The following is a 72,089-nucleotide window of genomic DNA, read 5'->3' on the forward strand; positions in this document are numbered from 1 at the left end:
CTCAACTGACTTTTGATTGAAAGATGCACCCAAGACTTTCTTGGATTCACTGTAAATTGCCAGTAAAAGCAAATCAGAATACAATCTGCATATTGCATCAATCTTGAGTAAATGCTGCAATAGATACTCTCTTCGGTCAGCTACATTTTTACTGACTAATAAGAGACATGGAGTAAAAACATAACCAAAGAATACTAGATTTCTAGTGCATGCTAGAAATCAGAAAGAAAAACAGAAATTCCTGGGAAAATGCAACAGTTCTGGCAGCACCTGTGGTGAGAAAGCAGAGTTAATATTTCATGTCCAGTGCTCCTGCCTCAAAATTTCTGTTTTTGTTTCAGAGTCACAAAGTCATCTGGCTGGATTTTACAGGAAGACTGACTGTTTTTCTCCCAATCCATGGAAGAACAGTTGGTCTCAAATGGACCAATTTTTAAGAAGTTTGCCTTGCAGCGATAATACATGGGAGAATGGTCTGAATAGGCTCAAGGTAGACTTCCATCTCTTGGTGGGATGAAACTTGTCCTCAAGAATTGTGGCTGTTGCAGTCTGAGCAGTGAAATTACTCAGCAGTGTCCACTGCTGGGACTTCAAGGAGGCATAGAAGAAGTGGACATGGCCACTGGCCAATGGGCAGAGATAAGTCTGGTGTTTTCCAAAGGGAAGGAATCTCAGGGACCTGGTAAAATAGTGGTTGGGCAGCTGTTCTGCATTTTTGTCCTGTTGTTATTGTGTCACACTTTTGGTGCTGCATACTTGAAGGAGAATGAAAAGGGTTATGCCTGCTCTGCCCTTGCACAGCCTACTTAGCCCTCTTCACTCTAATACATCATTGGGTGGGGTATGGGGGAATGGATTGCTCTTCTGAGCTGAAATCCACGCCTTCTGTGTTGCTCTCTCTTCCACTTGCTGGAATATTCCTGGTAGTTTACCCCCTTGCGGTGGTGTGATCACTGAGCTGACATGGGATGCCTTCACCCACTGCTTAGTGCTACAGAGATTAACGGGTATGGGGGAGAAAGTGGAAGCAAGCGACTGAGTTAGATGGTCAGCCATGATCATTTTGAATAGCGGAGCAAGCTCGAAGGGCTGAATGGCCTACTCCTCCTCTTTTCAATGGTGTTGCTGATTTTCATCTTCAGGCTTTTTGGTAACATTCACTGCCGTTTTCTGGGACTGTTCACTATTGTTGTTACTAAGTAGGTGACGTGAATGTCATGAGGTCAGCCGGCTGGACGTCACAGAGGAAGAGTTCTCTGATCAGGGCAGTTAATCTGGTCCAACTGGGGAGATCTGGCTGACATACAAGGATAGATGTCACGGGTATTGAGAGGCAGTGCTATTGTCAATAGCTATGCATTTGTAAATGAAGTGTGAATGGTGATGTGATACCAACATCTGAGCAGTTATTTCAGTAGGAACATCACTTAGGAGGTGGAGACAAACCAGAGTTTAACACAAGCTTAGCGCAAGCTGTTAATGTTAATTGTCAATAATGTATATACGTTAATGTGGTTAAGCAGGTCTTTGCTTCTGCCTTCTTCCGTCATGTCTCTGAACCATGTGATCTGATATAGCTCTTTATGCACATGCTGAGAAGCTATTATTAGAGCATGGTACTGTTAATCCTTTGCTCCCCACAATGGCTTTTTTAAAGTTGGAAGGTTCAGGACTGACTTTTATTTTGGGGGAAGTGACAACAAGTGAAGTTCAGCCTGCTGTAATTTTTCATATCTTTTTCAAGTTAGAAAGACTGAGCCTTCAAAATGACAGCTTCTGTTATTGTCAAATATACATGGAGCATGTTTGTACATTTTTGCTCTCTTTGCTGTTTTAATACAGTCTTCAACACATTTGTCATGACTTGTAATGGCTATCAGACAAACAAAGTGGATGTTTTTGTCATGTGAACAGACTCTGTGAATGTTTTTTAGCAGCACAATGAGATCAAGGATCGTTGAAACCCTCATCAATGCATAGAGGTTGGCTTGTTAAATGCAGTTCAGACCCCAGAGCTATTTTAGCCAGACCTGCCATGGAGAAACAACAGTTGGAGTGAATTCAGAAGGAGCAGTTGTAAGATCAAAATATTTTATGGTTTTTCTGCAGGCTAGGAGGAGCAGAAGAAACATGCACAATGACACCACACGCAAACTGAAGGAGCAGCGTCTCATATTCTGCCTCAGGGGCCTATAGCCCAATGACCTAAATATGGAATTCAACAGTTTTAAAATCTCCCCATCCCTCTGCCTCATCCATGACCAACCGTCCCTCTCATCCCCGCCTTCCTGGCCTGACACAACCTGTCAATCTTCTCTCTGACCTATCCACCCCACCCTCTCACCTCACTGACTAATCCTTACCACTCCCTACCTGCACTTACCTATCACCATCCCAATTAGCTTCCCCAGCCCTACCCCTCATGTCTCCATTTCGGAGTTGCCTTCCTCATCCCCATTTCTGAAGAAGGATCCCGACCCAACAAATCAACCTTCCTGCTCCATCTGATGCTGCCTGGCCTGCTGTATTCCTCCAGCTCCACACTGTTTTATCTTCAATCCTGTTCCTTCTTACCAGTAAATGTTGTCCAGGCTTCACCTCCTTGTGACAACACCCATCTCGCAGCAGCCACTTCCTATCAAACAAAATTCCGCCCACCCCGCTGCCAACGCGACTCACTAGATAAGGATTGACTCTCTTGTGCTGACCAGGAATAAGGTCCTAAAATAAACAGGCCATTCTCATACTCACAGGTTCTAACCTGGCCCTTAGCTATTTTAATCCTTATTACCAAGCTATTGCTTCATTCCGTATGCACTAGTGTGGGTGCTAAAACATGTGTACTCCAACAAGTCTGACAAACAATCATTGCACTGTAACGACAGCAACTGTCAACAGAAGTCTGGATGTTATTTAGCTTACCATAACACAGCATAGCCAATATTTATCTTGCAGTGCACACTTAATGGCTAACAGATTGTTTTATTTGTTTTAAATCAACCAGTTACATAATTTTTTAATGTAATTATGCTCTACTCTGTTTTGTAATCAAAAGCATTCCATTAAAATCCCTTTAGAAATGTGTTCTGCCGAATGGAAATCCTGTAAAAAGTGTTAAATATCTGAACAATCAACCTCCCACACTTTGCAAGTTGCTTTTCCCTTTTGCTTTTCATCTTACCCACACTGTGTATTCTGGTCTTTTGGTACCAGTTTGATCATCATTAAAAAGATGAAAACAATCTCCAACACTGATCAGCACAAATGTATGAATCTGTCAACGTTTATGAACTCTTCCTGTTTAAGCAGTGATAACAAGACCTTTAGAATATTGATCACTTTCCATAAAGGTTCTGGCATCTGATCCTGTCGCTAACATCAATTACAGACAGGACAAAACCAAAATCAAGTATCAAAGGGTGACATGACAAAATAGCCACCAAAGATTGATTGACTCCAGAGAGTTTAAAGCTGTGCACTGAGAAGCTGAGAGTCATCAGAGACATCATGTACACCTGGATGCTCATCTGTGCTCTGGCTATTCTGTCAGCAGCAGGCCAATTGAAAGCTCTTCCAGCTTTCCCCGAGAACTCCAGGATACAAGAAGGTACGTGTAATGCTTCCAGCTCCATGACTGTGGAAGGTAACTTTTGCATGCACAGTGGGTTTTTTTTGTCTGCTGTTAGTTACATCAGTTTTATCCTATTGATTCATGTTCACAAGCAACTGGACCAAAGGACACCAGCGTCTGGCAAAGAGATGAGCTGCATCCAATGTTTGTAGGTTGAATGGGTGGGCAGGTCCTGGAAATGGCAGATATTGAACACACTTTTCCAATGTCATCTATTCAAAAGTTACAAATTGTGTGTACTTCTTTTGAGCAACAAGTGCCAGGTAATGTCAGGACAGAAATTAAAGCTGGGTACTGGAAACTGTACTTTAATAAGAAGAGAGACTTATGTAACGAATGGAATAAACTAGCATGAGATCAAGGTTAAAATATGCATCTTATAAGGCAAGCAATATCAAAGTAGCTTTCCTTTCCCCAATAATAGTCAGTGACATACTCCAACATATACCCAAAATAAAACAGGAAGCCATCATGCATTTGCCAACTCTATGAAAAAACTTGAAAATTGGCCTTAATCCCTTAATCTTTCAAGTATGTATTTAATTCTCTTTATAAGGTTACAGTTGAATCTGCTCTTCATCCCTGTATTAATGTATTACAGACTACACTTACCCTCTGCATTAAAAACATCCCTTCATTTTCCCCTCTGGTTGATTTACCAATGACCTTAAATCATGTTCACTGGTTGAGCCACCCATGGAATCAATTCCTCCCTATGTCCTTTCTTCAAGCCCCTCAAAATTTTGAACATCTTTTTGATCTCTCTTTAACCTTCTCTGCTTTTGAGAACAACAACTTTAGTTTCTTGGCAGATCTGAAGTCCATCTTTTTTGGAGCCATTCTAAAAATTTGCTTTATCCTCAAATGTTTTGTTTGAGAGTCACAAGGATTATTTTTGAGACATGCAGACATACACAACGTCTTCTCATAGAATTTTTACAGTGTGAAAGTGGGCTATTTGGCTCATTGAGTCCTTACCAACCCTGCAAAGAGCATCCCAACCAGACCCGCACCACCGCTCCCCTCCCCTGCCACCCTATCCCTGTAACGCCGTATTTCCCATGGCTAATCCACCAAGCCTGCATGTCCCTGGACACTACAGGGCAATTTAGCGTGGCTAATCCACCAAGCCTACGCATAGTTGGACTGTGGGAGGAAACTGGAGCATTTGCAGGAAACCCACGCAAACACAGGGAGAATGTGTGAACTCTGTACAGACAGTCGCCCAGCAGTGGGATGGAACATGGCACTGTGAGGCAGAAGTGCTAATCAACTAAGAGACGGTGTTGCCAACCAACACCCCCCCTTTCAATCTATTACCTGCCTCCACTATATATAACTCAGTAGACAATATGCATGGCTCTGTTGCACAAGAATTAACTATGTAGACAAACATATTTCTTATGCCTGCAAATCTTTTTTTTTCTTGGAGGTATTCAATTTTTCAAAATATCTTTCTCATTGATGTTACCTATACATAGGGGCACAGTTAGTTAAGTTGGTTGGATGTTTGGTTTGCGATGCAGCATGATACCCACTATGACAGGTTTACTTCCTGCAATGACTGAGGTCAACATGAAGGTCCCACTTTCTCAATCTCACTGGAGACATGGTGACCTCGAGGCTACACCAGAATCAGTCATTTCTTTCTAATGAGAAAGCAGCCCCATGATTCAGTAGGGCTATGATGACCTCTACTTTTACTTACACTTCCTGTTCCATAAGGCACTAAACAATATCCACCACTTCTAATGACAGTCTTCAGTCGATATACTTCTGTGTAAGAGACATATTCTATAATAAGCCTGTTCATTTATTTTCTGACTGATTTGGCTGCTAGCTTTATTCCTCCAACTACAACTCTACCTTTTAGTTTATTTAATGTATTAACAGAATCAGCAAATATCCACATGTAAGGTACTGAGATGATGTGCACTGACCATTGTACAGACCACAATTAGAAATTTACTGAGCAGTCCCAAACTTGCTTAATATTTGACATTTAATGTAAAAGTCTTCAAAAGATTAATACGTTTAACATGTGACTGATATTCTATTCGAGCTAAGCAACTCAGTGTAATAAGTAAACCGAACTGGAGCACAACTGATAAATTTTAATGGTTGCATGTTTCCATACATTTCAGATTGTGTTTTCCTCTTAATTAATATTCGTGTATGAATAGATGTGATGGTTAAGCAGATTTCGTTGTTTTATTCTTGCATCTTACCTTTTTAATTAAACTGTTCGACCTGACATGCTGCTCCATTGGCCAGCTTCAGGTAGGTCGAGGGATTTGTTTTGTACTAAGTGCTGAGCTAGCTGAGATACCACCTTTCAGATCGGACTTTAAATGGAAACCCCATCTAACTCTTAAATTAGATGCATGTTATGTCCTGGCACAAATAAGAAGCACACAGAATAGATCTCCCCAATGCCCAAGTCAATACCAACCCCTTAACTAACATTGTTGTAACAGATAATTTAGTGTTGTAATTTTACACGGGACCCTGCTGTTTGTAAATTGGTTGCTTTGTTTATCTATCTCATAACAAAGCATATACTTTAAAAGTAGCTCCTAGTTTGGGAAATAATTGGATATGTTGATGTTATGAAAAACTTATTGTAAATGTGAGTTCTTTCAATTGCAGTAAAGGAGTATTATACTTAATCATGCAAAATTGTTATGTATTGACATTTAATTTGCCCTTTAAAGCCACAGAAACACCCATAATGTCATCCTCAATTAATCAACTTCAGATTAATTGAGGTTGTAGTCCCTTATTGTCTTAGACACTTCTTGATTCCTGAAATCATTTGAAGTATTTTTTTGTTGATGCAAAAGTATCTGTGAATTTGAAAATGAATGACTATCTGAGATTGCAGTGCATACAATCAACAGATATCACCTCAATTATCTGAGAATAACTGATGCTGACATGAGGCACTTGATGTGAAGAGGTACTTGAGTGGAGCAACATAAATCTATGTCCAAGATCTGACGGCTTTAACTCATTAAAAAAAAGGAAATGTCTTCTTGGCATTTACTATTTTCTCTCACTGTATTTTGGTGAGGCAGTTTGAAAATGAGCTCAAATCAATTACTTTGCTGATTACTTTCCCCTTGGCTATTCTATCACAAAGACAGTAGATAGAATTTTAGAATCCTGCTGGAGGCAGATGGTGTCAGAATTTCCTGGCACATGCAGACTGGTCTCTGGACTATTTTTAGGTAAATATGCGGGAGACAACTAGCCATTTGCACATGGGAGGGATAGCTAACTGAGGCCATTAAGGGTCTTGGTAAGGACCAGCTCAAACCCTTGACTGAAATTTTCCAGTCAGCAAGGGGTCCTCCAGTGGTGACCAAAACACAGCCTAAGAGAGGACAAGACCTGCTAGCACTACACTGGGAGGCTCACAGTTAGAATATAATCCTCAGTGTCGTTTGGTCTGAAAGGTCCACACCGACTCTCTGAAGAACACCCCACCCAAACTCTCACTCCTACCCTATCACCGCACTTCCCATGGCCAATTCACCTAACCTGCACATCTTTGGACAATGGGAGGAAGCCAGAGCACCTGAAGGAAACCCACACAGGCACAGTGAGAACGTGCAATCTCCACACAGATGGTCACCTGAGACTGGGATGGAACCCAGGTCCCTGCTGCTGTGAGGCAGCAAGTGCTAACTGCTGAGTCACTGTGCTGCCCATTTCTGAAGAGCTTTAAACCACTCTCATTACCCAACTTCACTGCCGCAAAAGGCCACAATGGTGACAGCAGACTGACATATAAAGGAGCTATCACTCAATTTTAGTGGATTTTTGAGCTGTGACCATTTTTTAATTTCAAAAGTATAGACAGAGCACCACCATCTTGAAGAGCACTCTCTCTCTCTTACCTGTATTGACAGGCTGCATGTTTTGCACAGCTGGAAGGCCTCTTAGTGGCCATCTAGAAAGACAACCCATCGTACTTATTTAAATGGCAAACTAACCAAAAAATTACATTTGTTGTGTCACTATACTAACTAGTATTGTAACATGGTTGTAAGTATGAATCAGGACATTCAAAGGCTAATGAATGGCTGTGAGCTATACCAAAGATATCAGACCCAGTAATCGAGGAGACCTTGACATCCATACGTGTTCATTTTCATCTTAAATGAATGTAGCAACAGAACTATTTACAGTTTGCAGGGAAGATTACGTTCCTGTGATGAGTTACTTCTCCAAATTTATCATGCTTCGACAATTTAGTAACGTGTGACCGTTGCTGACATGACATTTAGTATTTTTTAGTTTATTTAGTATTCTGGAATGGATGGTGCCTGACAAACGATTTCAAGAGATGTATTAAGAGGAGAGTGATCCATAGCATATCATCATCCCACTATATAGCATATCACCATCGAGTGGACTCGATGGGCCGAATGGCCTTACTTCCACTCCTATGTCCTATGTCTTATGGTCTTATCCTAACTCAAATGGTTTAGCGAAATGTATGGTGTATTGCATCAAATCAATGATGATGAAGTGTTGCACAAAAAGCAGGATTTTCACATCGCAGTGTTGTATTTTTGTACAACACCAGTGGAGAGAGGGGTAGCCATCTGCTGCATAACTTATGCGCAGGAGGAATGTGCAAAGGGATTTAATCAGTAATGAATTGTCTAATCATTCAGAGACACACTGCCTTCTTCTTCAAAGACAGAGGAGAATTAAAGAGATTCACAACAAGTGGGCATTTATATAACTGTCTAAACTATGCAGTGGTCAGACAGCATGAGCTAAAAATACCAAATCCAAATACTTAGATACCAGCAAGGGTTTCTAAAATGTGCAGCCAGCCCAGGTGACAAGAAGTGTTTTCTCATCATGGGGCTACATTTGAAATGAGCAGAGATCAGATCAGAACAATAAACAACAGACCTATTGTACAGGATGCACAATGCATACAGTGAATGAGGAAGAACACTCTGATGATGATGAGTGTGCAGTGATGTTGAGTGACTGTCCCCCCACAGCAAACCTACCAACTTATCAAACAAGATCAACAGAGGAAACCACAAACCATTCCGGACAGGTATGTAATTGCCAGATCAGGATGGGTGATGAAATGTGAAAGGTATTTCATTAAAGTTTGTATAAATGTAGACACATAGAACTTAGGAGCAGGATGAGGCCATTTGGCCTGCTCCGGCATTCTTCACGATCGTGGCCAATCGACCAACTCAACAGCCTAATCCTGCTTTCTCCCTATAACTTTTATCACATTCACCCCAAGTGCTACATCTATTCAGTATAATTACTGAATTGACAACATGTGCCTATTTACAACCATATATACCTCTTTGATATATTTTTATCTTTGGAAAAACAGAGATGCTATTTATGTCTCATGGTAAGTATGTCACTACACCTTTAAGAGATACGCTTTTGATTCAATGACTGTATCAAAAAATGTGACCTGAAGGTGTAAAGTTCTCATTTGCCATTTTACTGGGGATCACTTGAAACATGACATAATACAAGAATATTGCTGCTTTGTGCGATATTATAATTTCATGTTAGCATAAAAGCTGAAAGTGCCTGAAGAATTTAATGTCTGTATGTATTAGGTAGCTGTTGGATTCTTCAATTCAACAACACCCATGCCTCTTTTCTTATATTATGAGGAGTAGCCATAAACTATTACCGCATGAAGTGGACTACCTGGAGTTAAAACCCACATGAAACGTACAATGTGTAAATGGACAATGTTTTGTTCATGGTTTTCCTTTCCTTCCCCAAATATATTATGAAAATTTAGCTTTTAAGAACTTGCAGTTTTTCAACAAGTAACTTTCTACAAGTGAGTGGGAGGCATGAGGTCATAGAGAGACTTGAATACAACTAACTGCAGCTATTAGATATCAAAATCAATTTAAAATTGGCTGTTTTAATTTGTGTGCTTTGATGACGAAAGTCAGTAACATCTAGTTCCTTCACTCTCCAACTGAGTTGACTGACATTCTTCAGTCGCACCATCAAACAAAGCAAATTAACAGATTTAAGTGTATTCTCTCCTGATGAAAAGAATTGGGTTTTCCTATGAAATGTTAACAGACTGGCATTTGGGTCGAGTATCAAGTCTCAGTTTAAAAGACTGGCAACTGATTTTGCAGAAAATAGAATTGCAATCTGCAAACATGATGCAGTTCATACAATCGACAGCTGCTCATTTTATTTTGCTTTGATATTCAACAGAATTTGACCCCAAAATGACTGAGGGTGCAGTTGGATTCTTGTCAAATAGAGCCAACCTCTATTCTGTGATTCCAAAACAAGAGGAGACTGATCTGGGAGGAGCTGGTCTACGGGAAGGTAAGAAATGCCTCTTTCCTAATTAACTGCTATCTTATTGGGACATTCCCTTTCAACGTCATTGAAATAGTTGCTTTTTCTTTTGAAAATTACTCTTGCAGAAATAGGCCATGGTGTTTACATTGGCTATAAACCAGCAAAGAAAACAAAGACCGACATGACTCATCTGACCCTCTGCATGTTTTTGTAAAGTTGTGATTTATTTTCATGAATAAATCACTTTTGTTTAACAAAGCCTCTTCCAAATAAAATCCCCACCTGCATTATTGCTGGGAATGACCTGCACTATACAGTTGACTGCCATAATTTCAGGAATACTGATGATAAACATTGCTTCAATAATACTGAAGTAATATATTGCTTTAACCATTTACAGATACTGTAAAGCCACTTGGAGATAATGCCAAACTGGTAAGTGTTAAGATGAACTCAGTATAATTATGGAATTTTTTGTTTCATTCCTTCTCACTCTGTTATCTTCCTGATCAATGACCAGACAATGCATGTTCAACCCATTGATTAAAAACTCACATTTCACGTTCTTCCATCTTGTGTGTCCGTATTTTTGAAAACTTACCCAAACAAACAACCCTTTAAGCTTTCTGTATGTCTCCAATAATTCTGACCTCTTGCACAACCCCTATTTTCATTGCTGTGAAACTGGCGGCTATATATACAGCTGTCTTGGATTTGAACTCTGACAGTCTCCTCTCAATCTCTCACCATACCCTCTCTCCTCTTTTAAATCCAACATCTTAAAACCAACTCTCAGCTTTTGGTCACCTGTTGTAACTTTTAAATATGTGAACTATCATCAGATTTGATCTGATAATGAAGCAAAGAGGGATCCCCTGGTCTCCACTGGTTTAACAAAATAACCATCATGCTGCTTATAGAATGACCAATAGATGGTGCTATAACATAACTCCACTCATAACACATGCTCAACTTGAAGATCTGTTTAATCCTTAATTTATGGCATATGAACAGCCTTAGTGTAAATCTCCAGAAAGGTCAGAAGTTGAATTCAGATCGGTTTGGATTCAGAATGTATTTTTAAAAAGTGTGAATTAAAAGAGCACGTGGTCAAACCACGCCCCCCCAACCATGCAATGTTGGGTGGCATTTTAGCACATTATTAGGAAGCACTGCTCTTTCAGACTTGCTCTCATTTGTAGTATGCCATCTTGAATGAAGGCCCTGTTTGCCATCTCCAGCGGGCATTATCAGATCCTGCAACACTGGTTTGAAGGAGAGCTTAAATCATAGAATCCTTACAGTGTGGAAGCAGGCCCTTCAGCCCAACAAGCCCACACTCACCCTCCAAGCATCCCAACCAAATGCATCCCCCTATAGCCTACCTAATCTACGCATCCCAAACACCACAGGTAATTTAGTATGGCCAATATACCAAGCGTGTTTAGACTGTGGGAGGAAACTGGAGTGCCTGAAGGACACAGGGAGAATGTGCAAACTGCACACAGTCACCCAAGGGTGGAATTGAACCCAGCTCCCTGGCACCTTGAGGTAGTAGCTCTAACCACTGAGCCACTGTGCCACCCCAATTGATTCTTTCCAGTTCTTTTCAGTGTCCTGTCTAATATTCATTCTTGAACCAACACTAAAATTGCATTGTTCAGTCATTACCCTATTGCCTTTTATAGAACTGTTTAGTGTGCAAATTGGCTGCTGCATTTCCAAGTTTGCAACAGCAGCTACATTTCAACAAAATACTGTAATGGGCTGTTAAATACATCCTGAGCTTGTGTTGAAAGGTGCATAAACATATCTTAATTTTTTTTAAATTTCAAGTTTGGTTACTCAATTCTCTTTCCTTGCATCCATTTGGTACATTAGTAGGCATTTAGTTATTATTATATAATCAAAAGATATTGGAGACTCTTAACTATCTGTCAAGGATTTACAGCCTTCCTAATCAGTGGCTGATTCATTTATTGGTTAGTATTTAAACTGGGTAGTTCACATTCATGCTTCTCCGCTGGATGAAGTGGGTTTAAGCTGTCCTTCAGGACTTCAATATATAATGCAAGCTGATGCTTCAGTGCACTGTTTGCAGAGGTGAGGATGGTGCTGAATTTTTAATGAGATATTGTGCATAAGTTGGCTGTTGTAACATCACTAAATATCAACAGTGCTTACACTTTAAAAGTAACTTCATACGAGGAATGTTTTGGGGGAAAATTTGAGTAGATGTTCTTGCTTTTTTCGCCTTACGTTGTCACACATCAATGCTGGCACACTCAGAAGGAATTGTCGAGAACACCACAAAGATAAAATGGCTTAATGTGAGACTCATACCAAATGTGCCAGTGGAACACTTCATCATTTTGGCAGGCATGTCCAAACACTCCGTATGTATTATAATTCTTTACGTGACTGACAATATGTTCTGTTGTTATTTTTGCTGCACATGTCCCATGTAGATCGACAATATGATGATGCTACTGTGGAAGCTTACTTCTACTCAAAATCTTCAACAGAGCAGATTCTCAAAGCCTGCTCAGGCTGCCCTGAAATCCAGTAAGAGAGGTGAGGCTCTGAACAATCAGAAACAGATTCTCAAATTCCTGCCTCAGAAAAACTTCACCATTCATGGAATTCATGGGAAATTAAGCTCACTGTTTATTTGTTTAATCATTCTCCAGCGAACCCATTGCTTCAGCCTTGATGACCTCAGCTTCTTCCTTCATGCTCCCCCAGCATCTCTGCATTTTCCATTTCTGATCTCTTGTGCATGTCTGATTTTCTTCACTCCAATATAGGTGCTTGGCTTCAGCTATCGAGGTGCTAATCTCTGGAGTTTCCTTCTTAAAGCTCAACACCTCTCTACCTTCCTCCCCCTTTGCAGCACTTTATAAAACCTGTCTCTTTAGCCAGGCTTTTGATCAACTGCTCTGATATTAGGTCTTATCTGTATCAAATGTTGATGATAATCTTTTCTGGATTTTACATTATATGTGTAAATTATTGTTAGCCAGAGATTGTTAATTACCTCGGTGTTCAATGACATTGTTTAGCATCTGTCATTTTGATCATTCATCTTGTGGCATGTTATGAAAAGGATATGGAGAAGCTGCAACAACATAGTATGGAGCTTGCAGAATCCAGCAGGCCAGGCAGCATCAGAGGAGCAGGGAAGTTGACGTTTCGGGTCAGGACCCTTCTTCTGACCGAAATGTCAGTTTTCTTGCTCCTCTGATGCTGCCTGGCCTGCTGTGTTCTGCAAGCTCCACACTGTGTTATCTCTGACTTCAGCATCAGCAGTCCTTGCTATCTGTATCTATGGAGAAGTTGCAGAAGGTTTGCAAGGATGGGATCAGCACTAAAACTTTGTAATGGTGAGGGAACACCGAATGGGCTGGGACACTTTCCTCTAGAAAACAGAAGACTCAGGGGTGATTTGCAAGACATCTTGAAAATTATGTGCAGTGTTTAATAAGGTAGACATTTGGCCAAATCCCTCCAAATCTGTCCTATTCACGCACTTATCTAAACGCCCTTAAAAGGTTGTGACTGTACCGACAACCTCTGGCAGTTCATTCCACGCAAGAACCACTCTCTGTATAAAAACGTAGCACCTCATGTCTCTTTTAAAACTTTCTCAACTCACCATCAAGAGATGCCTCCTAGTTTTTGAACACCCCAGTCTAGGGAAAAGGCCTTTGTCATTCACCTCATCTATGCTTCTCACGATATTATAAACCATTATAAGGTCACCCCCTCCACCTTCTACATTCTAGTGGAAAAGTCCCAGCCTTTTTAAACTATTTTTAATTCTCAAACTCTTCAGTCCCAGCAATATCCCAGTAAATATTTTCACTGGACCCCTCCAAATGTAATAATGCCGTCTCTATAGTCAGGAAGCTAGACGAATTCATGAGGGAGATAAGATTGGAAGGTTGCATTGTGACTAGCTGAAGTAGAGTAGGAGGAAGCTGGAGTGCAGTGTGAACACTGACTTCAACCAGTCGGGCTGAATGCCTGTTTCTTAGTTGTAAATTATTTGTGATATTGTGTAATTGGCTCCAATGATGATAACCCAAAGCTGTTGGAAGATAATGTGGTGTGGAATGAAAGAGACATATGGTTGCACTGCATAAATTATCTTAGCAGAAGGAGAAAGTACAAACCAGTCATTTTTAGTCAAAAAAGTAGTAAAGATTTTCAAAATGATGTTGAAGTCTTCAAGTTAAATCTATTCAAATCTAGAAATGAATTCAGTGATGAAATGGCTCTCATCGGATTTAAATTCTAAAAAAGACAATTTTATGGCAGCATTTGTGTTTTAGATTTTCTTTGATAACATTAGGATTTGTGGATAAACAAACATTAAATGTAAATTCAACTGATCAAAATTAACTGGCTCATAGGGCTTAATGCCCCACTCCTGTTTCTATGTTCCAAAGTCAAAGTCACTTTGAGTAATCAGCAATTGTTATGCCTTTGTTGTCTTCTTTCTCCCTCAGCCTGTTTCTGGAAATATTGTGTTACTGACTGATTGATCTTGTCAACACCATAACAACATTCAACTGCTTGGCAGTCAGCTCTACAAAATGCCAAAGCCAAACTTTCAGTAAAACTTCTATCAAACAGGCCCTGCCTTATCCAATGAGAGGCTGCAGCCCAGAGGATGTGTAAATACTTCTGTAATTAAACATTTATGAACGCACTGTGAATAAATGATACTTTTGTACTGAATTAAGTTCTGTTGTTTCCCTGTGAATTGGAGAGGGCCCGTTACCCAAAGATTGCATCGTTGTGAGATGTTTGTCAAGCTCATCATCTACAGAATCAATGAAACAGTCTCAAATAAAATATAAGTAGCAATTAAGGATTGGCATTTAGTTTCCGTGATTTGTTTGATTCATGTTATGTGGATAGCTGAAGAGAGATTGGATGCTATAAAGAGTTGATGCAGTGTGGTTTTGAATATAATCCTGACAAAGGGAATTAAAGCTTCATCTACAGGAAATGAATTTGCACTTTGTTAGCACAGGCCATTGTGAAAATGGCTCAGCAACATCAGATTAGTTTTGTATTCAGTAGCATTAGAATAATAACCTCAATCTGAAACCCCCAAGGGATTATTGGTGTGGGTGATGGAAGGGTGGCACTAATGCATGGTGGTATGAAGTTTGAAGCATTGTCACAAGGGAGTAAAGGAGCTGGGAATACTAGCCTCTGGGTACATCATTTAACAATGTGCTGTCACCAAGATTAACATTCTTTGATTCAATCAGCAGAAGGATTCCCAGAAAACATTAAATGAAAGGGAAATACTTTGATCGGGCTTTGTTGCTCAGCCTATGGTTATTTCCCATTCTGTTCTTTCTGATATCACCAAAGAGTCTTGTTGATCTGAAAATAAAATGCATTATTTCTCCTTATTTTGGTCAGCAAAAACCCTACACACATCTTAACACTCAGACACAGGGATAAATTCAATCCCCGCAGACTCAGGGCACCAGATTTTATACATCGCCTACTTGAAAATATACTCAAATATTTTAGCTTCGATATTCACTGAGTTAAAAAATATTAAATTCAAAAGGAAGTAAGGATGCAGTTGAGCAGGAGATACATTAATGCACATCAATTAAGAATATCAAAAACATATAAATATATCAACCACATTAGAAAGAAAAGAACAATGTAATTCTTTAATATACAGCAAGATAGTTTCAGGCTCTTATTAAAGGATATGCTACATGACAATACGATTTTTCCACATTTGCACAATATTATCACAACATGATATATGTTTATGGTTCTTTAACACTAACAGAGGAACAATCTTTGCTTGGGATACATTCATCTCATTTCTAAGTTTAAAAAATCAGGATTATGTGACATGTTAATCTAAAGTACATTTATTTTTACAGGGCATCAAAATTTTGCATCTTTATCAACTATTTGCAGCTCTCTATATTAGCAATTCAATGTCAAACAAAATGCCTTCGGAAATTACAGAAAATGTCACTAACACAAATTAAAAACAGACGTTTTCGATGTTACGAGTTAGAAATTGCAGTTTCACTTTTCTTTTGCTCAGCTGGTTTTGTTTGGTGGATTACTTTGAGTGGGGGCTCAGTTAGAGCAGGCAGTACCTGTCAGGTTTGGTGTCGATTAATTGCTGCCAAGTTGCTCTCTGTCTCACATATGTAAATTTGATTTAGACATAGAGAGATGGCCTATCTGTAGAGTTGAGTTAGAGTACCATACAATGTCGTATCACAGTGATTGAATGCTCCATAATGTTCTGTAGAGATTTGGGCTTCATAATGAACTTTGAAGTTTGTTTATCATTGTGCTTTTGCTAGTCCTTGGTTTTCCGTGGGCCCAATTAACCTCATATTTTCCATGCCAGAACAGATGAGAAGAATTTTTTTATTTAAAATGTCACCAACCGGTGCTGATTCTCTTTCCAACAATGCCATTACCTTTGAGTACTAAGAACTAGCAAGATGCACTTTTAAGATACACTTCAACATACAACAAACAGCCACCGTGATTGCATGTATTTTGAGTTTTTGTTTAAAAGTAAAATTTATTGCAACCAGTCCTCAATAGCATTGTTTGTGGATTAACTATGTTGAACTCATTGTTAACTAAATTTTATTTATAAGCTGTCAGTAATGCAGTTGATTTGGGATTCAGTCCCCCAGCAGAGAACAACAACCTACATTTATGTAGCATATTTATGACACTAAAACATTTGAAATCACCAAAAAGGAGTGATCTCAATAAAAACATTTTTGACATTGATACATTGAGGGAGAAATCAGGAAAATACATGTAAAGCTTGTTCGAACAGGCAAGTTTTTTAGAGTACATTAAAAGAAGAGTGAGACATAGAGGCTTGCAGAGGTTTAGGCCAAATATTCCAGAGCTTCAAAACAAGACAGTTAAAAGTATGGCCACCACTTGTTGAGTGATTTATGTGTGGGCCAGAATTGGAGAAGTACAGAGATCTCAGGGAGTTGTAGCACTGGAGGAACCTACACACTTAGACAGGACCAAGTTCACGGAAAGATTTCAAGGTAAAAATGGAAAGTTGCTAGAACAGGTTCACACACCTGGAGATGGAGTAGAAAAGCTGGAGGAGGAATGTTCTTAAAAGATATCTTCATGGGACATGGGCATCGCTGGCCAGGCCAGCATTCATTATCTAATTGCTGTAGACTAACTCAAGATGCTGTTAGAAAGGGAGTTCCACCATTTGGACTCAGTGAAACTAAATGAATGGTGATATAATTTTTTACACAGTTGCTGGAAAAATTCAGCAGGTATCTCAGCATCTGTGAAGGGGAAAAGAGAGTTAACGTTTTGGGCCTGGTGACCCTTCCTCAGAACTGAGCTTTTCCAGCAACTTTGTTTTTGTTCCTGATTTACAGCATACACAATTCTTTCGGTTTTTATATAATTTTGTTAAGCCAGGACGATGAGGGACTTGGAGGGGAACTTGCAGGTGGTGGTGTTCCTGTGTATCTGCTGCTTTTGTCCTTTCAGACAATAACATATGTTGGCTTTAGAAGGTACTGTCCAAGGAGTCTTAGTGTATTTCAGCAATGCATCTTATAAATAGTACACACTGCTGCTACTGCGCATTGGTGGTGAAGGGAATGAATATTTGTGGATGTAGTGCCAAACAAGCAGGCTGCTTTGTCCTGGCTGATGTCAAGTTTTTTTCAGTGTTATTGGAGCTGCACTCATCCAGGCAAGTAGGGAGCATTCCAACACAATCTGACTTGTGCCTTGTAGATGGTGGACAGGCTTTTGGGAGTCAGGAGGTGAGTGAATTGCTGGAAGATCCCTAGCCTCTGTCCTGCTTTAACAGCCACTGTATTTATATGATGGGTCTGGTTGAGTTTCTGGTCAATGGTAGCCTCAAGGAAGTTGATACTGGGGGATTCAGTCACGCTAATACCGTTGAACATCAAAGGGCAATGATCTTGTTTGAGATGATCAATGCCTCGTACTTATGTGAGATAAATGTTACTTATCATTGTCAACCTAAACCTGAATATTATCCAGGTCTTTCTGCATTTGGACATGGACTGCTTCCACGTAAGAAGAGTTTAAAATAATTCTGAAAATTGTGCAAATATCAGCTAACATCCCAACCTCTGATTGTATGATGGAGAGAAGGTCATTGATAGAGCAACTGAAGATAATTGGTCAAGGTTGTGGTTAAATTGGGGCAGCACGGTGGCTCAGTGGTTACAACCACTGCCTCATAGCACCAGGGACCCGGGTTTGATTCTACCCTTGGGCGACTGTCTGTGTAGAGTTTCCACGTTCTCCCTGTGTCTGTGTGGGTTTCGTCCGGGTGCTCCGGTTTCCTCCCATACTCCAAAGATGTGCAGGCTAGGTGGATTGGTTTTGCTAAGTCGCCCGTAGCGTTCAGGGATGTGTAGACTAGGTGGGTTACAGAGGGATGGGTCTGGGTGGGATGCTCTGAGGCTTGTTGTGGACTTGTTGGGGCAAAGGGCCTGTTTCCACACTGAGGGGATTCTACGATAAATGAGGAGACATTTTGGTACATTACTGAGCTTCAGCTCCATCTGAAGCAATTATGAACAGGACCATTCTTGAAGTATTTTAACAAGACAGTTAGCCATCTATGGACTTTTAACAGTGAATCAGGCAAGGTGCTGTTTTCTAAACACAGGGAGATTTTATTGGGTAGTACATATGTCTTGCATTGTTGCCCAAAGGGAATTCTCTACCTTTTAGACCTCAAAATCCAAATACCTGAAAGCAGATAGAGTTTAAATGCTGCATGTTGAGGAAACTTGCAGGCTGGAAAGTGCCTATGATATTTAGGCTCAAGGCTGATGACTATCTTTATTTCTCTGTTTTATTTTTAAGACCGTTTTGTATCTGTGCAAAGTGAGTTTAACATGTCACTTTGAAGTGCAAGACTGCAATAGTTGGACGTTTCATTACTATTGAGCCCCCACTGAATAATAGAATAGGAGTGGTAGCAGTGAAGAGCATTAAAGCAATTGAACAGGTGTCTCACTAGAACAGCATTGAGAACAAATAGGGCTGATACAGATTTCCCTATCACTTGTCTGTTTAACAAATAATGTTGTGGATGTTTGAGCAATTACATTGGAACTCTTGCGCGAGTCAATTTCTCTTCATTGCAGGTTTTTAGCAATATCAGCATAGGCTCGTTCAATTTCTTCATTGGTTGGACAAGTATGGCTAAACTCATTTCGTTTATATGCATTGTTCAGATAATGCCAGAGAGCATACATTTCTGCAGGAATCTCAAAATTACGAAACTTCTTTGCAGCCACCTGCCGAAAAGTACAGACAGACAAGTGCATTATTTTGACATTGAAAACAATAAACGGAAACACTGAGAGGCATGTCAATTACATTGCGAACTTTAATATGGTGTGAAGTTTCAAAGTCTCAAAACAGTTAGTTGCTCAACAGTACTGATCAGCAAAATTTAATCCACAAAGGCATACAAAAAAATTGCAAGCCCAATTTTAGTTTAGCATGTTTGGGTTAGACACTCAATTTAAGCCGCCATCAAGATTTTACACACTTTTGTTGGGCTATTCAGCAGGTTTCGGGAGCTAATAGCCACCATCAGCAGAAGTTAAACTAAATTAAAACTTCTGTGCTTCATCAATTGGATTGAATATGACTTTTAATCTCAGTATTCATTGAGTACTTTAAGTATTTGTTGGCAAATTTCTTATGGTGTTGCTTATGGCAAACCAAATCATCTCTTATTTAGAATGAGAGAATGTCAGGTCTGCTAGACTCAAAGACCACCCACCACACCCTCACAGTGCAAAACCATTCATGATTCCAGCAGCTCCTGAGGCTGAGTCAATAATCACAGTCAAGAGGAGATTACCTCAATGCAATAATCTAGCTGTGTACATCGGTATGGGTGCATGTTAGACAACTTTTGAACTTGTTGTGACAAGGTGCAAACAATATGACTAGCTACCTTTCACTCAGAGGTCTGCTTCACTGGCTTACAAATTCGTACTCCTGCAGCAGGATGAACTCCTTTGGAATGGGAACTTGTTTTACAAGGAAATGGTCCTGAAAGGCTCAGTTTTGGAGATTGCATTAATCTGACATTATCCCCAATGCAAGCCAATAAGACAAAATAGAACGCCTCAGAATTTCTTGCGGTGCCGACCTGTATCCACAGGTCTCCTCCTAGTATTACTAATAATGTTTATCTTACTAACATAACTTGTACTTAAATGCTATAATGCAAAAGAAAATGGTGAAGAGAGGAACCTCTTCTTGTCAAAACTCACTAGTGGTTGTTTCTCTATCACAGGAAATCAAATAGGCCTTTAGATCCAATCAGGCAATGAGGAATGGGAGCAGAATCCTTCTATCCACAAATACCAAATAGTGGTCAGTGGTATGTATCATTGCTTCTTACCACATGGTGCAAAATCTACTGGACTCAGGGGAAGAGCTTTTCCAATGATAAAGTGCATTTACAGCTTTGAAGCCTGGATTCCTTTTGGAATTACCCACATAGACGGTCAGAAGCCACCCAAACGTGAACAAAGAAACAATCTGCAGGAACTTCAAGTAAGATCAACAAGGGAGAAACAGAGCTCCAGGGTAAAGCCTTTGCTTAAGACCTGCTTTTAAACTGTATGCTCCAGCTAACAAAGTCAAGTATGCTAGGTGCCTTGATAACTTTATCTACTTGTCCCCCAACCTTAAGAGACTGATGCATGTGTGCACCTAGGTGCCTCTGACAGTTGATCCTCCCCAGGATCTTATCATTCAGCAATATATTCTCTTGCTTTGTTGCCTTGCCCATGAGCATCACTTTACACTTATCTAGATTGAATTCCATTTGCCAGTGATCAGTCCATCTGACCAGCCAGTCTAGATCCTCTTGTAAGCAAAGGCTATCTTCCTAAATACTTACTACCCCACCAGTTTTTGCATCATTCACAAACTTACTGATCGACCTTCCTATATTCAAGTCTACGTTCAAATGGCAGATCAGAAAGTTCTCAGAATACCAGCCATAAGCTGACCGTTGGAATGGGACCAAGCTATCCTCATGACCTTTTAGAAAATTGCAGGTGTAGTGGACAGCGAAGAAGGTTACCTCAGAGTACAACAGGGTCTTGATCAGATGGGCCAATGGGCCGAGGAGTGGCAGATGGAGTTTAGTTTAGATATATATGAGGTGTTACATTTTGGAAAGGCAAATCAGGGCAGGACTTATACACATAATGGTAAGGTCCTGGGGGGCGTTGCTGAACAAAGAGACCTTGGAGTGCAGGTTCATAGTTCCTTAAAAGTAGAGCCGCAGGTAGACAGGAGAGTGAAGAAGGTGTTTGCTATGCTTGCATTTATTAGTCATTGTGCATTGAGTATAGGAGTTGGCGATTCATATGGGGGGCTGTACAGGACATTTGGTTACCTCACTATTGAAATACTGTGTGCAATTCTGATTCCCCCCTATAAGAAGGATGTTGTGAAGGGGGTTCGGAAAAAAATTACAAAGATGATGCCAGGGTTGAAGGTATTGAGCTATAGGGAGATGTTGAAAGCCTGGGGCTATTTTCCCTGGAGCATTAGAGGCTAAGGGGTGACCTTGTAGAGGTTTGTAAAATCATGAGGGGCATGGATAGGGTAAATACTGAAGGTCTTTTCCCTCGGGTGGAGGAGTCCAAAACTAGAGGGCATAGGTATAAGGTGAGGGGGAAGGATATAAGCGGGAACTAAGGGGTAACTTTTTTATGCAGAGGCTGGTCCATGCATGGAACGAGCTACCAGAGGAAGTGGTAGAGTCTGAGACAACTACAACATTTAAATGGGGTCTGGATGGGTATATGAATAGGGAAGGTTTAGAGATATGGGCCAAATGCTGGCAAATAGGACTAGAGTTATTTAGGATATTTGGTTGGCATGGACATGTTGGATTGAAGTGTCTGTTTCCATGCTGTACATCTTTATGACTCTATTATATAGGGCCTCCTTCACCTCTCCGACTAACTGCAGCGTTTGATAAAATTTCTTGTCAATTATACCTTGATGATGTGCAGCTTCGGTAGTAGATTGCAGTCCGCTAGTGTCAGCTCATTTCCATCTAGGTACTTGCGCTTGGAAACAAGGATCGTCTCTGAACTATTGGCATCGATCTCATCAGGAAGGGGTTCTTTCAGGTAGTCATCCAGCCTTTTCAGCTCCTTCAGCAGGGCCTTTTCAAATTCTGGAGTAAATCAGGGAGAGCATCATTAGCCCCGTCAGTAGCTGAGTTATGGACCTGGTTGTTATTGTCAAGGTTAAACCACGTTAATAATGAACATCGGCTGATACATTTACAAGCTGATCATCATGTTGCACAATTCAGATTAACCAAATGTGGTTCCAGCTTCTGAAAAGCAAGTGACAGTCAGAAAATAGCAACTGCAATATCTCATCATTACTTGTATAAGGTTTATTTGCTAATGAAAAGAATCTGAGTTCAACTTGCAGGGTGTTTGACAATGGATGTGCCCCGAGTTTTGAAATCTGTTGACATCTGCTTTGAAATTTTGAGATATTTTGATTTCTGCAAACATATCTTGTGCGGTATTTACCCTGTTTGTAAACTTAAGGATGTATGAGGATATGCATAGTCTTCAAAAGTCCATTAACTAAATTAATATTAAATATCCAAAAGGAAAGGGAAGTGAGTTTGTGTATATAAGTCTTAGAAATGTTTGTGTATATATGTCTTAGAAATGTTTATGTATATATGTCTTAGAAATGCTCTGCTTCACACCTGAACAAATTCATTTTGAGCAGCAATACATAACATGAATTAACTTTACTTTCTCAGTTATTTCATATTCATTTCGAAGTAATTGTACCTTATACATTGAACAGAAAAAGCTATTTTTGCTAAATGCTGCCCCTGCATTTGTATATCTTGTTTGTTTCATTGAAATAGGAGAAAGGATATTGGGCAGATTCTTACGGAGGCCCGAACAATATGGACTATGGCGTGAAATCTGAGTGAATTGTGAAAACTTGGGCAAGGGTTCTCTCGATGTTGCGAGCAACTTATTGCATTTTCAAAGAGAGTTACGGGAGTCGAATGAGATTCTTGTTATGTGGTGCCAAGATTCCTATTAAGATGGCTTGTGGTCAAAGTAAATCTTGTCCCATTATTATGTAATGCTAATATCTGACTACCCACCGCAAAGAAAATAGACATCAACAATTCCTGATACGAAGGGTGGGTATACTGGTGTCTGCAGCTCACTGTTTACTTATCCAGATTGCTGCTTCAGACAGCTGGCACCAGTATCTCAGGGCACATCTGACAGGCAGGGGCCACAAACTCTACCTGTCCACAAACGTGGACATTTGACACATGCCAGCCTTCCTGAATCACGATGGCCAACATTTCCTGTGATTTTTCTTCCACTGCGTGCACCTCCGAAATCTGTCTGCAGCAGCAGCAGCTTCCGGCAGAAGCTTGTGTGTGGGAATGCCGATCATTGCATGCATGGAAGGTGCCAATGGCCATGCAGCTTAGAGGGAATGTTGACTACAGTATAGTTCTGATCCACTTCCATTATGCTTCTGCATTGCCATGCTGGGACTCAGGATGTGTTGGCAACCATTATCACAATGTAAACCCAGGACAGATACTCAGCTAATGGGCTGGACTAGGCTGCACCCAAAAGCTGCTCCCTTGCTCTCTTTGCAGTCACTCATTTTGAGCCTTCCTGGATGCTCAGAGCAACTCTACCCATGCCTGCCTTGCCTTGCCCTGCTCTTTTGTGGAATGCCACATTTTTGAAAAGATAGAAGAGTGTTCCTCTAAATCCTTGGGGATTTTGGGGCACACCCATCTACCATTTCAGAAATAAGCAATCCTGACTTCAGATGGAAGGGAGAGAAGTCAGAGTAAGGGTTTATCTCTCCCCTTGATAGTAATAAAGGATTAAATACTTGAGGAGTTTTAAACTGAAAGGTCTTACGAATGAGATCTTTTTCTTTACATTTAATTGGATTTGATCTATGTACTGTCATGTGTAGTTTGTTACAAAATACAATGAGAAGTGTTGTCTCGTGTTGCCATTCTCCACCGCTATCTTAAAACACAGAAATTAAAAGCCGTAGAATATAAAGGAAGAAAAATGAAGAAATAAAGAAAAAATGTTCAGCTTTACAGTCCTTCTTGTTAAGTGCGCTGCCACGGGCCATGGGAGCCTCACGGCCAGACACAAGTCCACTTTGCCATACCTCTTTGGTGCCACCTCCCCACTAAAAATCCCCACTGGACTTCACCAAAGCCACTGATACCGCCAGGAACCACACTGGGCCCAAACTTGGCTCCACCACTGCCACGAGTCTGCTTAGGGCCTACCTTGACAAGGCAGCTGCTGCTGGCGCCAACGCCGTCAGGTCTCGTGCTGGGCCCACACTCGCCACCGCTTCCAAAGGGCGCAGACGCCGCTGGGAACCCAGACTCACCTCTGCCGTGAGCCAACGCCAGGACTGCCTTGCCAATGCAGAAACCGGTGGGAATCCAAATTCACCACTGCCGCTTCCATGAGTCTGCGCTGCTAGGTCCACTCGCTGACTGCCTCCTGTCTGTAGTGGACTCACTTGGCAACACCATGATCGAGCTCTTCAACAAGAGGCAGGTAAGTTAAAAGAGGAGAAAAAAGGAGAAAACGAGAAAAGAGAGAAAGAAAAGAAAAGCAATGAAAAGAGGAGCCATTGAGCCCCGCACTCAGGAGGCCTACTTCGCCGATCTTACATTAGATAAAAACACTTGAGCAAGTTGACTGAATTCTTTGAAGAAAAGGTAGAAAGAATAGACAAAGGTAATGCTGATCGAATATACTTCAATTCTGAAAAGGTTTCTGTTAAAGATATAGGATAGAAGATTCTAGCATGTGGAGATAGAGCAAGAGGCAGCGGAGATGAGGAAGGTGGAGAAGGTAAGAAGGGGAGTAGATGGAGGCACAATGCCAACATTCTTCACAGCCAGTGGAAGGCTGAGGAGTCCGCTTCTTACGCTGCCTTTCAACAAGTGAATTCATGTCTCAGTAGGCATTGCGCCAGCTCTTTCATTTATAGGCCAATAATTTTCATAGTTATTAGATGTTCCTGAAGAAATATCAGGTGAAGACCTCAAGCAGTCGTGGTCTGGACTGTTTCCTGTGGAACTACAATTGTTGTAATCTTCATCTGCCCACTTTCTTCATGGACGTGATGGCAGCTTCACAACAGTAAGATCTCCGTTTCTTTGTGCTACTCCGATATGGGATTCACTTTAGTCATAGTGAATTCACTAGGCATTCTTAGAACTGTATTTTATTTTATGCCAACATTTCTCCTGAGGTTTAGCCTTTCTTTGGTAGATTGGCACGAAGGATGTAAGGTCAGAGGGTGGGGTAGGGAGCATGAGGAAGCATTCGTTACAAGTACTTTTGTATTGAAATTAGAAAGAGCCATAGAAATAAACGGGGAAGGTCATGAGTTCGCTAGTTGGCAGTAAGCTGGCGTAGGGTGTATCAGGGGCTATGTAGATACATGGGGGATTGATGGCATAACTTGCAACGAAGGGCACATGGCCACTGGCTTCAGCGGGCAGACTTGGTTTAACATTGGAAGTATGGGGGGCAACGGAGGTATGAGTATGATCTTAGGTTGGTATCAGTTGGAATGGCTGGGAAATAGTGAGTTGATAGGGAGTATAGGGTTTGTGTGAGGAGGGTCAGAGAGCCTAATGTTTAACAACCGATATCCACAATCATATGCTTCCTCCATCACACATACTCTGTAGCATGAGTGTGTACTAACTGCATGATGCACTGCAGAAATTTACCAAAGATCCTCAGGCAGCACCTTCCAAACTCATGACCACTTCCAGTCTAGAAGGATAAGGTCAGAGACACATGGGGACACTACCACCTGCAAGTTCCCCTCCAAGGCACTCACCATCCTGACTTGGAAATATATTGCCATTTCTTCACTGTCACTAGGTACAACTCCTGGAATTCTGTCCCAAATGGCATTGTGGGTCAACCTACAGCATATGGGCTGCAATGATTCAAGAAAGCAGCTCACCACCATCTTCTCAAGGGCAACTAGAGAAAGGCAATAAATATTGGACTGCCAGCAATGCCCACACCCACCAGTGAATTAAAAGAAAACAGCCAAACTGGGACAAAAATCCAGAGAACAGAAGAGAGCCTTTTAAACAGCTTGCCATAACATGTAGTCCAATTGCCCGCCTTCAGTCTGCATCTGTGAGTGTTGGCTCCAGTCTCAGTATACCTCAACATCAGCAGGGTGGAGAAACCCACCACTAATGACACTTTTATCTGAGGCAGATGTGGCAGGGTGATTAATATCCCAACTTTGCATGTTTGCCTCAGATTTTAAATGGAATACATTTTTGTATACATTTATACACATTAATTACACTCTATTTGGCCTTGGGTAACAAAACACAGTCTCCAAACAATTAAAATAATCCTTGAGGGCTTGGCTTAATCCAAAATAAATGAAGTCCCTTGCCATACAGTCTGTGAACATTGCTGATGGCAGGGTTTACAACAAAATCATTATGGTGGCAGAACTTACTTGCGTTGGCATCTTTCCTTGCATTCTTGATGTATGCTGAAAATTTGGCAAAGAGGTCACTGCCCGCAGCATAAGATTCTGGCTGTTGTGGAGTCAGATGCGGGTATCTGATGGCAAGAAGATAACATGAATGCTCTTTTGTGTATGTACAATTTCACATGAAACATTCAGACCAGAGTTTATTAGACAATGTTACAGTTCAAAAGGATATATTCAATTTCAAACCTAAGATTTAACGTCCAATTTCAATTTTTCCATTCATCCGAGAATCAAATCCACAAACATTTGCAATTACTGATTTAGAAATTATGAAAATACATCTGCCCACTCTCCTTCACACATTGCAGAATGACTCAATCCCACCACCCGCCCTCCTGAGTTTATCATTGGATCTTTTCCTCCTCGCCCCAAACGAGAATTTCAGCTAAAGTGCCCTCATCTTGACCTGGTCTCTACTTTTAAATAATCCTAGGGGCTGGGCCACAAAAATAAAGTGCATCCCTCTGTCTTCTCACTACAGTGGAGCTAGCTCCAGGAAAGAACAGATGAAAAGTGTCAGTATAGGTTGTGACAGCAATGGGAAGGTCACCATAACAACTGGAGAAAGAAAGGACCTGACTGTGACCCTTCATCCCTCTCTCTCTCGTCTTCCTCACACCAAACATTGTTTCATATCTCAAAGAATTATTGGTCTGTAACTTTGTACAATCTAATTGAATTGGTGATTCTGAACAAAACATCACATAGAAACAAGTTTAACAAAGGATTTGACATTGGGCATAACCCTACTTGTTAACAGGTTTCTATCTCATGGACTGCCTATACCCTATTACCTATGCATGCACATCTAGAAGAAAGTGCTGTCAGATCACGTCAGATCCAGGCACTTTAATGGACACCAATGGGCCTTATTCCTGACTGAGGACCCAGGGATAGAACATCTCTCTGCATAGAATTACTGGCCAATCAGGTGTCATGCAGGATGGGGTTCACAGGGGGTCAGAGCAAGCCTCTCCCTGATTCCTGTGCAGACCCTTGATCACGCAGAAATGACTGAGGCACCTCTGTATCGTCCTCCACCAAACAAATGGCAGGCAGCCTGCCTAACCAGCTCTTGGCCCTCTTGGTTAAAAGGTAATAACCTTTGTGGGAATAGGCTCTTAAGTGATGCTAATTTGATCTGTCAGGGATCTGAAGTAGAGATGCGGAAGGAAGTTGTGTCTTCCTCTGTGGTACTTACTTGAGAAGGCATTGGCTATCTGCTTTGATAATGACCCACTTGATTTCCTGGGTTCCTCCTTCCTCACCTCCTGTGGGCCTGGAAGACTTAACCCACTACCTCTGTTTCTCTTTCCACAAATGCTGCCAGACTTGTATGACTAAGTTTAGATTTCCAGCATTGGCCATTAATTTGAAATAATTGTGAATTACCAGTATTATCATTCACATATCATTTATAGAACACCTAAGCAGAAAACTCCTGTTCTACAAACCAATTCCAGATTGTAACATACCTCCTCAAGAAGAATGGTAAAGAAAACCCAGTCTCCAGCTATTAGTTGTCATCAGTAAATAATAAATGAACAATACCTTTCATCATAATATAACAGCAGAGCACTGACTTCCAATTTTAATAATCTTTTATTTAGCTTCAGGGCTGTTTATTATTGAAATTATCCCACTTCAGTTGAGTAAATTTAACAAGTTTTCTTATCAATTAACTTATGTACTATATATAGCAAAGTGATACTGTTCATTTAAATTTCTTTTGAATCATGCTTTTAATCGATTTGAACACAACAGCTTTTGGGGCCAGTTGCAGGAAAAGTTTTGGTCTGTTCTGCATCTTTGTTTTTCCAGCTGATAGTGTTTGAACAATTGTGTCTAATACTACAAAACTAAGAGCTGAGAATCTATCTAGAGGATTAGAAGTTTTAACATCTCACCCATGTACGTCAGCTCTGAGAAAATGCTCATCCAAAGGCTTAACGTGCAAAATGCCAATGTGACAGGACATTTAGACTGCTTCAATGATATTGATTTAGAAAAAAAAACAACAAATCCATGTGAATTGAGTGATATTGCTGGCCTCAGAATGCATTCATGTGACTGGCAAAATAACAAGGTGTATGTACCTGAGATGGTGCTGGAATGTCACACAGTCAGATAGTCCGGAGATCCTTCAACAGATTGTGTCCATGCTGGTTATCAAGTACCTTTCTAAACTAGTCCCATTTTCCAACACTCAATGCATAGTCTTGTATGCTACAGTACTTCAAATGATCCTCAAAATACAGATAGAATACTGTGATGGTTCCTATCTCTACCACCCTTACGATCAGTGAGTCTAAGATATTCTGTGACTGGCTAGTGCTGCAGTAAGTCACATAAAGATAGGAGTATTGCCTAGAGACCAACAAACGACCAGCAAAAAACATTACAAATAAACAAACAGCAATCACCAAAAAATCAACCAGTTAAATATTGCTTTGTTTGTCTATTGATCTTGGGATTTATAAAATTAATGACGGTGTAAATAAATAAGAACAAGATCATTTGCATTGAAATTATTAAACTAACCAATACAGTCTCTCCAGAGTTTCAAATCAAATCAACAGAATCTCTGAATCTGATCAAAGGGCCAGAACTAATTTTCACACCTCAGTCCTTCAAGCAAAGATTCAATCATTGAACTATCACTTTCCAGATTTCTTGGTTATTTGTTCTCGCCATTTAGAGATGTCAGTGTTGCTGGTAAGACTGTATTTATTGTCCATTTCTTGCCCTATAAAAGAGGATTAATGTACCTACTCCCTGAAGTGACTTGAGTCACTCATGCAGAATAGTGGAGCTGAGACCGTGCTCAGATCAGTCATGGTCTTATAAAGTGGTTCATAGGATCAAGTAACCTACTACTGCCCCTAATTTGTATAATTTTTTGTTAAAAATAATTTTTTAAAATGTGATTTAAAAAGAAGTGCTGCCTCTTTCAGTCTGAGATTCCTCCTCCTGGATAAACAATAGGAAGGCCTCCACTCTAAGCTCTAAGACCATCCCCACCCCATTCACCAGGTTCCAGGTTTCTGTCATTTTCCCTTGACAGGAAACAGGGAATAGGCTCCACATTTTAGTGATATCTGTTTAAGTCTCGCTGCCTAGTCTATCCTTTATTGAACTGCTTTATTCTCTGATTTCTACTCTCCAATCCTGCCATTTGCTCTGCTTGTATTCCTTCACTGCATTTCCCAAACTGTGCCTGAGCTACCCAAGAGGAATTGTATCGGTAATCTACCGTGTGTTCAAATTGCTAGTGACAATGCCGTTCTGGCCTGTACATTTTACCTGGGTGGAGCAAGTGTCTCCTCAAGAAACTCTTCAATCTTGATGAAATCAGTTTTCAGCTCTCCATTGTAGATGAGGAATGGAGGATTAGTACCAGGAGCCAAATCCTTCAATTCTTCTGGCCTCCTGTGAGAATGAGAACTGTTGTCAGAAAAGAATGGAAATACATAGCACCAACCTGAAGTAGAAGCAAGTTGAAGATGGGGTCAATTTTAACACCCAATGAAGGCAATTTGGGGTTTAATCAGATGTTAAAATGTTACAAATCTGAACTTGAGCCAAACCTACCCTTTTCTGAGATTTAATGAGTTGGATTGAGCTGCATGGGTAACCAATCCGCTCCCAGCGAGGCTGGGGCAGCCTGAGATTAAACCTAACTTGTAAATTCAATGTGTGAAGCTAGATGAACACAGCAGGCCAAGCAGCATCTCAGGAGCACAAAAGCTGACGTTTCAGGCCTAGACCCTTCATCAAAGAGGCTTGAAACGTCAGCTTTTGTGCTCCTAAGATGCTGCTTGGCCTGCTGTGTTCATCCGGCTTCACACTTTGTTATCTTGGATTCTCCAGCATCTGCAGTTCCCGTTGTCGCCGATTGTAAATTCAACAGCAACCATTGCCTTGTGAAATGCAGGTCCTGAAGGGTGGTGAGCAGAAGCATGAGTGAAGGGACACATGCTGTTGTAGCACTTAACCAGGAGGAGTAGCTTCCCCTTTCCAATGGCCCCAATTCCACATCAGATCCCCAGATTTACAGGGACCTCAGTAGTTGGGGATCAGCCTCCCCAGTGTCAGGCAGCAAAACACATATTTCCTATGACTGGACACCCCTTTCAGGATCATGGAGCAGACTATCTCATTGGACCCCTCTGGTGTTACTAGCAAGGCCTCGTGGCTTCTGCCGCCTGCTCCAGAGACCCTGCCCAACCGGAAATCAAGCCTATTGATCAAGTTGATTTCCAGGCATGGCATCTATCAAGGACAAAACACACATGCTGCAGAAAGGATTAAAATGTTATGGCATGTTGGTAACCTGGGAGTCGCCTCTGTAAATCTTCCCCCTGCCATCTTCCCTGACCCCAGACAAACACAAACACCAACACACAACAAAACCTGTCCCTGTCCACATACAAGATGTCGCATCTCAAGCGCAGAATGAAAGTCTCCTCATTGCTGATTCTTGGCAGTGACTTGTGATCCTAGATACACACAGAGTGGAGCACTTTTCTCCCTGCTGTGTTATCAACAGCAGCAAGAAAGTTGGAAAATGCAGGCTTAATGAGAAATATCATTAACTTGATATCAAGAAAATTGTTGTGTGATTATCCCCTGAATCATGAAATGATGACTTCAGGATCCGACCGCTGAGCAGCGAGAGCCTTACTTCGTTATATTTGCAGCTTACTAAGGCTCCAACTTGACTTATTTATACTCCACATATAATTCCCCTCTCCTTTCCAAAGAAACGAGATGGCACAGGTGAATCCTCCAGCTTTCTCCCAAGTGTTCCTTCACAACACTGTCCTTATAGGCTCCATGGGCACCATCCTCCACAGCCCTTTACCCATAGAAGTTGGCAGCAGCAAATCACCAGCTTCATAACACCCTAATGCCTGGTCTCAGATCAACTTCTGTTCTTCAACACTTGACTCTGGAGTTCAGGAAACATAACCCCTGAAAGCTTCTGCTGTGTTGCTTTATCTGCAGGGGCACAGATGTATTGCATGTATTTGTCAGGATGGAGTTTTATGGCTCTTGGCTTGAATTCTTTTAACGTTCATTCACTTTGTGCCTACTTGGAACCTTCTGAGGATCGTGCCTGTGTCCTAGCCTTCCTACGAGAGTCTGATGGCACCACCCTGTTTTCCTGAGAGGAAGGAGCATGTAGACTGAGGTCAAGTTCCCTTGTCCTGCTTCTGTATTTCCATTGATAGAGCAATGTAGTATAAGTCTGTAATCTGCAAATCTGGTAAAGACTGTGTGCTGGACCGGAATCTCCGTCGTGGTCACCAACTGCCGTGGAGACAGTCAGATGCAGGCATTGGGGAATCAGTAAAACACTGGTAACATTGATAGATTTTCTACCCTTCGATCCAGCGTCCTAACAAATCACTCTGGTGTCTCTATGCCTGCCTGTGTATTTTGACAAAGTCATTAATGGCTGAGTCAATGTTTTCGCCGCCTTCCTGGAGCTGAGCAGGTTTCTGGTCTCTGACCATCCTCTGAATCCCTGAGACGGGGTACATTTCTTCCTTAACCAGCTGTGGAAATGTGGCAGAAGTGTCCTTCTCAGTCTGATCTGGATTGAGTAGACCGAGTGAAAACCTCTAGCCTTATGGAGGGTGTAAGTGAAAGTCCTGCCAATGTACCCCCGACGGTTGAGTGACACCTTCCTTAGAGGTGGAGTTGCAGGGGTATCCAGCTCTTGGCTCACCTTTAGCGGAGTTTTGCTGCGCAAGAAACCAACAGAAATTAGTTGTCTAATGGGACAACAGCACAGCATGATGAAGCTGACTGACTATTCATTCTCACCAGGCTCACAGCAGTTGTATTGTTCACTGGATAATTTAAGAAACTTTACTTTGTACAGGATGACGATCCCAATGACTGCCAATTCCCCTTCTTCAGTGCAGCGTGCACCCTCACCAGCCTTTGACCTCTTGGCATGGCTATGGACCCATTTTTCCTATGATGAGACAGAGGGAGCGATTGAATGTGGTGGAAATGTAGCTGGAAGAACAGTTAGCAGTGATGCATAATTAGGAGTAATGATGAGGTCTCCCCCAGCAATTGTGTCAGAAGTGTGGAGGGCAGGAAGAGGTAGGCAGAATGGGAGTTTGAGGTGAGTGAGAACCACTGAGTAGGCAATGCATGCAATACTGTGAGTAATAGTTATAGAGTTATAGAGCTGTACAGCAAGGAAATAGACCTTTTGGTCTAACTCGTCCATACCGACCAGATATTCTAAATTAATCTAGTCCCATTTGCCAGCATTTGGCCCATAAACCCTTCCTATTCATATACCCATCCAGATGCCTTTTAAATGTTGTAATTATACCAGCCTCCACCACTCCCTCTGGCAGCTCATTCCATACACACTGCGCCATCTGCATAAAAAGGTTATCCCTTGGGTCCCTGTTAAATCTTTTCCACTTAAACCTGTGCCCTCCGGGTTTGGACACCGCTACCCTGAGGAAAAGACCTTGACTTTTCACCCTTACATTGCCCCTCAAGATTTTATAAACATTTCTAAGGTCACCCCTCAGCCTCTGGTGTTCCAGGAAAAATAGCCCTGGGTCTTTTCAGCCTCCCTATAGCTCAAGCCCTGCAACCCCAGTAACGTCCTTGTAAATCTTTTCTGAACCCTTTCAAGTTTCACAACATTTTCCTGTCCATTCATCTTGGTGAGAAGCGTATGCAGTGACAGAGTTGGAGTGGGCGGTGGTCTGTGAGTGTGAGGTAGCAGAGAAAGAAGCTGGCTTTTATCCTTGTGGAGCGCAGAAGGTTTGTTGACCTTATTCCTGCCCTGCTGGGTATCCCAGTTCCCCTGGGACACGGTAATGATCCAGGTTGTAATCCTTGTGATCAGAGATGAAGGATCCAGGCCTGAAATGTCAGCTTTTATGCTCCTAAGATGCTGCTTGGTCAGCTGTGTTCATCCAGCCCCACACTTTGTTATCCCAGGTTGTAATCCTTGTCCAGGCTGGCATTGTCTGATTAGATAGCCTCCAATGGTGATCCACAGAATAAAGGATGATCCTTCTCATTACTAGCGCATCTAGCAGTACGTCCCAGTCCCTGTGAGCGAAGAAGGGAATGAAATTTCCTTGTCTCTGGGCCAGAACAGTCGTGAACCACTCTGTGAGGGTCTGTTCCTTTCTTGCAGCATCTAACATGGTCTACATTTGGACTCGAAATATGGCATCAGGGGAAGGCATACACCTCAGAAGGTTTAAGCAGTGGTGAGCGATTCCACCTCTCTCCATCATGCAGATTGTGTCAGGACAGTCTCCATGAGGCATGGCTGACGGGGCACACGAATCTCACTCGATAAAAAGGTTTAGCTGCACGTGGTGCCACTTCATCACCAGGGATGTCGCAATTTGAAATCCTGAGTCATATAATCCTTGTAAAATATAAATCTGTCAGTCGCTCCTGCCCAGGACTGGGAAAATTAGGGCGCCAGAACCTATATAAGAAACAGTCTTCCTTGTGCTCAATTCTGTTTCAAACTGCTCATTTGGTGTGCAGCTGTGAACACACTTTCAATCCATAAGACCATAAGAATTAGCAGCAATGTTTGGCCTTTCAGTCAACCAAAACTGTTCCACTATTTGATCGTGGCTGATATGTTTCTCAAGCCCATTCTCTTGCCTTCTCCCTGGCACCCTTGATCCCCTTACCAGTCAAGGATCTATCTATCTCCATCTTAATGGCACTCCACAAATTGGCTGCCACCGGCCTTCTGCAGCAATGAGTTCCACAGATTCACCACCCTTTGGCTGAAGAAAATCCCGCCCCCCCCATGTCATTTTTTAAAGGGTCATCCCTTCACTCTGAGACTGTATCCTCGACTCCTAGTCTCTTCTACTAGTGGAAACATCTTCTCCCAGTCCACTTTATCTAGGCCTCTCAGTCTTCTGTAAGTTTCAATGGGATCCACCTCATCCTTCTAAACTCTGTCGAGTATAGACCTAGAGCCCTCAACCGTTCCTCATAGGGCAAGCGCTTCATCCCTGGGCTCATTCGTGGAAACGGTCCTTAAAACCAACTTTCTCAACACCAGTTAGAAATGTGGTTTCAATGATGTTTAGCTACCAAGTCATTTCCAGACACATCCTAGACATTCTGTCTCACCCTCACCTGTCACTTTACCTGTCTGTAAAATCACCACACAGCCTGTCTCCTCAGAGATTTTATACAAACCTTTTCAGAATACATTGTGCTTTAAAACACATTTAAAAGTAGCATATATTTTTAATTGCATTCAGAGCCTCAACATCTGCTCTGGCTACTTCTCCTGAGTATCCTCAGCTGATGCTGCATTAATGTGTAATTTGAATAGGCCTGATGCCTTACTTGTGTGAATAGAACTGCTTGCTGATTAGATTTAAGAGCTGGTTGCCTAGTTATATTGGCCACAGGGTTAAACTGGGCCAGGAACAGAATGGGAAATAGACAGCTTTCGCTTTAATTCTTGCTCAACATGCAGTGAGGTTGGAGGTGGTGAATTTGCATACTTTAACAATGCAATGTGGGCTTGTGGCAAATAATTTTTCACCATATCCGCTGTACTTCACAGAACAATCACTCAAACTGTTTCTGGACACTTGCCTCCTGGACTTTTTGTTGCTTTTAATTGGTTTGTAAATGTAAAGTCTTAGCAATATTTTCCAAATCTATTGAAAACAAAAATGGTAATGAAGAACCTGCCAATTTCGACAGGCAGTTTCATATAACTTGCGTACATCAATTTCCCATCACAGAATCTCTCATTACTATTTGAATACTAATCTAGTTTTATTAGCACACAATTAGAAAGGATTTGAGAAGAAAAAAGTCTTGCGTTTAGAAAGCACTTTTTACAACCTCAAAATGGTTCTAATCACATTACTCATCAGAAGCAATTCATTGGCTGTAGTCGCCAACAATCTGTCCTGGTCCAGTGCCAACAGTCTGCCCTGGTCCATTGCCAACACTCTGTCCTGGTCGCCAATGTTGACACAATGATCAACATAGCACAACAATGTCTCTACTTCATCAGGAGGCTAAGGATATTCAGCATGTCCACATGGGCTCTTCCCAATTTTTACAGATGCGCTATAGAAAGAATCCTATCTTAGTGCATCACAATACGGTTTGGCAACTGCTGTTCCCAAGATCACAAGAAACTACAGAGAGTCATGAACACAGCCCAGCTTGTCATACAACCAGCCTTCCACCCATTGGCTCCAAATATATTTCCCACTGCCTTGAAAAACCAAACAACATAATCAAAGAGACAAGGTGTAGAGCTGGATGAACACAGCAGGCCAAACAGCATCAGCGGAGCAGAAGGGCTGACGTTTCGGGCCTAGACCCTTCATCAGAAATGAAGAATGATCTAGGCCCGAAATGTCAGCCTTCCTGCTCCTCTGATGCTGTTTGGCCTGCTGTGTTCATCCAGCTCTACACCTTGTTATCTCAGATTCTCCAGCATCAGCAGTTCTTACTAACTCTAACATAATCAAAGACCCCTCCTACTCTGGTTATATTCTCTTTCACCCTCTTCCATTGGGTAGAAGATACAAAAGCTGTATACACATATGAATAGATTCAAGAACAGCTTCTTCCCTGCTGTTAGTAGACTTCTGAGTGGACCTCTCAAATGCTAAATTTAATGTTGATCTCACTGTCTGCAGCTGTAACATTGTATTCCTCGCACTGTTCTCTTACCATCTTGTACTTTGGATGGTATGATCTACCTGTACTGAATACAAAACGAAACTTTTTACTGCACCTAGGTACACGTGACAATAATAAATCAAATTAAATCAAATCAAATCACTGTTGTAAGATCTGAAATGTGGCAGTCAAAATTGTGCACAGCAAGAGCCCACAAACAACAATTTGAAAATGACCAGATAGAGATATTGATTGAGAGATAAATATTGGCCAGAGCACACAGGAGAACATCCCTGTTCTTACACAGAACAGTGAAATACTCCCACCTGAGTGGAGAGATAGGATTTCGGATTAATGATTTATCTGAAACACATCACACCAAATAGTGTAGGACTCTCCTGGTGCTGCTTTGACTCTTAATTCAATCTTTTCAATCACTACCTTGACTCATAACCTTTTGATTCAGAGGAACATGCATCACCCCCTGAGCTACAAGAGCTAAACATATTTTTTATACCCGGCATCCTTTGCTTACAAGACGCAGAAAGCAGTATATTTCTAATAGCGTTTACAGATAAGCCTTCATGATAGATTGATTTAAAATGTGATAACCATCCCTCTATTCTCACTGCAGTTATGCAAAGTAATAAAGTACCTCCCCAGCTCTTTGGGGCTTACTTTTTCATATCCACTGTTGTTACATTAAAGACAACTCCTTTCAGCCACAGAACCATGAAGAGCCGTTGGCAAAAGGGACAGTTTCCTATGTTCTCTCCATCGAAACCAGCCTGAAGAAAAGGAAAATGGAATAACAATCTTAGGTTCGCAAGTAAATAATCTACAGTGTTCTGTTTTAACAGAGCTAATGTCAGAAGCTGAATATCATGTTTATTATACCAAACATTCAAGTGAAAACTAACAATGATTTCGTACCTTCAGTTGTAAGAGCTGGCTGAAAGTGCCGGCTTAGAACTCCCTGTTCAGATACTTCAGTCTATAAAGGTGGAAAAAAAACCCTTTGCATCCACATGACACTTTTCACAAGGCCGAGGCGTTCCAAATAAATTCATGGCCAGTGAATTACAAGAAGGAATTTAGCATCTGTGTTTGGTAATATTTACCCGAATTAATGTAAAATTCACAATTACTTGTTTTTTTTAGTTTTCACTCCTGCTTCTTACAAAAGTCCATGAAAGGGCTAGCTCGCTTGGGCTAGGGAAGATCTGGAAAAGGTTAAGCCATAGTCTGAAATATAATGATCATGATCATTTCTAGCAACAATGTTTGAAACTCACGTTGCAGAGTGCATTAAATATTAATGTCTTACTCTTTGAAATCCTAATACCATTTAAGAAATGTAACTCAAATTTGTAAATTTCTAAAGTAACTTACTAATTAGCACAATTGCAGAAGGGTAACGATTTTACCTCAAAAATGCATTCGTATCACATCCCTGTCTGCTGGAACAGAGGCTGTAACAATTTATTTTAATGTGTTTTTATGGACGAAGGAAGTATGTTTCTGTATATTTAAATTTGACCACTCTAATTTGAGCTCACAACATGTTCTGGCCACGTGCCTTGTGATTATATATATCTGAAATAACATTTCATTTTCAAAGAGCTTGGAGATACATTTTCTGACACCCTGTTTTTTCAGATAAGGCATCTATCCTCGGGATAACTGAAAAATTGCACCATCAGGAAATGGCTGATAAAGTTCACTGATGACTTCTCAAATATATACTGTCTGGACAGATCCAGCAACATTTAGAATTAAACGGCTTATCCTGTCAGTTGAGGGTGCATTTATTTTGCAGTTGTTGGTTAGATTCAGTGGCAGTAAAAGACTCTCCATGCTCTGACTCCTGTTTAGGAGAGTCTATGGCACAGGTCTAGATAACACACATGCAGTATGCTCCCAGATGTTTGAGATGTATGTACTTGAGAGGTCTGTCACTATTTACTTTATGATGTGGTGGGCTTACAGCACCCAAGTAACCTTCTAAGTGCTTTGGAAACCAAGGTAACTCAACTTGCAATCCACGATTCTCTCAAAGGAAAGACATGCATATATATAGCGATTTTCACGATCACAGACTGTCCCTAAGTACGTTTCATTTTGAAGTGCAATGCCAGTTTTAATATTGGAAATGTAGGATCTAATGAGCACGCTGCAGAAGCCCACAAGCGGCAACTTGTGAATGTTTGGATAGTTTGTAATATTGCCTGAGGAGTAATATTTCCCAGGGTGGTAACTACCTTGCTCTTAAGTCATTTTGGGATCTTTTGCATCCATTCAAACAGGCACATAGGACCTCGGTTTACTGTTTCATCCAAAACACAACATTGCCAAAAGTACAGCATTCCTTCAGTAAATAAATAAGTGGTTATCACTGTTATTATTCAACACATGCCCCAGCAAGAGGAACTTTACCTATATCGTCAGAATAATTTTTCTCAGTGTTTAGATCCAATAGTGTTTGGTCATTATCTGAAGCTATCTGCAGAAAGGTTTTGTGGTGTTGATACATGAGTGCTACAACTTCCAGTCTTTGTTGAACATTGTACAATTGCATGAGTGATTTATTTCATTGCAGTCGCAGTCTCAGCTGTGATTTGTTTTCAGGTATGTTATTACAATGCAGAGGAAATCAATACTCGTCTCAAAAAAATCTGATTAGTTCAAGTTGCTTCTCAAACAAGAAAAATCATGCACGCTTAGTTGGGAAACTAGCAAGGAATATTGTTAAAAAAGAATGGGGGACAGTCAATGCCCGCTAAGGACAAAAAACAAAAAGACAGGGAAGGGTTACATATTATCTTATGGGAAGAGTTACATCAGCTCATTTAATAAGGGTGGAGGCAATGAAACACAAGGAGAATTTCTGCTCTTTTGCTATTGGCTTGCCTCCCTTTTGCGTTCAAGAAGTCAGTCCATTCCCTTTCCCTAACTCAAGATCAGGTTCAGTTTCAACAAGATTTGCTTGGCAGGTTCTGTACTCCCTTTAACACTAGTGCACAAGCAAAGAATAATGCAGGGAGACAAACAGACTACAGTCTTTTTGATACTGTCAAAATTTCAATTTGTTTCATAACTCCATCAACAATTTACTCTATTGGCTGTAAACTTCTCTATCTCTAAAGAATGTGGAGTAAATCTCGAGCTTAGTACTGAACATACCTCAACTAAGTAATACATTGTTATCATTTGTTATGTATTATTCAAGAAGTATTTCAATTTATTTTAATGCTCACTGACGTAGAGAGTCAGTCTATCTTACAATTCAGACTTCGTAAAACAGTGTGTTAAATTGTTACTTACTTGAATAAAGAAACTATTCAATTAAGAAATAAACTCACAGCATCGAGCAAAACCAAAATCAACTGCAGAGGCAGCTTTTCTGAAATTTTCTGTTACAAAAAATACATTAGTTTTGTTTTACCTTAATGAAAAGTTCGATCTGTGGGTTTTTCCTGCCAGATCCTTGTTTGGCCATTGCTGGAACAGAAGAACAGTCAAACAAGCAGTCCAAATTTAAAGGAAGTTTTCATGAGGAATCTTGAAGCGAACAAGAAGTGCTGAACAAGAATGGCAGCCTTTTCGCTTAACCCACTCTTCTGAGAGCTTCTCTCAAGGTACACGGTACTGCATTCACCTCAGCAGCAGTAAGACTCCACAAGGGCACACAAGAGCTCTGCTTTCTCTATAGTTTGGGTGTAACCTCCTGCTTGTCTCAGCACTGTACTTCCCTCAGTAGAAAGCAGAGGGTGGTCGCTAACTTGAAAAGGCAGCTACCAACAGCAATGACACAGCAATATCCCAATGCTATTTACAGTAAAATGCAGGAGATAAAATTCAAACAACAGGAAAAATAAAATTGTAGTCAAAAGCAAAAAGCCAACAGGAATAAAAAACACATTCCTATTAGCATTATGTATTATTTCTGACCTCAATAAGCAGACATAGAAGCGGCAATATAAATTTCAAAATCATTTGGACTGATTATAGTACAAACTATAAATACCTGTCAACAGAAATTGGTCCCAGAATTGAAAGAAAGAACTCCACTAAATCCCTAGATAGCTCCTATCACAGTGGCTCAGGTCTACCAGCAGTGGTACACCCTTGGGAGGGCTCTAGGAGTTAACAACATTGAGTTCAGATCCTTGAGGTTTTATGGAATCAAAGCAAATATGGTCAAGGAAATTTGCTGCTGACTAGAACCTATAACCAGACCTCCATTGATGAACCGCTTTCTCTCTGTTCTGTCACAGCTACTGTACCCACCTAGCACTGAGGCCAATGCTCTACCACTCGCACTATCACATGCACAGCCTTCTCTCACTCACTGTTATCCACACAGACACCAGATACTGCTAACATGCATACCCTCTGCACTCCCCACTCAATCCCTTAGGACACCTCCCCTCCTGCACTAAAAGGAACAGCTATGAATGTGGCCAGACCCTACGGAGCATGCCCTTATATGTTGGTGCTCAGTTACAACATGGAGGTCCTTTACAGCAAGTGATAATCTGAATTTTCTAGGTAGCCCTCTGATAGCTGTGTTGCGATATCTCAACCTCTAGCTTGATGGCAAGTTGGCCAGAAAGAAAGCAGAGTATTAATAAGGTGAGTTTAATAAGCTATATACCCCTTTAATTAATTGGCACCTTGCTGCTGCCCAGTGAGAAACTCAATGTGCTGACTATTGAAGGCATAAAATTTTGAGCAAGGTGCTCCTGATGTTGAGATCAGCCTTTCTAGACTTCCAAAGAAAGATCACTGGACCCGATACTTTAATTGTGCTTTCTCTCCACAGATGTTGCTAGAACTATTGAGTTTTTCAAGGAATTTCTAACTTCGTTTCTGATTTCCAGCTTCCAGAGCTCCTTGCTTTTTTTTTGAGGTGCTTCTCATTTGATTCCGTCACAAATCCTGACATCGCCCTTGTCACTCAGAGCCCTGTAAGATTCCATCTAGAAAATAGGCACAAGATTAGGACATTCAACTCACGAATCCACCATTCAACATGATCATGGTTGATCCTCTGTCTCAACACCATACCTCTTCCCTTTCCCCATACACCTTCAGCTTCTAAAAATCTATTTCTTTCTTAAAAATGTTCGTAGCTTCATCTCTACAGCCTTCCATGGGAGAAAATCACACAGATTAACTACCTTCTAAGGTAAATCATTTCTTCTCATCTCAATCTGAAGTAGCTTACTACAGATCCTAAAACTAACTGTCTTTACTCAGTCTGGCCTACATGTGATTTCAGACCCATAGCAATGAACCATCTGAGTTCAAAAGCAATTAGGCATGGGTAATAAATGCTGATATTGTCAGCGCCACTCACATCCAATGAAAGAATTTTTAAAAATGTTACATCCTGTCCATTCCGCTGAAGTGAATATCAGTGTTTGGCAGAAACTCATTTTGTTTTCAAGAAGTTCATAAACACATGGAGGGGCATAGATAGGATAAATTAACCAAGTCTTTTTCCCAAGGTAGCAGAGTCCAAACCGGGAGGGTCAGCAGGAAAGGAAAAATCAGTTAACATTTCGGATCTGGTCACCCTTCCTCACAACAGGACCATGGACCTGAAACATTAACTCTGATTTTTTTCTTCACAGATGCCACAGACCTGCTGAGGGTTTCCAGCAACTTCTGTTTTTGTTCCTGATTTACAGCATCTGCAGTTCTTTCAGTTTTTATTCCAAAACTAGAGGGCATAAGTTTAATGCAAGAGGGAAAAGATTTAAAAGGAAACCAAGAGGCAACTTTTTCACGCAGAGGGTGGGGAGTGTATGGAATGAGCTGCCAGAGGAAGTGGGGGAGCCCAATACAGTTACGACATTTAAAAGGCATCTGGATGGATATGTGAACAGGAAAGGCTTAGAGGGATATAAGCCAAATGCTGGCAAATGGGACTAGATTAAGTTAGGCTATCTGGTTGGCATAGATGAGTTGGACCAAAGAGTCTGTTTCCGTGCTGTACTGCTCTATGACTCCATGACTATAAGCATTTTATTTAAAGCTAGGCTTACTGTTTCCATAATCATGCAACAACATCTCTGCAACATAAAGATCTGCTTGACACCACTAAGGCTTTCTCCCCTAAATTATTTAAATATTCTTCACCACTTTTGATATTGTACATTCATAACTGTTTTATTGGAAAGGCAATATTGTGAAGCAGCACGCACATGGATAACTGAACATTATAGTGCTAATTTTGTAAAGCTTGTGCTACAGAAGCCAGTTAGATTGGGACACAGCTCTATAGGGATTGGGCCCATAATTTCATAGTCCTTGCTCAAACCTCTGTCTAGCAAAGACCACAAAGAAAGCAAGGTAGTTCATGTCCTTTAAACTTGCCAATAATTATGTATTTTCAAACATAAGGGGGAGGGGGATGGTGGATTTTATCAGTAGTGTGCTATTCCTAATGGTTTAACTGGAAGTATGCATTTTTTCTGCCCTCCTGCTTCTTCTTATATCGCTAACAATTGCAATTAAAATTTATGGTGCCATTAATGTTCATTGGAGCTGCTTGCAATCACACAGAAGGAGAAATATTTCAGTGATAAAACCAATTGTTGGCTGATGCAGCAGACGTGGTCTATAAAAGAGTCTTCTAACCAATAGAGAGGTTCTGCATCACTGCTATAACATTGCTGCTCAATTTTATACACATTAACATAAAACTTGAGAGCACAAGATGTTTTTCTGAGGAAGGGTCTAGGCCCGAAACATCAGCTTTCCTGCTCCTTTAACGCTGCTTGGCCTGCTGTGTTCGTCCAGCTCTATACCTTCTTATTTCAAAATTAAATTTCTTTTGCAAATGTCCAGTTGTTTGTAAGGTCTGGAGGTTGCCTTGTTTAACTCAATAACATAGGGGAAAGGGAGGAATGGGAGAAGACAGTATCTTGTGTGTTGCTGACTTCATTTAGTGCATAGAATGTCATTACAAAAGATTTTACGTTAATGACTATTCATGACATGTAAATGTGTCACAACAAAAACCAATACAGGCTGGCACGAGCTACAACATGCTGACTTTATCTCTCATCTAACCTCCCCTCCCGCTAAGGAGTTCAGATTCCACATCCCATTGGAATAAAATTTCACTATTTCCACTTCATTTATCTGTGGAGCATCATTATTTTTGGAGTCTAGCTTTGACAAACGGTTGTTTTGTAGTTGGGAAGCATTGATGTTTACAGGGGAGTCACAGATATATTCCTCTTGTGGAAGAAGTGTTATTGTTTTCTTTCAGTCTTTATTAAATGAGCATGCTCGTGACCCATGATGTGTTGACCACTTAGTGGGACATGGCTGAACTTCCAGCTTCGCTTGTCTCTCTTGCAATGGAAGGGACACTGTCAAAGATCACTGAAATGCTGAAGGTAAAATCAAAGCCATTCAGCAGTCTGCCGACTAACATTCTGTGATGGACACATATTTCTTCAACATGCTTTAGGATCCTCATTTTTGTATCTTAACTGGCCACCCTTTTATCTGACAAAATGCAGGACACCAGATGTTTCTCATTTCACTTGCCCATAGACCCTCTGTCCACCTGGATCCGTCTCCTATTTCTCCATGGCAACATGCCACGCTGCTGCAACTCCTCTCCTACTTTACCAAAGGAAGGACGCGAATGCTTCAGAGGGAGCTCAGAGAAGGTTTACAACATGAATATGTGGAATAGCTGGGTTGTCCAATGAGGAGAGGTTGGACAGACAAAGCTTGTTTCTGCTGGAGTTTAGGAGAGTAAGAAGCAACTTGATTATTACATAAAATCCTGAAAGGTCTTGACCAGGCAGGTGTGGAGATGATGTCTCCTTGTGTGGGAGAATCTAGAACTGGGGATGCTGTTTAGATATCAGGGTCACCCTCTTCCAACGGAAATGTTTTCTTTCCAAGGGTTGTGACTTTTTGGATCTCTTTTCTTGAAAAAGCAGTAGAAAGAGAGTCCTTGAATATTTTTACGATTTGGGGAGATAGATTCTGGTTAACCAAGGAGGGTGAAAGATTATCTGGACTAGGCAGGGATGCAGATTTGAGGTTACCTTTAGATCAGTCATTATTGTGTAACTGGAGAGGCTGAAAGATTTACTCTCATTGCTTCTTTGTATGTTTGCAAGTGATTAAAAGCCTTGGATTGCTCATAATCACTACCATGATCAAGCAATGGGAAACCAGCGAAGTGTGTAACTGTGGTAGGACAAATAACAGAGTTTTTTACAAATTACTTACTGAACAGGCTTAACACAGTCTGGAGCTGGAGGAGCACAGCAGGCCAAGTAGCATCAGAGGAGCAGGAGAGTTGATATTTCGGGTTGGGACCCTTTTCAGAAATGGGAGAGGGGGAAGGGAACTCCGAAATAAATAGAGAGAGCAGGGGTGTGGCTGGGGAACGTAGGTGGGATGGTGATAGGTGCTTCACTCAGTGTTCACCAAGAATGTGTCCAAAGTGCTACCTGAATCATTGTGTGCAGTTTTGGTTGCCTTATCTGAGGAAGAATGTTCTGACTATGAGTGAGTGCAACAAATTTCTGGGATGGCAGACTGACAGATGTAGAGAGACTGGATCAGTTAAAATTGTATTCACTGCAGCTTAGGAGAATGAAGGTAATTCTCATAGAAACCTATAAAATTCTAATAGGACAAGACAAGCTAAATGCAGAAATGATTTTCCTGATGACTGGGGAGCCCAGAACACGGGTCCCAGTCTAAGGATGCAGTGTCGGCCACTTAGGGCCAAGGCGAGGAGAGATTTCTTCACTCAGAGAGTGGTGAGCCTGTGGAATTCTCTTCCATGGAAATCAGTTGAGGCCAAAACACTGAATGTTTTCAGGAAGGAGTTTAGATGCAGTTTTTCAGGCTCGAGAGGTCAAAGGGTATGGGGAGAAAGCAGGAACAGGATACTGAGCTGGCCCTTCACTTCTTCCACAGCCAAAAAATCTTGCCTCAGATGAGGAGACTAAAACTGCACACAATTCTGCAGGTGAGAAGGTTATGTACCCACTTCCTTATTGCCTTTTTACCAGTTGGGTTAAAAATAACATACTTCCAACCCACACCTTCCCTTGCCCAACCATATCATGAATTGAGCAGCAGATTTTTGGGGGTGGGGCTGTTGACATGTTGGCAAGCTTGATTTCCAGTTATTTATTTATGTTTTTAAATTTTTGGCAGCTTGCCAATTTCAGCCATCACCTGCAGACTGTGTAATAGGTACCAGATCGAGGGTGGGGAAGACCTGAATGGGTAACCACCCAAGATAGTTAGGCCTATCTGCTGAACTTATGACTGGCGGAGTGGATCACTATAAAATCCACATAGTTTTTTTTTCCCTTCAGGGTGCTGCCAGGTCTGCTGAGTATTTCAAGCGTCTACTGATTTTAATTCAACGACTAATGTTCGATACTACCCACTGGATTCTCTGGAATAATTTGGCAAGGCTTCTTTGGTAATTCTGACCTCTGCCTCCTAAAAGAACAAGTAGATGTACAGAAAGCTGATCATTTCTGAGTTCTTCTGCACTTTGGACACTAGCCCGGCTTGGAAATATACCAGTACCGGTTCATTGTCGCTGGATCAAAGGGAACAGCCTTGTAGGAGCACTTTTACCTCAAAGACTGTTACAGGTAACAAAGGTGACTCACCATGAAGACCAACAAGATTTATACAATAAATGGCCATCTTTCTGGAATGCTCGTGTCCCAGGAATGCTTCTTATCTAACATTGTTTTTTGTACTTTAACTGAACAAAAGAGCCAAATATAACATTCTCGCTAAGGGAGTCAGTCAAATAAGTGAGATGGTGGTCCCTTCCATCCAGATTCTTAGCAGTCAGATGTACAATGGAAACAATGCTGGCTCGCAGCCTTGGGAGTTAGCAACAGGAAAATGGAAACTCTGATGAAGAAATCTTAGAAAGTCAAGGGAAGTAAGATACCTATAATTTAGCTAATGTTTTATGAAAAACACATATCCCAAAAGCTCCATAAACATGAAACCGCTTGTTTAAAAATGGAAATGTGCCAAATCTACTTCCAACGTAATCCAGGTCCATACAAAATGATGCCTGAGTTTTCTGTTCAAGAGATTGAATGACACATTTTGTTTGATGAATATTTATGCTGAATGGTACAGAATTTGCGATACAGATAGAGATATGGACTTGATCTAATCATCTATGTTTGAAGCCATGAGCACATCCAGTCCGTAAGTTAATGTTCAAAGAGCCTCCTCCCACTCTGTTTCACCTCATTCTATCACCATATCTTTCTACTTTTTTTCTGCCTTGTATCTAGATAGAGCGTCTCATTAAATGGGTCATGTTATTGGCCTCAGTTGCATAAGTGGTTGCAATTTCCATGTTCTACCCAACTTGAAAAAATTCATTTCTCCTGGAACCTATCTTCTACTTCTGTCCCCAGGTTTTGGGCTTCCCTGCTGGTGGAAATATCTTAGTGTTTTTATGTGCCTATTTCATCTCCATCTTTGTAGCATTGGACCAAGACGGTCCAGCAGTGCCCCTCTGTCCTCCAAGCTTCAAAAACACTACCCAACTGAATTTTATCATTTTGGCTAAGTCCAAGTTGGGTTGAATTTTGTTTAGAGGGATTTCCGTTGCAAAGCCTCATGAGGTTTTTTTCCACTGTGTGTCATCAAACTCAACCTATTAGTCAGCTACCCTGAACCTATGGTGCTTGTCACGTCCAATACCTCATCAAAGCCATGTGCCATTCCCGAAACAGCTGACCACTCAGCAGATATTCACTGAACGACTGGTATCCTTCCCACCTTGAAAGATCACTGTTCACTTAGTCAAGAGCTGTGAAACTAGCGCTTCCCATCACTGGCAACATAATAGCACAAAGCAACAAAGTCACATTGCAAGTGAGCGGCAATTCCTAATGTAAGCTTTTATTTACGGACAGTAATACAAACAAACAAAACTAATACAGGCTAAAGTTCATCCTGACAATGCAAACCAGATTTCAGCACCATTAGCACAAATATTTCACAGTATACAACTGCCTGCTGCTTTCAGCTCCTGTCTGTTGGAAGCAGGTATTAATGAGGTTATGCCTTGCTTATAACACCTGGCACAGCTGAGCTTTCTTAGTGAAAGGACAACACCCTGCTTTCCAATGTCCTCATCCTCTTCCTTGGAAGACTGCTCATGTTCTCCCGGGATTCAGCACATCACCTCGTTACCTACTCCAATTATGCAGAGTATGGCAGGCCATGGCGATGCAGTACAGCCTATACAAGAGGCCCCCACACAAGTCCAAGCTGTGGACCTGCATCTTCAGCTGCCGTGTCTCCTGCTCCACCATGGCATTGATACAGTCAGGGGTAGCATGAAACTTAGGCACCACATCAATTGGGGGCTTGTGCAATGGTGCCATGAGTCATGGTCATGGTGGGTAGCCATTGACGCCCCACCACCCTCCCCCCACTCTTGTCAGGCATCAGGTATATGAGAGTACTTCAGTGCGTTGGAGTAATAGCAGCTGCCAGGGTAGTGGGCACACACTATCAGGAAGTGCTAACGGTGATTTCCAATCACCTGAATATTGATAGAACAGATGCCCTTTCTGTTGATGGATTTCACAGTGTTGACATATGGATCTCCTAAGTGTGCACAGTTAATGCCACAATTCTGTCTGTGTTCCAAAGAATACAGAGTCTGCAGGGAGTCTGCAGCTCAATCATCCCCAGCAAATGGAATCAAGGCTGGGCCATATATCCTGAGAGGGCCTGAAGCTGTAGCCTGTCCCTGAGCTAGGTATTCCTCATTCTCTGTGACAGCACGTTGCTGCTCCCAGGCTTGCTGTTAGCCCTCATCCTCCTGCATCTACCCTCACCTTCTTAGGAAGGACAATGACAAAATTCTCAGCAACAGCTGCCGGGACACTTGCTGGAAATTACCAACATCAGCATCAGAAGTGGTGAAAGGGGTTCTTAAATTTTAGAGCACCTTTCTCTGGCAGATGAGTTGGTGAGCACATTCCTCAATGTAGCAAGATAAGCTGCTGCCTTAAATGCAGGGACATGTCTCCATGATCTATCCACATTCAGCATCAGCACAAGCAGCAACTTGGTGAAGTTGCAGCACCAACTGAGTGACCAATGTCAATAAGAAGGGAGTGTTTGCTGCATTCCAACACCCCACCTACCCCAGAACCACATCAAACATGCATCTTTTCACTGCATTCAATACAGACCTTTGTTATACTCACACCATAAATGACAAACCCTTGGAATTGCGTGACAGTGATTCCGCTCCAAAAAAATTGGCCTTTTGTAATGTCATTGCTGTTCATTTCAACAACATTGAAGATTTCAATATTCAACTTACAAGCACGGATGGTATGTCATAAATCACCTTTGACTAGTATCTGACTTCTCAGCGCCTTCGCTCTGCATGTATAGCAAAGGGGTGATGAGAGATTGCAAATTAGATATAGCTGGACTTTGCAATAGCCGCTTCAGGTATTTGTTCCTCCAATATCCAATTGTCCAGCAGATGCGGATCCCATACTTTCACCCATCAAACTGACACTGGTTCCATGGCCACCGTTGAAATACTTTTTGTTTCTAGACTTTTTAAAAAAGATTTCAGTATGTAGTCTCCAATGGTGGGTTTCACATCTCCAGATCATTAACCTACAACTAGTCCGGTGATATTACCACTATGCCAGTGTCTTCCATTCATGATATCAACTCTGCTCATCCGAACTCACACTTCATGCGCCCTCCAAGATATTAGCACTCGTTGAATTCTGGCATCTTGTGCATTGCTAATTGTAACTGCTGCACCATTGGTTACTGCTCCTCCTGTTACTTTGGGCCCAAGCTCTGGCTCACAATCCTCACATCTTCTCTCGGTCTCTTTCAGACGCTCTACAAATTGAGCTTTTATCAAGCTCGGGGCATTTAACCTAATATCTGCTTGTGATAATGGGAACTGCAGATGCTGAAGAATCCAAGATAATAAAATGTGAAGCTGGATGAACACAGCAGGCCCAGCAGTGCTCCTGAGATGCTGCTGGGCCTGCTGTGTTCATCCAGCCTCACATTTTATTATCTAATATCTGCTTGTGCGGCTTGTGGTCATGCATTATTGGGCTAATGCTCCTATGTGGCACTCTGGGATAGTTCGATCATGTTGACGGGGCTATAGAAACATAAAGCATGGAGTTCTAAAGAAGCCTGTTCTATGCTGTCCATGGACTTCCAACCTCACACAAGTTCAATGCTGAAGAAACAATCCTGTTCACTCCTCTGTCATGTGGATCAAGGGAGCACACAGCAGATGAGCTCCATGGAAGATGGGGAGGTTTGTCTTCCCCAATTCCTCTAGAGAACGTGAATACTTCCATCATAGGGGCGGCAGGACAAGAATCAACGGTATCTGCTGTCACTCACAATATTACAGAAGGCAGGAAACCCATATCAACCTTTTCTGATGAAGGGTCTAGACCTGAAACTTCAGCTTTTGTGCTCCTAAGATGCTGCTTGGCCTGCTGTGTTCATCCAGCTCCACACTTTGTTATCTTGGATTCTCCAGCATCTGCAGTTCCCATTATCTCTGATCTCAACTTTCTCTGTTCCTAGCGTAAATTCATCCTGCTATCACTTTGAGAATGCTGCAAATACAGACCGCTTGATTTCTAACCTGAGCAACCCACAAAGCAACCACAGTTCAGAAGTAAAATGTGCCTCCCGTCAAGCCAAAGCCAACACAAGACAAAGTAAGAGGAAAACAACTCAGAAATATGAAGAGGCCCCATTATTTGTCCAGTCACTTGCTCACCAGCACTGAGACTGACAGTCACCAGCTCAGACACACACACAGACACCAGGTCAGTCACACAGACACCAGCTCAGACACAGTCACAGACACCAGCTCAGACAGACACAAAGACATCAGCTTAGGCAAACAGACACCAGCTCAGACACACGCACAGTCACCAGCTCATACACACACACAGACACCAGCTCAGACACACAGACACTAGCTCAGACACACAGGCACTAGCTCAGACACACAGACACCAGCTCAGACACACAGACACCAGCTCAGACACACACACAGACACCAGCTCAGACACACACACAGGCACCAGCTCAGACACACAGACACTAGCTCAGACACATACACAGACACCAGCTCAGGCACATACACAGACACCAGTTTAGGACCACACACAGACACCTGCTCAGTCACACACACAGACACCAGTTTAGAGACACATACAGACACCTGCTCAGTCACACACACAGACACCAGTTTAGAGACACACACAGACACCAGCTCAGGCACATACACAAACACCAGTCCAGACTCACACAATGCCACCAGCTCAAACGAACCCACAGACAGCAGCACAGACACACAGACACTAGCTCGGACACACACACAGACAGCAGCTCAGACTCACACACAGACAGCAGCTCAGACTCACACACAGACAGCAGCTCAGACTCTGACACAGACACAAGCTCAGACACACAGACACCAGCTCATATGGACGCACATTCACCAGCTCAGACACACATGCAGTCACCAGTTCACACACACAGACACCAGCTCAGAAACACACGACAGACACCAGCTCAGAAACACACACAGACTCCAGCTCACACACACAGGCACCAACTCAGACACAACACAGACACCAGATCGGACACACACACAAACACCACCTCAGACACACACACACTGCCACCAGCTCAAACAAACCCACAGTCACCAGCTCAGACACACAGTCACCAGCTCAGACACATACACTGACACCACCTCAGACACACTGATATCAGCTCAGTCACACACACAGACTCCAGCTCACACACACAGACACCAACTCAGACACACCACAGACACCAGCTCAGACTCACACACAGACACCAGATCAGATATGCATACAAGAGCTAAGACACTGCTATAGTACTAACCTGGCGTTTAATAGATTAACGTGCCACATATGGTGAAATTCCCAGTCATTTATTGCTTTATCAAGCCAAAGTTGCAGGATGTTGTCTCTATGTTGCTTGTTCAAAATATGCCATAAGTCTTGTCAAGCATGAATTTCTTTTCCAAGTCCAAGTCAACATCTGTTGATTATACATGTCAGTTACACATTTATTCCGTGTTTTTTTTCCTGAAAAGGCACCTTGGATTGAATTCAGTGCAGTATATTAATTATTACCAACACAGGGCATGGATTTTACCTTGACTTCTTCTTCCACAAGTTTAAACTGAGAGAGTTCACAAGGCCATCGGGTTTCTGTCATTTTGTTATTAGGTTTCAACAGTTGTTGACTTACCAGTGTGGAATTTTACAATACGCTACACGTTATATCCATTTCTGCAGTGATGTCAGTGATTCACTTTGTGTCTCTGAACTGTTCTTTCAGAATCCCCACTCAGAATCTCATCTGTTTCTACATAACACTTCAGTGAGGGAAAGAAGTGTAAAGGCATTTTGATGCCCCGAAGAGAGACCTGCTGACTTATTTGCGCTAACTGCTAGGTTTTAGCTGCATCATCAGCTGGTCCCGTTCTGACATCCATCGGCTTGGCAAATCTGGCTGCTAGTCTCTACCTGCCTCTTCCAGTCCACTGTTGCTGTTCTTTGGTGCTTAGGGCGGTTAGGAACTGAGAAGGTTATCTTACGTCATGTAATCCCCAACCATCAGAGTGTAGGCAGTTGTCTCCAGGAAGAGCTCTGTTGGCTGGCTTTGTAATGAAGAGTAACACCAACAGAATGGGTTCAATTCTTGCACTGGCTGAAGTTACTATGGAGGATTCTCCTTCTAAACCTCTCCTCCTTGCCAGAGGTTTGGTGACCCTCAGGTTAAACCATCACGAGTCATCTCTCTCTGATGAGGGAACAGCCCTATGGTCTGATAAGACTGTGGTGATTTTACCTTTGATTGGTTCTCCCATAGGTACATGAAGAGGAAAGGTTTTGAGGGATACAGGCCAAATGCAGGTAAATGGGACCAGGGGTTCGTTTAGAAACATGGCTGCCACGAATGAGTTGGACGAAAGGGCCTGTTTCCATGCTGCATGGCTTTATGACTCTAATCTATCTATCTCAGCCTTAAAAATATATTATACCTCTGCCCTGCAGTTCTTCATCACGAAGAGTTCCAAAGACTCACGATCTTCTGAGAGGAGAAATTCCTCCTCATCTTAAGCTTGAATTGGTGTTCCTACATTCTGAGACTATGCTCTCTGGTCCTAGATTCTCCCACGGGGGGAAACATTCACGCAGTCAAGCATCTTAAGAGCCCTATTTGTTTCAAAGAGATCACCTCTCATTCTTCTAAATTCAGATGAGTAAAGTCCCAACCAGCTTAACCTTTGCTCAGAAGGCATTTCCTCCATTTCAGGGATCATCTAGTGAACCTTCTCTGAATTGCCTTCAATTAAATAATAAATCAGGGGACCAAAATCCATAGCTAAAACCAGAAACATAATACTGAACCTATCTTCTAAATCAGACATTCAGTGGGGAACCTTCCTCATGTGATATCTTACACTAATACCAGTTAGAAGGATTTGCGGCAGTGAATTGGCCCAAAACATTCCAGGTGGTTCAGCTAGTTGGCCATGATAATGTAAGATGGTAGCTGCAGCAGAGAATGCTGTCACATATAAGGTGATGAATAAAAATGTGAATTTTGACCATACAATGCCAGCCTGAACACATGTTCAGTCATGCAAAAATAAAATCCATTCAAGGAGCAAATAGCATTGTAAAGTCCAAAAACAAAACTTACTGTACACGTTGCAGCTGTGCAGGACATTGGTTGGGCCACTTTTGGAAGACTCAGGGTAGAGGAGTACAAAGCTAGAGGGTATAGGTTTAAGGAGAGAGGGAAAAGATTTAAAAGGGGCCTAAGAGGCAGCTTTTTCATGTCAAGGGTGATGCGTGTCATGAGCTGCCAGAGGAAGTGGTGGAGGCTGGTACAATTACAACATTTAAAAGGCATTTGGATGAGTATATGAATAGGGACGGTTTAGAGGGATACGGGCCAAATGCTGGCAAATGTGACAGGATTAATTTAGAATATCTGGTTGGCGTGGACTAGTTGGACTAAAGGGTCTGTTTCCATGCTGTACTTCTCATTGACTCTAAGACTCTATCTTTCATTTTCAGCAGCTCAAAAATACGCAGAGCCTGTCAGCTTCTGCGAATGCAGTTTCAACAGTACAAGGAGCACCGTCCAGCAGTAAGAAAGGCTGCAAGAGTCATAAGCAGCATTAAGCCTGAGTGGGAAAGCTCAAATCAACTGGAAACAATGAAAAAAAGCTTGCAAAGATCAAGGAAAGTCTCATAAAAATTGCAAGAGTTTAAAATTCAAGTCATAATTCCAGGATACAGCTGTCAATATTGGGCAACTGAAAAGGTGAAACATTTTATATTTATGGAGAAATTCTGGGCTGAGAGACCGAAAGTACTAATCTAAATGCTATATTAAGGAAACAAGCGACACCACAGTTTAGAAAAATATTGAGAAAAGCTGTAAGAAAAGATCTGTGTGAAAAAAACGAATGTACAAAGAAAATTGCATGAATAGCTCAAAGACGAAGTAAAATGGTGTAATAAAACAGGTTTTTCTCCATATTGTAACACTGTTAAATATAGCATTTCTTCAAGTTAAAGACAATAAAGCGAATTCAATTCAATTTAATTTCAATGGTCTTTAAACACTTGAAAATTATTTTTACAAGCACACAAGGATAAGTATAGAACATTCAGTTTTTCAACTTTAATTAAAAGTAATTAAACAAGAAATTTTGAAAAGGAAATATGGAAACAGAAATAAAATATATTCAATGACAGCAATAAAGCTTATTTATGTCAAAGCAATTCATTTTCATTATCAACTAACCCACATAAAATAACTGCAAAAGTTTAAAAAACTGCTGTAGAAAATTCAATATTTAATATAAGATAACAAAGCGTGGAGCTGGATGAACACAGCAGGCCAAGCAGCAACTTAGGAGCACAAAAGCTGACGTTTCGGGCCTAGATCCCTCATCAGTTCTTGTAATTTTAAATTTAAAACATTGGACAGCAAAAGCAGTTACATCTATAAAAGAATTAAATAAATTTCTGCAACAGCTTTCAAATAAAACAGTTAAATAAAAGAAACAATAGTAGTTGAAATCTGAGACAATCAACATCTAAGCTAATTTAAAAGCACAAATGATTTATGCAGGAAATTAAATTGCACTTTACAAAAGAAATAATTGCCTAAGGGTTATAGAAAAAGCCCAGAGAAGAATAAGTGAGCACATTTCTTTCCTTTGTGGATCCATTTGAAGGTCATATTTTTAAAAAGCAGGATCTAACAGAACAGACAGAAGTCTTTGATCATATTGTGAAAGCACTTGAAAATGACTTTAAATCAAGTACTAATTGTAGAATGGAATGAGTAAGATTTCATAGAAGGATTTGATTTGATTTGATTTGATTTATTATTGTCAAATGTACCTAAGTACAGTGAAAAGCTTTTTTTATTTTGTGAGCAGTACAGGCAGATCATGGCAAACAAGGGCGTACAGATCAAAGGGTTCTTAGACAGAGTGAGGCATACAAAGTTACAACTGCACAGGAGGTGCACAAAAGCAAGGTCACGATTAGATTTTAAATTTGAGAGGTCCATTCGGCACAGCAGGGGAAAAAGCTGCTCTTGAACTTGTTGGTGCTTGTTTTCAACCTTTGTATCTTCTGCCTGATAGAAAAGGTTGGAAGAGAGTATTACAATTATCTAGAGAATCTGTTGATGTCTATATGATCTTCACACATTGTCAGAATTTTATGAATATGTTGATTTACAACAAAAACTGTTAATGACAAAATTGTAACTGGATTTTCTGATACATCTCTTTCAGATTTCATACGATCAATAAATGATCTCTCTGGACAATCTATCCAGTTAGGGGCAGGTACTGAAAATTCAGACAACATGAGACTGATTAGAATGGAAAACCAAACTAGTTCAAGAAGATCATCAGGCTTGGTCAACCTTTTAAAGGTATGAAAACACCAAAACATCACATCATAGACCAATGTAAATAACATTGTTAAATCCTTTAATGTTGGAGATTATTATTCTAGATATGGATTTTAAAAAAAGCACACAAACAGAAACGATGACCAGCTTTATTACACCAATGCAACTTTTGTAAGAAAGTGGAACATTTCCAGAGAATGTTAAATAGAACCATGCAGTCATATAACTTGTAATGCTTGTTTGCACAAAGAGCTTAACACCTTACAGCAATCATCTTTGGAAGATAATCCAGAATGCCAGAATATATCTCCAATAGAACACATACAATTATATGATAATATGGCACCTTTGAAAGATATGAATCAAAATTCATTCAGGGTAATAGATGGCTCATCTGAACCAGACATGACACAGACCAGGCAGGGTAATGGTCATTCAACTCATTTCAACCTGACACCAGAGCAAATAGTTATTTATCCAAAAAACAGCTAGTAGAAATGAAAATGGTTGTAACAGGCTGGCTTAATACTACATAGGTTAGATGGAACAACTCCCAAAATTACAGTGAATTTAACAGCACATTTGGGGCTTAAAAATTAACGTTATTCAGAAAAGGTACACCTTATCCACTATCAGAAAGCTCAATGTTGAGCAAGAAAACTTGTTTTTCTCTGATTGTGCCAATTGCAAGAGCTCACCAACCAAGGAAAGAGTCCTTTTGAACAAGGATACTCTGAACTTGTCACTGGTTTTGGGAAACATAACCCAGAATAGAGCATCATGTTGGGAAAAGATGCTAAACCATTATGTCTGCATACAGTGGAAGATTCCTCATCCTTTGAAGGAATTAATGATTTTGAATGTTTTTTTATTATTGTCATGTGTATTTTACAGTGAGAAAAGCGGTAAAATACAGTAAAAAGCTTTTCCATTAACACGGCGACTTGGCACCATATTGAGTAGTTTTAAGAATAAGCAAAAAAGAGAAAGATATAGCTTAAAGAGAGTCCATCAGTCCTGAGCCAGCTCAACATCAATGATGCCTGCGTCGCCATCCCTCCTCCACCACCTTGCTGCTGTCTATACTGGACCCAAGCAACATTGAAGTTGGCACTCTTCAGGTGCCATCTTTCGCTGCTTGGCCAATTCCTCTCCACCACCACTCTACAGCCAGCTGTGCCAGATGGACCCATATCAGAGTTGCATTTCTTACTGCTGGAGCCCACTGTGCTAATGTTGATGTGATGCCTTTTTGTCACCATTCCATTGCCGCCAGCACTGGATCCAATGAACAACAAAGTCTCCAATCCTCAGGCGCCATCTTTCTGTGCTGGGCCTACCTCACTGACATTGCCTCCACTGACGTAGCAGCTGCTGATTCCGATGCCAGGTTCTTGTGCTCGCTCTGGGACAGGGAGCGGGAACTCACTTGCCAACGCCACGTAATCTGAGCTGGGCCCACTGGAGTCTGCACTGGGGCTCCTCGCCATTGCCACTGTCTCAACTTAGGACAACATGCAAGGATAAAGAAAAGAAAAGCAGATGAGCCCCAGCTCAGGAGCCCCACTCTGCCACCATCTGGATGACCAGCAAACCACATTTTCAGGAGATGAACCAACGTAGTCATTGTCTCACAGGTGATTTGGGCCATCTCAAATATTAACTCTGCATTCTCCCCACAGATGTTGTCACACCTGGTGAGTTTCTGCAGCAATTTCTACTTTTTTTTGTTTCAGATCTTCAGGATATGTCATTTTGTTTTCTTGTTTTATAAAAAAATTGCTGACTGGTTAACCGTTCTCTGAAAACATTGCAAATCATGCAGGGACTTTACAGCATGAAGATATTTAAGTGACCTTGTTTACTTGAGTTAATGCCATCCTTGTTGATGATATGTGCTGGAAATCAGATAGTCCTCAACAAACACATATATTTTGCTCAGGGTAATCCTGCTGTCTGCAGTCTTTTCAAAATTGTATGTACTCTCTGGTTATGAATTTCAGTCAGTTCTTCATGGATTGGGACATTGTTCATAGGCACTATGGACCATTATCACTGTTCAGTCCTTGCAGGATGCTGTCTATCATATTCTGAACATTCTCTGGAGCTGAGGCAATTCCAAATGCTATGCTGTTGAAATAATTTACCCAAAGGGCACAATGAAAGTGGTTCCCCGTTTGGAATTCTCACCTAACTGAGCCTTTCGGGATCCACTTAAGCTTAAATGAAGAGCTTACTGTTAGAGAACTGGGAGCTTTCATCCATAGTCATCATGGGGTAGATTTCTCTATCTAGTGTCTGACTGAGATGTGTAACATCAAAACATATTCTCCAGAGAATGTTCAGAATATGATAGACAGCATCCTGCAAGGACTGAACAGTGATAATGGTCCATAGTGCCTATGAACAATGTCCCATTCCATGAAGAACTGACTGAAATTCATGACCAGAGAGTACATACAGTTTTGAAAAGACTGCAGACAGCAGGATTACCCTGAGCAAAATATATGTGTTTGTTGAGGACTATCTGATTTCCAGCACATATCATCAACAAGGATGGCATTAACTCAAGTAAACAAGGTCACTTAAATATCTTCACGCTGTAAAGTCCCTGCATGATTTGCAATGTTTTCAGAGAATGGTTAACCAGTCAGCAATTTTTTTATAAAACAAGAAAACAAAACGACATGTCCTGAAGATCTGAAACAAAAAAAAGTAGAAATTGCTGCAGAAACTCACCAGGTGTGACAACATCTGTGGGGAGAAAGCAGAGTTAATATTTGAGTCTAGTGACTCTTCATCAGACATTTTCACATCAGACATCAGTGAAATGTTTACTTCACTTGGCACCTATTACTGAATCCTTGGGATACTTTAATTGTTTCAAGCATGGTGTAGACACACATCAAGAAAAAAGCCTTTCAGAAGATCAATGTCGTTTTGACCTTCACACAGTCTTTACTCTGACTTTTATTTCTGTGGATACCTCAGCAAGAGCTATTGGAGCAGTTCTCTTCGAAGAGCAGCTGGAGTACTAACACATGCAGAAATATGACATGCAGTCATTGAACAGGAAACTGTCTGAGTTATGTGTACCTGGAAGAGATTTTCAGATTACATAATAGACCTGACACTTCTTCTAGAAACTGGTCATAAACTGCTAACGTCACTGTTGAGTGGAGTTGGCAAAAATACTTCTGCAGATACAAGTTTGTCTTCATCTCATGAGATTTGCATGCAAGACCAATACAAGCAAGAAAGGTTTGAGATATTAACAGATACCCTCTCTAATTCAACTGTTGACAACTTTACACTGGTGGTTCGAAAATAGGGAGAAAGCCCACTGATACCCATTCATTCCCTAGTAAAACTGGAATCGGTGTTTACTGGGGGCAAACTCTCCACTGGTTGAGTTATACCTGGCACGTAGGAAGATGGTTGTGGTTGTTGAAGGTCAGTCATTTCAGCTCCAGGACATCTCTGCAGGAGTTTCTCAGGGTACCTACCAACTAACCCTCCATCACAGAATCAGGAGTGGGGACTTTCACAGCTGATTGCACAATGTTCAGCACCACTTTTGACTCCGCAGATACTGAAGCATTCCATGTTCAAATACATCAAAACCTACACAATATCCAGGCTTGGGCTGACAAGTTGTAAGTGACATTTGCATCACATGTTTGCCAGGCAATGACCATCTCCCATGAGAGACAGTCTAACCATTGCCCCTGGCAATCAGTGGTGTTATCATCACTGAATCTCCTACTATCATAATCCCAGGGGGTTTACCATTGACCCAAAACTCAGTTGGACTCCTCACATAAACACAGTCACAAAACCAAGTCAGAAGCTAGGAATACTGCAGTGGGTAACTCACCTCCTGCCTCCTCAGAGCCTATCCACCATCTACAATGCACAAATCATGGATGTGATAGAATGCTCCCCACTTGCCTTAATAGGTGCAACTTGAATGACACTCAAAAAGCTTGCCACCATCCAGGACAAAGCAGCCCACTTGATTGGTATCACATCCACAAGCATCCGATCCCTCCATCTCCGACACTCAGTAGCAGCATTGTGTATGATCTACAAGATGTTCTGCAGAAATACACCAAAGATCTTTAGACAGCACACTCCAAACCGATAACCACTTCCATCCAGTCAGGACAAGGGCAGTGGAAACATGAGAACACCAGCCAACTGGAAGTTCCCCTCCAAGCCACTGGCCATCCTGACTCGGAAATGTTTTGCCATTCCTTCGCCATCACTGGGTCAAAATCCTGGAATTCCCTCCCTAATGGCATTGTGGTGACATGCACTGCAGTGTTTTAAGAACGATGTTCTCAAGGGCAAATTGGGGATGGGCAATAAATGCTGGCTGAATCAGCAATACCCACATCCCACGAATGAATAAATAAAAGTGCTGGAGACACTCGATAGGCCTGTCTACATCTGTGGAGAGAAAAAAGGCAGAGTTAACATTTTGGGTCTGGTATGCTTTTTCTTCAGGAAAGAAAAGATCTTGATTGTTTCACCACAGGTCAATATTTTATAGAAGACTGGCCAAAAGTGGCTTAAATTATGAAATTCTATTTTGACCACAGACAACATTTTGTTATTGTTGATGACTTATTGTTTTGTGCTGACAGACCCATTATTCCTCCTTCATGATAAGTCAATATCCTTGATAAGAATATCAAGGTCACCTGGAGCTAGAGCTAAAGCTTCCATATGACGGTCAGGGATCACTGAACAGACAGAAGATCTCATAACTGATTGTCAGATATTGCTGTACATTGCCATGCCATGAAAGAAGGGACCCAGTGATTTTTACTAACTTTCCTGCCAGGCCATGAGAATGTGTAGAGACCGTCCTGTTTGTGTTTTGATGTGGAGGCGCTGGTGTTTGACTGGGGTGGACAAAGTCAAAAATCACATCACACCAGGTTATAGTCCAACAGATTTATTTGAAGACGCATGCTTTCAGCATCTTGCTCCTTCTTCAGGTGTCAGTGAGAGAGGCGGGATCAGACTCATTAATTATAAGCAAAGGATCAAAGGGTCATAGAACTGATGCAAACGTATTGAACAAACCTAAAGATGGCTCTTAAATCTTTACTCAGTCAGAGAGGATTAACGTGCAAATCCCAGAATTTCTTTCAAGTCACTGTCCCAAGATAGCTACTAACTAATATGCTATGAACATACTGTTTTTAACTAAGACCAAGCTATCACCTATCATGTGGCCATCTTTCTCCTCATCACATCAGTTGGTGTGACCAAGTCCAGTAAGACAGATTGGTGATGGTGAATCTACCCATGATACCTCACTTGATTCAAGTGAGTTACAATGACAATGTAACATTCGCCACCTGCTTTTAGTCCTTTGATGGATTTGCTAGGAAAGATAAAAGGTCTTCTTGCAAAATCAGGCATTCCTGTCACTTTGCTTAATGATATACACCATTTATTGGGTATAATGATCAGGATTTTTGATGATTAATGAACTGCATGAAGCCCAATAACTAGCATGTCTTATCAAATCCCCCAAAGATTGTAGGTCAAATGTGAAAACATTCCGCAGGAGACAACAAGAACTGCAGATGCTGGAGTCAAAGACAGCACAGTATGGAGCTGGAGGAACACAACAAGCCAGGCAGCATCAGGGGAGCAACAAAGTCAATGTTTCGGGCCTGGACCTCTCAACAGGACTGTACCTTGGAGCCAAAATGATTAACTGCAACAGCGTTGACAAATAAAACTGCATCAGTTCTTGGACACTGCATCAGAGTTCACAAGCCTTCCTATAGACTTAAACTGATGAGTGGCCATGCTGTGCAGGCAGTTTTAGAGATTTGTCAAAGTCTCCATGAAACGATTCAGCTGATTCACAATACAGCTTGGGAAATAGGTTAACCAGCCTTCCCCTTTGCCTCATCCTGCTGCGGCTGTTCTCCAGCCAGCTCCAGCAGCTCCTCCCCTTTCTTGCTCGGTTCCTCACCAGATGCTTCCTGCTGATTCCTTTCCATCTGTTTGCCCTTAAAGTGGAGGTTACTGTGCTTATGAGTCTGGAGTTCTTGATGGGGTTCTTATGCGACAGGACCACTTCCTGCCACTGTGCAGTGTCAGTAATGTCACCTTCAGAGAAACCCGGAGGAAGAAGAGAGAGTACATTGGAATAAAGTTGCTGTGAAATGCCCTAAATTGTTCCTGGCAGCAGAAGGGCAGTTGTGACAGCTCTTTAACAGTTGATTAATCATTAAATGGAAGTCAGAAGAGGAAACGAAACTATGCTTGGCTGGCAAGAATCCACTTAGTACTCCCTTGCTAATTTCCCTGTGGCCTCCATGCATTTTACTTGGAAAACCTTCCCCTCAAGTGCCTTGAGATCAGGCAAGTTAAGTGGTCTACAATCAATGACTGAACTCTGCTGAGGACTGTTGTGTAACCCACCAAGCAGTGTATGAAAATTCCTAAATACACAATGACAGTGTTTCTGAAATGTGTGCATCAGTGGACTCAACACATTGACTCTGCTTTCTCTGCACAGTTGCAGTTAGACCTGCTGAGCTTCTCCTGCAATTTTCTGCTTTTATTTGAGACCCTCAGTATCCACAGTTCTTTGTTTCATTGTGGAAAATTCTTCATTGGCAATGAAAAGTGGGGGCCTAATTTTTGGGTTAAAAGAAAGGGAAGAAGGCCGGCAGCCAAAGTGAAATGGCTGGAAACAAAAGAAAATGCTGGAAATCACAGCAGGTCAGGCAGCATGCGTGGAGAGAGCAAGCTAAGAGCCATCTTGACTCAAGACATTAGTTTGCTGTGTCTCTATGGTTGCTGCCTGAACTGCTGTGATCGCCAACATTGTTTTTTGTCTTCAGTACAGATTCCAGCATCTGCAATAATTTGCTTCTGAACTGAAAAGGTTGATGGCTTGTACATTAGTCCACTGTGTTCAATTTAAAGGTCAGGTCTCATAAATTAAGGTTGTATTCCCTGGAAAATTGAAGGTTAAGAGGGGTAAGTTTCTAATATATTAAGGGGAATACACAGGGTAGACTGAGATAAATTATTTCTGATTATTTGGGAGTACGGGATTAAAGGATAGTGTCAAAACCCGAGGCCAACATTTCAGGAAGAAAATAAGGAAGCACACCTATGCACAAAGGGTGGAAGATTTGTATAGGTACATGAATCAGGTAGACTTGGAGGGATGTGGGCCAAATGCAGACAAGTGAGATGAGTTTACTTTGGGGAAAACTGGGGTTTGCATGAATGATTTGGACCGAATGGTCTGTTTCCATGCTGTATGATTCTGGTATCTTGGAGCTCTCTTTTGCAATCTGCACTTGATGCGAGATCCATTTTCAATTTGCAACATATGATGTTAGACTTTTGCTCAAGATTTTAAGAAATGTGAGGCAGTGAAATTAGGTTGCAGGTCACCTAGGGCCTGAGTATATGACATAACAGGCCTGAGGAACTAAGCAACCTATTCCAGTTCCCAAGTTCCAACCTTTTAACATTCCTATGTTTGCTCCTATGAGGTCAACAGCATTGGTGCCAGACTCAAAAGACAAAAAAGGTAGACAATGTGAGTACAGTGGCACATTTGTCCTGGTGTGCCGGTTACCTCTGTCACTCTTTCTGCCTATGTTCCAGCACGCCACTGTTGTAGACTTGGCAGTGTATTCACCCCTGTCTTACCATGCATTTCCTCACATCCCCCTCTTGCCACCCATCACTGATATCAACCCTTATGCGTATATAATGTCAACCTTCCTTTCATGGCTTCCAATGGTAAATTCTCTTCAACCAAGCCTCAACATATGCCATGACCCTCATCCATAAACATAGCCTTTGCCTTCCTTCAGGGCAAGAGAGATCACAAGGTGGAGGCATTGATGTTGTTTTGCAGCTCTGTCTCAACTCGCAAGGAAACCCTTGACACTGGTGAATTCCTTGTGTGCGTGGCCATCAAAGATGAGAAGATGGAGACCTCCCAGATGGCTCCAAGATGGCTGAATAACATTGAGCAATGCAGAGAAACGCAGGTTTGGTTATTTTCAGGAATGCTTTGTGCTGGTGTCATTGAGATTGGGCTTGTGGTTTTTCCATTGTTAGGAGGGTGGACTGTTGAAATGTTTTAAGTTGGCATTGCTTTTATCCAAACAACCAGTCTGTTTCCAGGGACAAAAATATCAGGGAGGAACTCCCAGAGGAAGAAAGCATCATGGCAGCTTTCTAACTGTCTTGTGCACTCCCAAGTAAGTGTTTAGTGGTGGATGCACAGAAATTCCACACTTTGGAGTAGAAACGCATCTGGTTCACTAATACCATTTAAAGAAGAAAATTGTTGGCCTTACCTGGTCTGGCCTGCATGTGACTCCAGACCAACATGAGGCTATTGACTCTTAACTGCCCACATGGGGTCAAGGCTCCTGGGATGCTAGAAAAACGGGCCCAAAATCATGCAGAGAAAATTTCAGTGTGGAATCTGTAGACTTGACGAAAAGTTGGGAAACAGCAGGATAGACAGAATCTGTCACCTTCCCACTGATCCTGTTTTCACATAAAAGGTTGGACAGTAATGTTGAGGCCTTCAGTTGTGTACTTTGTTCCACATCTTTCAATGACTCTTCCTTCCAACTTCAGCACGGTTCACTGGCAAACTTTGTACTTTTCTTTTAATCAACCATCAGACAGCAGAGGTTTCTGTGCCTCCGTCTCTCCTCTTCTCGACTGATTTTGAAAGGACTGGTCGAACAGGCAAAGTGCCTGGGAATGCATGTCCCAAACGTATTGAAATGCTGACCATCCCAATCCAATACTGGAGGTGGGCCACTCCTCAGCTCTTAGCTCTAGAGATAATCTGATTATCGCCATGTCGTGACAGCCCATTGCAATCAATGAACAATTGTAAACAGCTAATTGTACAAGGTGCAATTTACGTAACAATATCTCCCTGGCATATGTCACAGTTATGCCACTTGTTGAGTGTCAAACAGACTGGTTTAATTTCGTGAGGTGAATCTGGTTCTTGTCCCAAAGGCACCAGGATGAAAATAAAATTGCAAAAGGGAACAATACAAAATTGAAATAGAAACCAAAAGAACTGTGGATGCCGTAAGTCAGGCACAAAAAACAGAAGTCGCTGGAAAAGCTCAGTAGGTCTGGCAGAGTCTGTGGAGAAGAAAACAGATTTAACGTTTCAGGTACAGTGACCCTTCCTCAGAACTGGTGGTGGCTCGGAAAATGTCAGGTTTTGTGCAGAAAATAGGGAGGTGGGTGGGGTAGGGAGTAAACGATAGGATAGAGCCCAAAGAAAGAGAAAGGCAGTTGGCCAGACAAAGTAGTTGCTAATGATCAGGCTGGGAGGGTGAATAGTTGTTAATGGGAACTGTTAGTGACTAACAATGGTGGTTGTGTAATGGCAAGCTATGGTAGTAACAAGCCTTGGTGTGCGTGGGAGGTTGGGACATCAGAGAGTTTAAAATTATTGAACACATAGGGCCTCCAAGCAGAAAAAGAGGTGTTGATCCTCAAGCTTGCATTGGGCTTCACAGGGATATTGGCCGAGGAGCAGGATGGTGCATTGAAGTGGCAGGCAACAGGTAGTTCAGGGTCTTTTTTGCAAGTAGAATGCAGATGTTCTGCGAAGTGGTCACCAAGTCTACGCTTCGTTTCCCCAATGTAGAGGAGACCACATTGTGAGTAGAGAATGCAGTAGACTAGATTCTGGGAAGTGAAGGCGAAGTGTTGCTTCTCCTGAAAGGTATATTTGGGCCCTTGAATAGTCAGGAGGGAGGAGGTAAATGGGCAGGTGTTGCATCTTTGCCTGTTATAGGGGAAGGTGCCGTAGGGCTGTGGGGAGGTGTTGGGGGTGAAGGAGGTGTGGACCAGGGTGTCCCGGAGGGAACGGTCCCTGCGGAAGGCAAACAAGGGAGGGGAGGGGAATATGTGTCTGGTAGCAGCATCTTGATGGAGGTGGTGGAAAGGATGTGTGATGATCTTCTGGATGTGGATGCTGGTGGGATGGTAGGTGAGGATAAAGGGGAACTCTATCGCTGTTGTGGGAGGGAAGAGAAGGGGCGAGGGCGGAAGTGTGGGGGATGTGTTGGACCTGGTTGAGGGCCCTGTTGACGATGGAGCTGGGGAATCCTCGGTTGAGGAAGAAGATGGACATTTCAGAGGCTTCCTTGTCGAAGTTGTCCTCATCTGAACATACACGACTGAGACGGAGGAACTGAGAGAATGGGATGGAGTCTTTACAGGAAGTGGGGTGGGAGGATGTACAGTACAGGTAGCTGTGGGAGTCAGTGGGTTTGTAATAGAAATTAGTGGCCAGTCTATCTCCAGAAATGGAAACAGAAATGTCAAGGAAGGGAAGGGAGGAGTCAGAGATAAGCCATCTGAAAGTGAGGGCAGGATGGAAATTGGAGGCGAAATTGATGAAGTTTTCCAATTCCAGATGAAAGAGGGAAGCAGCACTGATGATATCATTGATGCATCGGAGAAAAAGTTGTGGGAGGGGGCCGGAATAGGATTGAAACAAGTAATGTTCCATGTATCCCAAGAAGACATAGGCATAACTAGGGCCCATGCGGACCCATGGCATCCCCTCTTACCTGAAGAAAATGAGAGGATTTGAAAGAGAAGTTGTTGAGGGTGAGGGCAAGCTTGGCCAAGTGGAGGAGGGTGGTGGTGGTGGATGGGGATGGTTCACGTCTTTGCTCCAGGAAGAAGTGGAGAGCCCTAAGACCCTCCTGTAAAGGGATTGCACATCCATGGTAAAGAGGAGGTGGCTGGAACAGGTAAACTGGAAGTTTTGAAACCGGCGTAAGGCATCAGATGAATCATGGATAGAACATAGAACATAGAAAAGTACAGCACAGTACAGGGCCTTTGGCCCACGATGTTGTGCCGTAGAATAATCCTAATCCAAAAATAAAATAACCTAACCTACATTCCCCTCAATTCACTGCTGTCCATGTGCATGTCCGGCAGCCGCTTAAATGTCACTAATGACTCCGCTTCCAAGACTATCACTGGTAAACTATTCCATGCGCTCACAACTCTCTGGGTGAAGAACCTCCCTCTGACGTCTCCTCTATACCTTCCTCCTAACAGCTTAAAACGATGACCCCTCGTGGCAGTCAATCCTGCCCTGGGAAAAAGTCTCTGGCTATTGACTCTATCCATGCCTCTCATTACCTTGGACACCTCGATCAGGTCACCTCTCTTCCTCCTTCTCTCCAGAGAGAAAAGTCCGAGCTCATGTACATGAGTAGGGATTGGACCGGGGGGAGAAGACTGAGTCGATATAGGAAGAGATGAGTTCTGTGCGGAATGAGCAGGCTGAAACAATGGGGTCTACCCAGACAGCCCTGTTTGTGGATTTTTGGCAGGCGGCAGAAACGAGCCATGCAGGGTTGGGGAACTATTCACTTGGAATCGGAGGCAGGGAGATCTCTGGATGAAATGCGATTTTAACCACAAAATGGAAATACTTGGAAATGACTGTTGTCATTCAGAATGAAGCAGCAACAATTTTGTATTCATAAAGTGCTTCCAGCTATTGTATGGAATTGGCAAAATTAATCAATTTTTCTTCCAATTTTCATCCTCCGCACAATCTTAACTTTCTTCATCTCTGACTCTTCCCTTCCCCTTCTTGACTTTTATATTTCAATTTCTGGAGACAGACCATCACAGAGCCATCAACTCCTACTGTTACCTCAACAACATGTCCTCACACTCCACTTTGTGCAACGATTCCATTCCATTCTCACAGTTTCTCTATCACATCTCTTCCTGTGGTACCACATTCTACAGGGGTACCTCCAAGATGAATTCTTCCTTCTCCAGGATGAGCCTAAACTGTGTGACTGCCAGTAATTTACCTGGGTAGAAATTAAGAGGGGACACCTTGGCGTAAACCTATGATTCTGCACCAGGCTGCCAATAATTTATCCATTTGGAATATTTGGCTCATAGAAACCCTGCAGTGCAGAAAGATGCTCCTTGAGTCCACAACAATCACTCAAAGAGCATCCCATCCAGGCCCAGTTCATCTCGCCAACCCTTTTCCCTTAACCCTACATTTCTCATAGCCAATCCACCTAACCTGCACATTCCCATACAATTTACTATGGCCAATCCACTTCACCTGTGCATCTTTGGAATATGGGAGGAAATCCATGCAGACAGAGGATGAACATGCAAAACCCACACAGTCACCCAAGGCTGGAATTGAACTCAGATCCCTTGCACAGTGAGATAGCCCTACTAACCACTGAGCCACTATGCAACTCCTCCTTGCTTAAAGCTCAAAGCCTGACACATGAAACTGATTAGATTCCAAAAGAATAATGATGAAGAAGAAACATTTTGCAAACACATTGGTAAGTGTTTAGGGCTAAAACGGCAGACTTTGTTGGTGTGGTTTCTAGGAAGTAGGTTTCTATTGACACAAATAAGCAAATTTAAACTCCCTTTACCAAAAAAAAATGGATTGTACATTTACAAGACATTTGGTAAGTAGATAATGGAGTCTGTTATCTAAGGAAAGTAGTCTTCTTTATATAATTCTGCTCAATTAAAAACAAAACCGCAGAAAAAAATGCCAGTGCATGATGTTGATAAACAGCATGGAGCTGGGATCATCCACATTGAAATCATCTCATATTAAAAACTGTAAATACAATTGGTTGTACTCATGTGCTCTATTTTTGTTAAGTCACATCATCTCAGAACTAAATAATGGAATTTTGTGGACAATTGAACAAACGGCATGTTTCCTGTTGATAAGTCTGTGACTAGTGTACTCATTCATTGTGTATGTTTGCCATGGATATGAAATAAATATTGTCGACAGCTTTTATTTCAGTTATTCAACCAAACATTAACGTCAACATTGAATGCAGAATTTCAGCGATAACACAAAGACAGCTGGACAAATTAAAACATCTCAACAATTTCATGCGCTTTTGATCGGGTGATTGGCAACATTTACTGGTTTTAAAGGTGTGTATGATGTTGACCTGTGCACACATCGTGTGAATGAATTAAAGAAAGATAAGAATACATAGCTTCACATCGATGCTTCTAGATCGGTTGGTTGTGGGTCCATTTTCTAAACTAGAGGCTAGTGTTGTATGATAGATTCTCACCATAGCTCATTTTGGTGCAAGATATATCTGGTCTATTTTCTGCCACAATTCTTTTTCCTGATAGGGATTTACAGGGCCTTGTCTGGTTTTGTGGAAGACACCCACTTTGTACACTAACGAGAGGAAACCCTCCTCCCTAAACAGGATGTAGATTATTTAATGGTAGCAACTTGGTTCAAGTTACACTGGAATGTTAGACAACGTTACAAATCTACAAGGGGAGACCCCAGTGTTAAAGCTTAATCTTTCAAGGTCCACAGCTGTTCTTTTCCAGCCAAGTCCAATTGGGTGCTGCTTAACGCCCACCTCAGTATTGACCCTTTCAGACCCTTACACCCTTGTACATGAGCTGGAGCATATAAACTGTACTGACATTTGTAGAACAGTACTACTGAAGTGCTGCAGCAGCAGAAGTTTCATATTTTGAGTGAAATAAAGCATCACTTCTAAGATTCCACGATGCTTTTTCGAAGAAAGGCACTGGAATTCTCTACCAGTGATCTAGTGTGGATCAATGTGGATATCCAACTTTCTGGTAATAAATGGAAGAGTCTTGATGAGTAAATAATATAAAATGATATTATTACTGGATTGCTGCAATCATTTCTAGTTTAGTTGAACATGACCTACGTTACTCCAGGGCCTGTTGGGAACACACCAGCCCCAGAAGTGCCTCCATCTTTATTGTGAACAAATTTACATGACATTATCATGGTGATAATGCCTACTTCACCGAATCAAGTATGAACCTTTCAGGCCCATTTAGGTGAATTTACAAAGTCTCCCAAAGTCCTGGGATGCATCAAATTCAGAGTCACCTTATCAACTTTTTAACCTCTGCTTTATGCCTTTGCATCCTATGCAGTATTAATTCTGACTCCTCCTTTACCAGCACATTGTTAGCAGTCTAAAGCAGCTGCAAAGTACTTATTAATACCTCAAACATATCCTTGATTACAAATTGTTCCCACGCTGCCTTTTACTATCCTTTTATTGTGTTAAAAAAAACCTGAAATCACTTTTTATTCATTGCTAGCCTATTCTCATCCACTGTTTTTGCCCCTCATTCCTTTCTTTAGACTTTCTCTGTATCCCTGTATTTAGCTTACTTCTCCATTGTATTATGAAACCTGCATTACTCAATATGCTATAACAAGGTGTAGAGCTGGACAAACACAGCAGGCCAAGTAGGAAAGCTGACATTTTGGGTCTAGACTCTTCTTCAGACAATGAAGAAGAACTTTTCTGAAGAAGGGTCTCGACTCGGAACGTTACCTTTCTTGCCCCTCTGATGCTGCTTGGCCAGCTGTATTCAACCAGCTCTACACCTTGTCATATCAGATTCTGCAGCATCGGCAGTTCCTACTATCTCTTACTCAATATGCTTTTGTTTCTGTGACACAGTAAAATTGTTATTTTTAGTTCTCTAGGGAGCAACAGATGAATGTCCTTCCTCTTCTACTGAGTGGAAGTTTATCGACTTTGTACCCAAACCATCTCCATGCTGAAGGCCTCCCATTGTTCAATTAACAATTTGCTTTCACTCTGGGATTACAACCCACCTGAGCCAAATCCCTTTTTGACTCAGTGTCAACATGAAGCTAATAGAAGAACCTGGAACTTAATCAACAGACAGACTAAAAACTATGTAAATATTCTGCACTGAGCTTTCAACTCTCTGCCATCCAGGGAGAGTTCTCATTCCACTGTGTGTGGGAATGGTCTTAAGTGGCATAGTCAGGACAAAGTCCAGCAAGTCTGGTAAGTTTCAGTGGGAGAATATTTGGGGAACAGTGATCATAATATTAGGTTTAGAATAGGTACCAGAGAGAGAACTAACATTAAAATATCTAACTGATAAAAGGCTTAACTTCATTGAGTCAAGAAAGGATTTGGCTCAGGTGGGTTCTCAGCGCTCTTTGCTTGCCCTCTTAGCATTCACTCACATTGTGCCTAATTGGGTACTGACAGCATTCCTGCCCAACCTTGTTTTGCATTGTTACACTTCGCTCCCTCAACTAGAGCTTAAAGGTTCATGATAGTTTTGCCTCAACTTGCATTTTAGTTGTCAGCAATGATCAGTCAATGGGGAGACCGTGTTACTGTACAGCACTGTACATTCCTATACTACGTGAAATCAGTGTACAATGGCAAACATGCAGACTAAGGGGAATGGTTCCTCAGTCTAATCAAGTGAGATGCCCTTCAGTCAAGGGAAAATGGGAAATGCTGTAAGATGGCATGATGCTAAAGATGGGTAAGTTGTGTAATTTGGTTCTCAAATACCAATAGACATACAAAAGTGCTCTTGTATGTGCAATGAACTGTCAGCTGTGCCACTGATGTATCCTGAGAAGTGTTTGCTTTTGATTAGCCTTACATGCATGGTGAAGAGCTGCTCCAGAATGGCAACACTTCATTGACAGCGTGGCTGGGCCTTAAAAGTGACGCTAATACCAGGGACGCTGGGAGGGCCCAGCAGTGGCGAGTATCTCTGCAGGACATAGGAGAATATGAAGAGCAGACAACCTAGAGTTAAGATGCATAAGTAATAAGGCAAGTTTGGAAAGACAGTATGAGGAAACTCACTGGGTATTATGGACAGGAACTCGCCAAAATTGATATTTAGGGTATTTCCAGTAAAGTTAAATCCAATGCTTCTCTTATCAGAACTGCTTTGCAAATGTTTTGGTTTGCTCTAGCTTTGAATTGATTGAGATCATTTTTAAAGATTTCAGGTATTATTCCTCATCTTTACTTTATAACATTATAATTTCCTCATCAGCCTGTTCAGAAATATTACACCCCTCTGGACCAGGCTGGGCATGAACCCAGGCCTCTTAGGTTGGGAACACTATCACCGCACCATACCAACCTTCAATCTGTAATATTACCACCCAGTCCAATTAGGATAATTGATGTCCCTGCAATCACTGCCCTGTGATTCTTGCAAGGTGACTTAACAACCTGTATGTTTACTCAATTATCTCCTTCCCGCAATTTGGTGGAAGTTAGATTAAATAAACAGTCCACAGACAAATAGGGAAATAAAAGTCCATGCATGGGTATACCTACATAAAATTTAACAATTGAACTGTATAAAACTAAATGCAATGATTTTTTAAATGTCCCTACACTTTGCAGTTTATGGATTTGATAAAGAGGTTTCTGGTTTCTGTCAGATGCCCCTTAGGAATTAGGATTTTAGGAGTGGGCTGGGGTCCTGAAATTCACATGTTGCGAAATTGCATGTCTGTAATTCATTAGTATTGCACAGAGTTTGAATATTTTGTCAATCATCCATTGTTATTTCCTCACTTTCAAGCCTGTTTATAAATTACCTCTGAGAAAGGGTCACCAGACTCGAAACATTAACTCTTGTTTTCTCCTCCACAGATACTGCCAGACGTGCTGAGCTTTTCCAGCAACTTTGTTTTTGTTCCTGATTTACAGCATCTGCAGTTCTTTTGGTTTTTATTCTGTTTATAAAGTACTTTGAT

General features: G+C 41.6%; 2 protein-coding genes across 5 annotated transcripts; one reads left to right on the top strand and one right to left on the bottom strand.

Moving 5' to 3' along the window:
- The first annotated feature begins 3,498 nt into the window (after nt 1-3,498).
- Nucleotides 3,499-14,755, top strand: urp1 (urotensin-related peptide 1). The gene is made up of 5 exons (XM_048544028.1): nt 3,499-3,607; nt 9,881-9,997; nt 10,374-10,408; nt 12,442-12,547; nt 14,485-14,755. The coding sequence occupies exons 1-5, from the start codon at nt 3,508-3,510 to the stop codon at nt 14,514-14,516; spliced, it is 390 nt and encodes a 129-aa protein (XP_048399985.1). The 5' UTR covers nt 3,499-3,507; the 3' UTR covers nt 14,517-14,755.
- Nucleotides 14,756-15,664: 909 nt separating this feature from the next.
- clic2 (chloride intracellular channel 2) lies at nt 15,665-51,539 on the bottom strand. 4 transcript variants are annotated; one of them, XM_048544955.2, is made up of 7 exons: nt 51,344-51,539; nt 39,801-39,856; nt 37,034-37,143; nt 29,975-30,100; nt 26,633-26,739; nt 22,069-22,250; nt 15,665-19,326 (listed from the first exon to the last, which is right to left on the bottom strand). In XM_048544955.2, exons 2-7 carry the CDS (start codon nt 39,852-39,854, stop codon nt 19,165-19,167), a joined length of 741 nt encoding a protein of 246 aa, XP_048400912.2. In that variant the 5' UTR covers nt 39,855-39,856; nt 51,344-51,539; the 3' UTR covers nt 15,665-19,164. The 4 variants fall into 4 exon arrangements, with proteins under 4 accessions (XP_048400912.2, XP_048400914.2, XP_048400915.2 ...); XM_048544957.2 differs by lacking the exon at nt 39,801-39,856 and having other exon boundaries at nt 51,344-51,538; XM_048544958.2 differs by lacking the exons at nt 39,801-39,856; nt 51,344-51,539 and adding an exon at nt 37,783-37,844.
- Between the last annotated feature and the right edge of the window lie 20,550 nt (nt 51,540-72,089).

The sequence above is a fragment of the Stegostoma tigrinum genome, chromosome 15, assembly GCF_030684315.1.
Source record: "Stegostoma tigrinum isolate sSteTig4 chromosome 15, sSteTig4.hap1, whole genome shotgun sequence".
Taxonomy (NCBI): Eukaryota; Metazoa; Chordata; class Chondrichthyes; order Orectolobiformes; family Stegostomatidae; genus Stegostoma; species Stegostoma tigrinum.

Bases quoted from the DNA above. Each gene is read 5' to 3' on its own strand.
- urp1 (XM_048544028.1), top strand. From the start codon at position 3,508: ATGTACACCTGGATGCTCATCTGTGCTCTGGCTATTCTGTCAGCAGCA. The intron at 9,998-10,373 runs GTAAGAAATGCC...AACCATTTACAG, and splicing joins AGGAGCTGGTCTACGGGAAG to ATACTGTAAAGCCACTTGGA. The intron at 12,548-14,484 runs GTGAGGCTCTGA...TTTCTCCCTCAG, and splicing joins CCTGAAATCCAGTAAGAGAG to CCTGTTTCTGGAAATATTGT.
- clic2 (XM_048544955.2), bottom strand. From the start codon at position 39,854: ATGGCCAAACAAGGATCTGGCAGGAAAAACCCACAGATCGAACTTTTC. The intron at 37,144-39,800 runs GTAAAACAAAAC...CCTTTTCTTCAG, and splicing joins AGATCGAACTTTTCATTAAG to GCTGGTTTCGATGGAGAGAA. The intron at 22,251-26,632 runs GTAAGTTCTGCC...GATTTACTCCAG, and splicing joins AAGGAAAGATGCCAACGCAA to AATTTGAAAAGGCCCTGCTG.